The 72,089-nt window shown below is 36.2% G+C and overlaps 5 protein-coding genes across 5 annotated transcripts; 2 read left to right on the top strand and 3 right to left on the bottom strand.

Annotated features, from left to right (window-relative positions):
• The first annotated feature begins 2,099 nt into the window (after window positions 1-2,099).
• On the top strand, window positions 2,100-6,468 carry LOC107777764 (phosphoglycerate mutase-like protein AT74H). The gene is made up of 2 exons (XM_016597893.2): window positions 2,100-2,691; window positions 5,965-6,468. The coding sequence occupies exons 1-2, from the start codon at window positions 2,202-2,204 to the stop codon at window positions 6,354-6,356; spliced, it is 882 nt and encodes a 293-aa protein (XP_016453379.1). The 5' UTR covers window positions 2,100-2,201; the 3' UTR covers window positions 6,357-6,468.
• A 27,181-nt stretch (window positions 6,469-33,649) lies between these two features.
• LOC107763996 (phosphoglycerate mutase-like protein AT74H) lies at window positions 33,650-35,715 on the top strand. The gene is made up of 2 exons (XM_016582519.2): window positions 33,650-34,242; window positions 35,227-35,715. Exons 1-2 carry the CDS (start codon window positions 33,753-33,755, stop codon window positions 35,619-35,621), a joined length of 885 nt encoding a protein of 294 aa, XP_016438005.1. The 5' UTR covers window positions 33,650-33,752; the 3' UTR covers window positions 35,622-35,715.
• A 6,816-nt stretch (window positions 35,716-42,531) lies between these two features.
• On the bottom strand, window positions 42,532-47,163 carry LOC142161855 (acetylajmalan esterase 2-like). Its single transcript, XM_075217681.1, has 2 exons — window positions 44,547-47,163; window positions 42,532-44,453 (listed from the first exon to the last, which is right to left on the bottom strand). The coding sequence occupies exon 1, from the start codon at window positions 46,963-46,965 to the stop codon at window positions 45,817-45,819; it is 1,149 nt and encodes a 382-aa protein (XP_075073782.1). The 5' UTR covers window positions 46,966-47,163; the 3' UTR covers window positions 42,532-44,453; window positions 44,547-45,816.
• A 5,367-nt stretch (window positions 47,164-52,530) lies between these two features.
• On the bottom strand, window positions 52,531-59,298 carry LOC142162309 (uncharacterized). The gene is made up of 12 exons (XM_075218647.1): window positions 58,916-59,298; window positions 57,960-58,173; window positions 57,031-57,525; window positions 56,734-56,871; window positions 54,968-55,258; window positions 54,695-54,806; window positions 54,544-54,612; window positions 54,334-54,390; window positions 54,161-54,223; window positions 53,649-54,069; window positions 52,830-53,243; window positions 52,531-52,741 (listed from the first exon to the last, which is right to left on the bottom strand). Exons 1-12 carry the CDS (start codon window positions 59,296-59,298, stop codon window positions 52,531-52,533), a joined length of 2,868 nt encoding a protein of 955 aa, XP_075074748.1.
• A 1,025-nt stretch (window positions 59,299-60,323) lies between these two features.
• On the bottom strand, window positions 60,324-63,077 carry LOC107777760 (receptor-like protein 54). Its single transcript, XM_016597889.2, has one exon. The coding sequence runs from the start codon at window positions 63,075-63,077 to the stop codon at window positions 60,324-60,326; it is 2,754 nt and encodes a 917-aa protein (XP_016453375.2).
• Window positions 63,078-72,089: the final 9,012 nt, after the last annotated feature.

Below are 72,089 nucleotides of genomic sequence, written 5' to 3'. Positions count from 1 at the left end.
ATGTAGTGTGAATTTGCCTATCAAATCAATTTGTAAACTAGTTTTCTTTCTTAACAATAAATTGCCTATTTTAGTTTAGGAGTGCAATCAGCCCATTTCTTATAACAAAGTGATGTCAACATTATTACAAGGTATAGATTTGGTAGTTGTAAATAGTTTTCACAAGTTTGGACAATAATTGGCTTGATTTTGTTCGTCTAAAACCCAATCGTCATAAGCGAATTAACAGAATAGTTAGGACTTGGACTAGAAATGAATGTGTAGAAGTTATGTGGAAGACAGTTTTGGTTCATGTGATGAGCTTGTCTGGATTGAAGTGATGATTGCTTAATTGTGTAAAAAAAAAATCGGTGCATTGTATATGATTAAAATTGTGATGTTGATAAATAGGCAAATGTCAGATGTGTACATAGTACGAACAGATTTTATGAGTACTGATTTCGGCATTTTAAAAGAGGATATACAAAGTTGAGTTTGCTCTGGGTGGAGTGATGGTTATTTCATAAAACAAATGGTATGCATATTAGCTAAAGTTTCTCCCAACTTTACACGTAAACCATTTTGCAAGTTTTAAACACATACAATCGGTCTCAAGCATAGGAAGAGAACAAACAACTTATGAATATGGTGATTAAGCTTTAGGCACATAATTAAATCAGGGGTACTGTTTTCGTAGTGTGGTTGTGATATTTAATTTCAAATTAGTTTTAATTACGCATTTCCTTAATTCTTTTAGTTGAATAGTTTTGAGGCGTGTCATTCACACATTTGAATCATATAACCTATGGCCATCACTTGATGAATCTTAATTCTTTGGAAATCGAGGTGCGCCATTTAGCGAATTCTCATGGCCCTCACAAAGTTAAAAACACGTAGTTGCTTTAGGCGCGTTATTTCAATAATCTACCTTCCTAAACTCGGGTGCGCATTTATGTGACCTAAATCCAAATCTCAACGTCGGATAAAATGTGTTGCGGATCACGGGTGCATTTATGTGACGTGGTTCAAGACATATTTTAAATGACGTTGCAATTTCCCAAAAAAAAAATGAAGCGGTTAAAAGTTTAAAAATGCCCATAGTCGTGAAAGTGTTTTAAATCAGATAAATAGGCCAATAATAATAGTTGAGCGACCGTGCTAGAACCACGGAACTCGGGAATGCCTAACACCTTCTCCCAGGTTAACAGAATTCCTTACTCGGATTTCTGGTTCGCGGATTGTAATACAGAGTCAACCTTTTCCTCGATTCGGGATTTGAACCGATGACTTGAGACACCATAAATCTCCCAAGTGGCGACTCTAAATCTTTTAATAATGAATCCCGTTTCGATTGTCCTTTAATTGGAAAAACTCCCTTTTACACCCTTCCGGGGGTGTAGGTGAAAAAGGAGGTGTGACAGGAACTCTTTGGATCGAGGCTGGAACGGGGTACTCACCATCGGGCCCGACAAGATAACATTCCCCAAAACTAGAACGAGCTCTGAAACCTCGGAAAGCGCTACAAACAGTTGCACACACTAACAGAGGGTTGTGATATCCACACCCAACCGGGTATCACGTCGCAGATCTCAACTAATATTGGTAGTGTATCAGTAATTGACGAGAAAGGAGGATTTTTATCTTTTTAAGAATTGTACTAGGGATGAAACTCTTCTACTATTTAAATGGGAAGCTTTTTACTCAATAGGGACATTGTAACATGCATATTAAGGTGATATAAACTTAAACTTATTTCTCTGCTTTCTAGCTATTAAAAAGTTCTTATTTTAATTATAGTTCTTCTATACGTTGGACTTCGAATCGAAGGTCCGGTCGAGGGCAAAACTATTGTTCAGCTTATATTCGAGCCCAGACTCAACGTCACAACTCGTTCGGCTATTTATTTATCTTCAGTTCGTTTATCTAACATTCTTGATTACTTGTGTTAAATCAATCCACATATCTTTAAAAACGCGTACAAATTTAGTTGTTATTCTTTTTATAGATAAACAAACTCAACGTATATTACAGGTTTTCCAAGTCTCCGATGCTCAGTCCAAGTTGTAGCTCGCACCATCACTTTCAAACCTATACCAAAAACCAATATATATACAACCTGAACTTGTTGCATGATATTCACCCAAATAGCATAAACAAACAAACAATAGACTTCATTACTAGACTTTCTACTAATTCCCTTCGTATCTATCTGCTCAAATATAATGTCTCTTGGCAAAAAGCTAACCAATGGCACAACTCACACTACCTGCAGCAACCATTTGCCCAAACGCATAATCCTAGTCCGACATGGTGAATGTTTAGCAAATACTGACATTAACGTCTACGGAACAACCCCAAATCACAAAATTGAACTGACCCAAAAAGGGATTGAGCAAGCCAAGCAAACTGGCTCCCTCATCAAGAAACTGATCACTTCTGAAAATGCTGTTGAATCTAACAATTGGAAGGTCTTCTTCTATGTTTCACCTGCAGAGCGCACCAGAAGGACGTTGAGAGAGATCGGCCAGTCGTTCCCGAAAAGGAAAGTGATGGGAGTGAAGGAAGAGTACAGGCTCAGAGAATTGAGTTTTGGTAACTATCATGACCCTGCAAGTATTGCAAAGGTTAAAGAGGAACGAGTGACGTACGGGAGGTTTTATTATAGAGTTACTGGAGGTGAAACTGGGGCTGAAGTTTATGACCGCATATCAAGTAAGTTCTCTTTTAACCAATTTTAGAACAAAATCAGATTACACTAGATATTTTTAGAGTCTTTGGAAAGCCACTGTAATTTGAATTGGTATAATTACATATCCTATTTATCATAGTGTAATTACAATGTAATACCAATATTACTATTTGGTTGCACAAGTATAATTACACAGTTAAATTAAATTTTAAATTAAACAATTATTAAAACTTAAAAGCTAATATAATAATTATATGCCTATAAATTTATATAAGTAAAAATAATATTATATTTGGTATTTATGATGTATATTTTTTCGCGAATATACATTAATTAGTAATTATATATTTATAACTAATATTGTAAAAATAATTTATATATATTTTTTAATTAATAAATTTTGTTTAGATACTTACAAAAATTAAAAATATATGTTTTATAAGAACATCATGGAATCCATGTTTGATAAAATAAATTAATATTTATAAGTACCAACAATCTGTTTATTTGTCATAGTGTAATTACAATGTAATACCAACATTACTGTTTGGTTGCACAAGTGTAATTACACAGTTAGATTAAATTTAAAATTAACAATTATTAATACTTAAAAGCTAATATAATAAATAAATGCCTATAAATTTATATAAGCATAAATGATATTATATTTGGTATTTATGATGTATATTTTTTCGTGAATATACATTAATTAGTAATTATATATTTATAACTAATATTGTAAAAATAATTTATATATATTTTTTAAATTAATAAATTTTTGTTTAGATACTTACAAAAATTAAAAATATACGTTTTGTAAGAACATCATGAAATCCATGTTTGATAAATAAATTAATATTTATAAATGTAATGTCATAACATTATTCAAATGTTTGACAAAACTAATCTATCAATTTTAACTAAAAAATGAACAACATGCAATGTGAGCCAGTACTACTAAAACAAGTAAATTGGAACCATGAATAAACACATTTTCAAAATTCAAAATAAAAATAAAAAATCGTTTAACATATGTCAAATTCCAACATAATAATAGTAAATTTCATTGCAACTTAAAATTAGGAAACATGATAAGTTTATAACCACATTCAACAACGAAATTCCACTTTAATTACATCACTCATTATATGCCAAATTTGTTAATGACTTATTATTTCTAATATTAGGAGGTGTAGTTTCAAAAAATAAAATAATAAAATAAATAAAAAATAAAATATAAGCAATTACATGGAATCACAAGAAGTAAAGATAGAGAAATAAAAGATAAATAATGTACAAAGAAAAATATATTTTAAAATTTCAAAAGAAATTAAAAAGTAAAAATAAAATTTAAAAATTAATAATAATAGAAATAAAAAGTCATAAAGAAAATAAATTAAAATAAAAACAAAAAGGAAAGAAACTAAAAGACAACCTTGTAATTATACAGTGTAATTACCACCAATTCTCACCTCCCCCTTGAGAATTGGAGAGTGTAATTACACCCCTCTAATTACACCCAATTCCATGTTGACCAAGTAATTACTTGGCCAAACAAACATGCCAAACTGTGTAATTACACTCAATTACATCCAAATCTATTTCCAATGTAGCTTTCCAAAGAGGCTCTAATGAAATTTAAATATTCGGTAAGTATTGTAAAAATTGTACGGACGTCCTATTTGGCCACCCCCATTTAATCTGTACTCACTTTTTAAATTTTATTTTAACTTGTACCCAATGTCTAAACAACTTCAGACATTTTTCTCCTCTTTCTTCTTATAACAATAATTTTATATGGTGTTTGTGAGCATATTTTAAGATAGTTTATGATGTTTTACAATGATGAGCTGTTGTGGCGCTTTATTTTTACTATTGCTTAGAATTTCTTCTTTTTCTTAATTGAAAAATGGGTTCGTTAGATTTATTGTTGTTTTGACAAATTGATGATTAGAGTATGTTCTTGATGATATTTGGAGGTTATGTTTCAAATTTGAGCTCATTTGGAGTAGATTTATGTATTAAATCGTATATTGGATTGTGAAGAACAAATTTCTATTTCTGGGCAATTTGCACTTCAGATCTATTTGGCCTTAAGTGCATGAAAACGTTGGTTGCACTTCAGACCTTTTCGTCTTAAGTGCATCTAGAGTGCAATGTTTCACTTCAGACTATTGGCCTTAAGTGTAAGAAAACGTTTGTCGCACTTTAGACCTTTTGCCTTAAGTGAATCTGAAGTGCAATTTTTCACTTCAGACTTATTGACATTAAGTGCATGAAACCATTGGTTGCACTTCAGACCTATTTGGCCTCAAGTGCATCTGAAGTGCAATTTTTCACTTTAGATTTATTGGCCTTAAGTGCATGAAACCATTGGTTGCACTTCAGACCTATTTGGCCTTAAGTGCTTCTGAAGCGCAATTTTTTCACTTCAGACTTATTGGCCTTAAGTGCATGAAACCATTGGTTGCACTTCGGACCTATTTGGCCTTAAGTGCATCTTAAGTGCAATTTTTTTATTTCAGGCTAGTTTTTTTTAACTTCAGACCCGATAAATCTGAAGTTGATCATAAAGTGAGTAGGCTTACACATAAGTTCAATTGTAACTCCAAAACCGCTATAAATGCAAAAGCCCTGTAAGTATTCGACAAACAAGTTGTAGTTTTCCACTTTCCAATAGTAAAATGGCAAAAGAATACATGTCAAAGGATAGTCACCGTATACTTAATTTAAATTGTGAAATAAAAGTACACAGTGAAAATTGTTTGGAACAGGGTGATTGTAATTATTGTTGTTATGCATTTGAAGTGCGATTTTTTAAATTTATTTTGCAGAATATAGATGAGCTTTTCTATTTAATCCTTCTTGATCAGTGAGTATATGTTACCTCGAGCATTTATTTGGAATGGATACTTGAACTTGATTTGACTAGTGAAGAAAATAATCTGTTGACTTTTCAACAGTTACCAAGCTCACAAGGTCTTCCCTCCACTGTCCCCTGCCATATACCTAAGAAAAAGTTACAAAACAAAATATAGAATCCTACTAATCTCATCTGCTAGGAAATGGAATTAGGAGGTGGTATTAATGCAATAAGAAATTAAGTTATATTCACGGGTAGTTTAATGATTTTTCACAGTATCAAATTGTACTTTAACTTAATGCATTGTTTTTATTTTATGAGGTTACCAATTACAATAAATCATAAATATTTACTTGCAATTACCTTATATTATGTAAATACTTTCTAATAAGTGCCAAAGCTTAAAATTTTGAACTCATACAATAATGTGCAGGTTTTGTAGAATGCTTAAGGAGGGACATAGAGATGAAGAAGTTTTGTGACGATCCATCTCGAGAGACCAACATCATCATTGTTACACATGGACTGAGCAGTCGCATTTTCCTAATGAAATGGTTCGAGTGGACTGCTGAGCAGTTTGAGGATCTTAATAGGATGAAAACTTGTGAATTTCAAGTTCTTCAATTAGGGAACGGAGGGGAATACAGCCTAGCATTTCATCACGACGATAAGAAGCTCAAGGAATGGGGATTATCCCGTGACATGATAGAGGATCAGAAACGTAGAGCTTATGGCCCTATTCTTAATTCGCTGGAACTTTGTGATTTACATCCTTACATGGATTGCTTTGCACAAGATTCAGATGAAGAGAATACTATTATGTAATACTCTAGTCCTCTTAATGTGTAAGAAAATTAATTAAGGAAGGTGTTGGATATCTCTATTGATTAGTATATTATACTTCTATAAACATTTTGGGTTGACTTCTTAATCTAAATTCTCTGTGAATTGTGATCTAGTAGTATAAAGGACTTCTTTGGATCATGACTTCACTTAACATGGATCTAACAAGTATGAGTGGAATTTTTTGTCACCTGTGCTCACCAGACGTCTGTCGAAATGCCTGAACGCAGCTTTCTGGTAACGAAAGAATGCCCTTGCCAGCTTAACATAAATGACATGCTTCGTGATAACTATGATGCATTTCAATTAGCGCACTGCACTTTTCTGTGACGCTGCTTTATATGTTTTATATACTATCGTATTTTGATCAAGAGTTTTTCTAGCCAACAACAACAAAAAACAATATAAATAACGGGAAGCAATATTCATTTGCAATTAATCTAATCGGGACTGAAATATTCAGGCATAGCGAACAATGGAAATGTGTCTATTCAACTACATGTAATGAGATATGTTATGATATAAAAAGACCTGAAAGCCTTTAATCATCTGCGTAAACTTGGAACTTGGCTTGCGATATTTCCCTGCTTTCTGCTTCCAATATAGTTCGCTAATGCTACTAATACGTCTTTTCTTTACATCAACCTTGCTAAATACTCGAAAAATTAGTCCATCAACCAGCTTGTTGTAACCTTCTTTCCATCCTTTGGAAACCAAGAGCGGTAGAAATATGATTGCCATACCCACTGCAAAGCCTAATGCAGCGGGTACATAGATGTCGGCCTTACTAAACATTTGCTGTCTTCAGATGCTGGCTGCACAGGTGCTTCTTCTCTGTCCTTATATATTGCAAGCTTTGTTCATTGGGAAGCCGCCCAGTCCCTTGTTTCCCATGAATGATATATCATCAAAGGTTTGAATTTGGTTGCCTCGAGGTATCATTCACTGCTAGAAATCCAGTAATTAGCGACCCAAAAAAACGACCAACGTTGGTCAAGTTAGGCAAATTACTGATCAAAACTCGTCCAAACACGCTTGGTCGCTATTTTGGTGGTCGTTTTAGTATACTGACCAAGGTTGGTCGCTAATTACCGACCAACGTTGGTCGCAAAGGTAAAAAGACCAACTGTGCAATTTAAAGCACATACCGACCAACTTTGGTCGGTAACAATATTTTAATAATTTAATTTTACCGACCAAAGTTGGTCGGTATATTTAAATTACGTCATGTTATTAATTATTAAAATTTAAAAATTAGTGACCAAAGTTGGTCGGTACAGTAAAATATATATTTTTAAAAAAAATTAAAATTTAACCATTCCTACCAAAGTTGCTCGGTAAAGTTGAAATCTGGGTAATCCTTGTTCAATAACCGACCAACTTTGGTCGGTAATTTTTAATTTTTTTTTTAAAATTAAGCTACCAAGGTTGGTCGCTAATCAGCAAAAAAAATAAGTAGGAACCGACCAACTTTGGTTGGTTTTCTGGCTTTTAATTTTGGCAGAAAATGCATGTTTTGGCAGCTACACCACCTGCCAGCATACCAAAATCCCTAAACAACAACAACACAACAACACAACAACAACAACAACAACAACAACAACAACAATAACACAATTCAATAAATACATTAAAACTAACAAATTAAAGTTCAATAGAACAAAAATATCCAAAACCAAGTTCAAACTTATTACAACTAGTTCAAAACCGGTTCTATTTGTCTAGTTCAAAGTAAATAAAATTCAAAGAGTGTTTTGTACAACATCATCATCACCGTCTGATGAACTTTCATCTAAAAGACAGTGTAGAGAAGGGTCTTGTGGAGGACGGGAAGAACGACCACGAGGAGGACGGGAAGAACGACCACGAGGAGGACGGGAGGAACGATCACGGGGAGGACGGAAGGAACTTTCATCTAAACGACTGGGGCAACGGAAAAGCTCCAGTAGACAGGAGAGTTCTGATCTGAGCTTGCATGCCAAGGAACTGAGCATCTCTAACCCTTTCTCTTTCCTTGGCCGCTTCTAGCTCGGATGTGAGCTTTGTCACAATCTCCCCCATAGCAGAGAGGCTCTTCCTGTCAAGTTGTTCGCCTTGCGAGGAAGTCCCTATTCATTGCATTCCACACTTATAGCGATAGAATTTCTTAGTAGGAAGCCCGTATACCTTCCCCCATTTTGGACCGCCAGCAGACTTCATCCATATTCTTTCAGCATCCTCGTCTGAAGGTTGGGTTGGCTCACCCGATTCACTAGCTGGCTGAGTGCGGATGAATTCCTCCATGTTAGTTTGGTAGCGAACCTATACGAAAATTTAAATTGAATTAATATTTCAAAATTTATATAAAAGTAAATTAAAATACTTAAAGAAAAGTGAAAGTTTACATATACAGTCGAGGCTCGGTCCTTGACCCACCTTTCTTGATCCGTCTCTTTCTTCTTCTTTACAATATGCGTCTCCTTGAGTAGCTCATCATGGTTCATTGGACGCCCCAACTTCTTTTCCTGAAAAAAAAATTAATTTAGTTAATAAACAGAATAGATATAGTTTGAAAATTAAAATAATTTAAGCAATTGCATACCAATCTTCTTTTTATTGTCCCTAGGCTGATCGCACCTCCAATGTGCAAGGAGCCTTCCTTCTCAGATGCGCGAGCTTTCTTTCCTTTTTCGCTCTTCTCTAAGAACTTCACGATAAGTCATTGCCTTTGCAAATCATCTCATAAATTTTGAAGTAACCAGTCAGGCTTCTTGTTCTTTTTTCTAGCTTCGGAGAAAGTATGCGACAATCGCTTGCGAGCTTGGTGATGGAAATTTGCTGCCACTTTCGTGCTATAGCGGTGTTCCTATACACACTTGTTCTGTATTTCAAAAGTTAAATATTATATGAAAATATCATAAATATAAATTATTAAACTGCTTAAAAGAACATTTATACCTTAAATTGATTGAAAATTTTGCCCCTACAGCGAGAATGGGAAATCAGTCCAAGTCGCATAAGGGCCATCATAAAGCTTTCTGATAGCTTTGGTGATTATCCTCTTAGTCTTATTACTCGGGATGAACGTGCAATTTAACAATAAAAACACATTAATATTTTAGTAAAAATTTTACAAAACAATAAACGCAAAAATAACAAATAACTCTTACCCATCAACCTCAGGGACTATGATGATCCCGCCATATCAATCATAATGCACCTCCTCGTCATCATCAGCATCATCGTTCGAAGCATGTATATCAGAGGCATATGTGGACGGTGTAGGGGGTTAGAGCTACTACCTCGCAGGCGAAGGCCTAAAATAGATAGAGTCGATGATGAAGATGGTTGCGATCCCTGTGACTACGACATAGCTGGATGGACTCCAAGTGGCTGTGATACTGATGGTTGTAACACGAGTGGCTGTGATCCATGTGGTTGTGACATGGATGGATGTGATCCATGCAATGTAGATGGATGTGATCCACGTGGTTGTGAGGCAGCTGGACTGTATGTCAGGCGTATAGTCCTATGGCCCCTTGATGAAAGACCTGGTGTTTGCACGAAGATATAGGGCTCATGATGTTGTGGCAGCTCAGTATAGCCATCGGGTGGAGGATAAGACATAGGCATAGGCATAGGCATCTCTGAAGAGGGTGGAGCATATGGAGTATTATTTCCTACCCTCCTCTTTCCCTTCCTAGCCTTTTCTCGACCCCGAGAACCAGTAGGGTCATTGTTACCTTGACCCTAGCCTGTCATCTGCATAATATAATACATATTTAGATTGAAATATATAAGAAACTATCTATAAAACGAGATTTTTTTAAAAACCCAACTTTTTAAAGCTCATCGACGTATTGTTCCTCGTCCGAGAATTCTTCGTCCTCACTTGTTTGAGCTTCATCAGTTGATTCTTCGTGCTCATTTTCTATAGTTATTACTTCATTTATATAAATTTCTTCCAATATATGTTTAGGATGTTCCAAATTATTTTCTAGCTGATCGTCCACTATTTGGTGAACACTGGTTTTGCTATGCAACATCTAATACATGCTCGACTTCCACCCTACCTACATGCTTAGTTTTTATTACAACCCATAAATTGGACTTATTTCGCCGCAATTGATAAGGAGCATAATACACTTGCCTAACATTATGTGCAATTATGTGTGATGACCCAAAAAGTCATCACTTGTGTTGCAATGAAATTCTACGTACTAAGGCCTTAAAAACCTCCCTTAGCACCACCTCGATTTGCGTGCATAGTCCGGGCGCGTAGCCGGAAAGCTTAAATATGAAAATCTGTGAAAAATGATAAGTTTTGATTATAAAATGAATAAATTTGACTCTAGTCAACGTTTTGGACAAACGGACTCGGACCCGTGATTTGACGGTCTCGGAAGGTCCGTAGGAAAATATGGGACTTGGGTGTATGCTCGGTATCGGATTCTGAGGTCCCCAAGCCCGAGAAATGAATTTGTTAAAGAAAATTATTTTCTGAAATTGTTTAAAGAAATTTGAAATAAAATTTGCTTAGAACATGATGGTATCGGTCTCGTATTTTAGTTCCGGCGCCCGGTACAAGTCTTATATATGATTTAAGATATTTCTGTGGAATTTGGTGAAAAACGGATGTCATTTGACGTGATTCGGACTTAAATTGCAAAATTGATGTTTAAAGAAGTTTTAAGAAATTTCATTGATCTCGAGGTTTAATTTGATGTTCATGATGTTATTTTGGTGATTTGATTACACGAATAAGTCCGCTTGATGTTTTTGAGGTTTTGTGTGCACTTGGTTTGGAGTTCTGAGGGCTCGCGTGAGTTTAGGGTAGGTTTCGGGATGTTTTAGACTTAAAACCAGATGTTACAGGTCTCTGAACCGCCAGTGCAGTCCGCACAAAAATGTATGCGACCGCGGAAGGGGGCCAGTGTGGTCCGCGGTCGGTTTTGTGCAGTGCGCAGTGGAGGCCTGTGCAGCCACATTCCATTTCATGCGGTCCGCACAGGGCACTGGACTGCAGTACCCTCAGAAAGGCATGTGCGGCCGCCGTCCATTTTGTGCAGTCCGCACAGAGGGTCTGAGAGGGGTATAAATAGACGGGATTTTCAGTCATTTTTCATTTTTCAAAATCCCAAAAACATAAGAGGCGATTTTTCAAAACAGCCCTTCTTCTCCAAAACGTTGGTAAGTGATTTCTAACTCATTTTCTTCACTCCTTAACATCTTTTATCATGATTTCAACTCAAAATCAATGATTTTCATGGGGGAAATTGGGTGTTTTGGGTAGAACCTTGGTTTTTCAAAAATTGAGGATTTAGACCTTGATTTGAGGTCCGATTTCAAAACAAATTACATATTTGAGCTCGTGAGGGAATGGGTAATCGGGCTTTGGTTCGAACCTCAAGTTTTGACCACGTGGGCCCGGGGGCGATTTTGACTTTTTGGGTAAAATTTTGGAAAACTCATTTTCATGCATTCAAATTGATACATTTAGCGTTTATTGATGTAATTAAGTAACTTGTTGCTAGATACAAGCGAATTGGTGGAGGAATCAAGGGGTAAAGCTATAATTGAAACTTGAGTTGTGTTCGAGGCATCAAGGTAAGTGTTTGGTCTAACCTTAGCTTGAGGGATTAGGAGTTGTGTCTTATTTGCTACATGTTAATTGTGGAGTACAACGTATAGGCATGGTGACGAGTATCTATATGTTGGTGTCAAGCATGCCCGTGAGTCTTGTATTATAGTTGTTATGACTCCGTTGTGATATATTGCGCTTCATGTGTTATTATCACCATTGTCCCCTTGCTGGGATGTTTGTTTGACATTAATGATCCATTGCCAGGATGTTTGTTTTGATAGTATTGTTCCCTTGCGGGGATGTTGATGAAATATCATTGTTATCTTGCCGGGAAGTTGTTATATTGTTTTTGTTCCCTTGCCGGGATTCCTTGTGATTATTATTGACTTGTAATTGGGAGCGGGCGGTACGCCTACCACAAGATATGATGAAATGGGAGGGGGTGGTACGCCTACCACAAGATATGATGAAATGGGAGCGGGTGGTACGCCTACCACAAGATATGATGAAATGGGAGCGGGTGGTTCGCCTACCACAAGATATAATGAAATGGGAGCGGGTGGTACGCCTACCATGAGATACAATGAAATGGGAGCGGGTGGCACGCCTGCCATGAGATACAGGAATCGGGATCGGGTTGCACGCCTGCAAAAAGTTGTGAAAATAAAGTGAAATCTGTCTTTGTTTTTTCTCATTCTTGTTAGTGGTTGATTTTGATTCCTATATAATTCTTTTGATATTCTGTTTTACCTATTATTCCCCGAAGCATGTTTCCCCCTCCTATCTTTATTTGTTTATTTCTATATTTCTTTTCCGCTATATATATATATATATATAAAATTGCACAGATTTATCTGGAGTCTGGTTCTAGCCTCATCACTACCTCACCGGGGTTAGGCCAGGAACTTACCAGCACATGGGGTCGGTTGTGCTGGTGCTACACTCTACACTTATGTGCAGATACCGGAGCATCACTGGGTCAGTAGCAATAGCTTGGGAGCCAGCCTTCAGTCCACCGAGATTCCGAGGTATTCTTGCAGGCGTTCGCACGCTCAGCATCTCTTCTATCAGTTATTTTGTTCTGTTATCATTGTATCCGAGACAGACAGTGTTCCTTTTTTCAAACGTTTGTATGTAGTAATCATAGATAGTCCGTGAATGTTGTGATACCAGTTTCTGGGTAGAGGCATATGTTGATTTCCGAATTATTTTGGTTTATTTTGTTTAAGTCTTCCGCTTAATCTCATATTCCGTTATTATTTAAATGTTTATCACCTGTTAAAGCAGGTTGTTAAAAGGATTCAAACAAAGAAGTAAAGAATTTTCTAAATTTCGTGGCTTGCCTAGCTTCTACGAGTAGGCGTCATCACAACTCCCGAGGGTGGAAAATCCGGGTCGTGACAAGTTGGTATCAGAGCTCTAGGTTACATAGGTCTCACAATTCACAGACAAGCTTAGTAAAGTCTGAGGGATCGGTACGGAGATGTTTGTATTTATCCCCCAGAGGGTACAGGGTTAGGAAAAACTTCACATTCGTTCTTTCTTGTCGTGCGGTTTATTTTTCAATGCTAATTGAATTCCTAGTCTGTTCTTTCGCAGATGGCAAGAACACGCGCTTCCTCATCCACCGTTCAGCAGCCGATCCCCCAGCATCAGCTTCCATGAGGGGCGGAGGGCGAGGCCGAGGCCGTTCTATATGCCGAGGTAAGGGCAGAGCTCAGCCCCGAGCAACAGCACCAGTGACGGAGCCTCAGGTTGATTTTGATGAGGAGGTTCCGGCCCCAGCAGTTCCGGTAGGCCTAGCTTAGGTCCTAAAGGGGTTTATTGCTACCCCAGTTTTTCAGGATACTCTGGTCCAATTAGTGGGACTCATGGAGAGTGTCACCCGAGCAGGCTTGCTTCCTGTAGCACCAGCCGTTTCTCAGGCTGGAGGAGGAGCCCAGACTCTTGCTACTCGCACTCCGGAGCAGGTATCTCCCCAGATTCAGAATCCAGCGGTTCAGCCAGTTAGAGTAGTTTAGCCGAGTGTGGTAGCTTAGACCGGCGATGGAGCAGTTATGTTTGCCAATGCTTTGTGGAGGCTGGATAGGTTCACCAAGCTCTTCACTGCTACTTTCAGTGGTGCTTCTTCTGAGGATCCCCAGGATTATCTATACAGTTGCCACGAGGTTCTCAGGAACATGGGGGTTATCTATACAATGGAGGGATTTCTGTTTGGCCAGACCAGCCGGATCTCCAGCCTTGACTTGGGAGCAGTTTACACATCTATTTCTGGAGAAGTTTATCCCAATTACTTAGAGAGAGGCCTATAGGAGGCAGTTTGAGCACCTCCAGCAGGGTTCCATGACTGCTACACAATATGAGACCAGGTTCATCGACTTAGCTCGCCATGCTCTTGTCATACTTCCTACCAAGAAAGAGAGGGTGAGTAGGTTTATTGATGGCCTTATTCAGCTGATTCGTCTTCAGATGGATAGGGAGACTGGGAGTGAGATATCTTTCCAGGAGGCGGCTAATGTGGCTAGAAGAGTGGAGATAGTTCTGTCACAGGGAGGTGGTCATGGGTCGGATAAGAGGCCCCGTCATTCAGGCAGATTTAGTGGTACCTCGTCTGGAGGTAGAGATTCATATGGTAGAGGCCATCCCCCTAGGCCTTTCCAGTCAGCACTTCAGGTTTCTCACAGTGCTTTAGGTAGCCGTGGTCCTCAGATAAAGTATTCTGATCAACAGTCCTATGGTGCACCACCGCTTCAGAGTTTCTAGGGTTGTACGCCCCAGAAGTCGAGGGCTTGTTTTACTTGTGGTGACACGAGGCACATTTCTAGGTATTGCCCTCGAACTTCGAGCAGTTCTCCGCATCAGGGTTCCCGTGTTATGGTTCAGGCACCAGGTGTCCCACAGGACCCCCAGCCAGCTAGAGGTGGGGGTAGAGGTGCTAGAGGTGGAGGTAGAGATGCTAGAGGTGGAGCTCAGGCCACTCGAGATGGAGGCCAGCCAGCTACAGGCCATCCCAGAGATGTAGTTTAGGATGGTGGAGCCTAGCCCCGATGTTATGCTCTCCTAGCCAGGCCCAAGGCTGAGGCTTCAGATACAGTTATTACAGGTACGGTTCTAGTTTGTGATAGAGATGATGCAGTGTTGTTTGATTCAGGGTCTACATACTCGTATGTGTTACCTTATTTTGCACCGTATCTGATCATGACTAGTGATTCATTGAATGTTCCTATTTATATGTCTACACCGATGGGTGATTCTATTGTAGTTGATCGAGTCCATCATTCTTATATTGTGGTGATTGGAGGTCTTGAGACTCATGTAGATTTGTTGTTTTTAGACATGGTCGATTTCGATGTTATATTGGGGATGGACTGGTTATCACCTTACCACGCTATCTTGGACTATCATGCCAAGACTGTGACCTTAGCTTTATCGGGTATGCCTCGTTTAGAGTGGAGAGGGACTCCTAATCATTCTACCCGCAGTATTATCTCGTATGTGAAGGCTCGGCGTATGGTCGAGAAGGGGTGTTTGGCCTATTTGGCATATGTTCGCGATTCCAGTGCTGAGGTTTCATCTATTGATTCTGTGTCCGTCGTTCGTGAGTTCCTTGAGGTATTCCCTTCAGACCTGCCGGGTATGCCACCCGAAAGGGATATTGATTTCTGCATTGATTTGGCTTCGGGCACTCAGCCCATTCCTATCCCGCCGTATCATATGGCCCCGCTTGAGTTGAAAGAGTTGAAGGAACAGTTGCAAGACTTGCTTGAGAAGGGTTTCATTAGACCCAGTGTTTCGCCTTGGGGTGCGCCGATGTTGTTTGTTAGAAGAAGGATGGGTCGATGAGAATGTGTATTGATTACCGGTAGTTGAACAAGGTTATGATCAAGAATAAGTATCCATTGCCGAGGATTGATGATTTGTTTGATCAGCTTCAGGGTGCCAAGGTATTTTCAAAGATTGACTTGAGATCTGGCTACTATCAGTTGAGAATTAGGGCATCCGATGTCCCTAAGATAGCTTTCTGCACTCGGTATGGGCATTATGAGTTCTTGGTTATGTAATTCAGGTTGACAAATGCCCCAGCAGATTTTATGGATCTGATGAACCGAGTGTTCAAGCCTTATTTGGATTCGTTCGTGATAGTCTTCATTGATGATATTTTTATATATTCCCGCAGCCGGGAGGAGCACGAGCAGCATCTCAGAATGGTTCTTCAAACTCTGAGGGATAGTCAGCTATATGCTAAGTTCTTGAAGTGTGAATTCTGGCTGAGTTCAGTTGCATTCCTGGGTCATGTTGTGTCAGCAGAGTGTATTCAGGTTGATCCGAAGAAGATTGAGGCAGTCAAGAACAGGCCAAGACCAATATCAGCTACAGTTATTCGAAGTTTCTTGGGATTGGCAGGCTACTATCATCGGTTCGTGGAGGGGTTCTCATCTATCGCAGCCCCGATGACCAGGTTGACCCAGACGGTGCCCAGTTCAGATGGTCGGACGAGTGTGAGGTGAGCTTTCAGAAGCTCAAGACAACTCTGACTACGGCACCGTTGTTGGTTTTTCCCATAGGTTCAGGGCCTTATGCAGTCTATTATGATGCATCTCATATTGGACTCAGTGTAGTATTGATGCAGGATGGCAAGGTCATTGCCTAAGCTTCGCGGCAGTTGAAAATTCATGAGAAGAACTATCCGGTTCATGATTTGGAGTTGGCAGCCATTGTTCATGCATTGAAAATTTGGAGGCATTATCTATATGGCGTGGCATGTGAGGTGTTCACGGATCACAAGAGTCTTCAGTATTTGTTCAAGCAAAAGGAGTTGAATGTGAGGTAGAGGAGGTGGTTGGAGTTGTTGAAAGATTATGATATCACTATTTTATATCATCCGGGAAAGGCCAATGTGGTGGCCAATGCTTTGAGTAGAAAGTCATCCAGTATGGGCAGTCTTGCTTATATTCCGGTCGGTGAGAGACCGCTCGCATTGGATGTTCAGGTTTTGGCCAATCAGTTCGTAAGGTTGGATGTTTCTGAGCCTAGTCGGGTGTTAGCTTGCACGGTTGCTCGTTCTTCTTTATTGGAGCGTATACGTGATCGGCAGTATGATGATCCCCATTTGTGTGTCCTTAGAGACACAGTGCAGCGCGGAGGTGCCAAGCAGGTTACCTCAGATGATAATGGAGTTTTGAGATTGCATGGTCGAGTTTGTATGCCTAATGTGGACGGGCTTTGGGAGTTGATTTTAGAGAAGGCTCACAACTCTCGGTACTCTATTCATCCGGGTGCCGCGAAGAAGTATCAGGATTTGCGACAACATTATTGGTGGCGTAGAATGAAGAAGGATATTGTTGCATATGTGGCTGAGTGTTTAAATCGCTAGCAGGTTAATTATGAGCATCAGAGGCCTGGTGGTTTATTTCAGAGGATTGAGCTTCCCGAGTGGAACTGGGAGCAGATCACTATAGACTTTGTTGTTGGACTCCGGCAGACTCAGAGGAAGTTTGACGCAGTATGGGTCATTATTGATAGGCTAACCAAGTCAGCGCATTTCATTCCTGTGGCAATCTCCTATTCATCCGAGAGGTTAGCTGTGATCTATATCCGGGAGATTATTCGTCTTCATGGTATGCCTGTGTCTATCATCTTGGACTGAGGTACGCAGTTTACCTAGCGTTTCTGGAGAGCAGTTCAGCGAGAGTTAGGCACTCAGGTTGAGTTGAGTACAACATTTCATCCTCAAACGGACGAGTAGTCCGAGCGGACTATTCAGATTTTGGAGGATATGCTCCGAGCTTGTGTCATTGACTTTGGGGGTTCGTGAGATCAGTTCTTGCCTTTAGTAGAGTTTTCCTACAACAACAGCTACCAGTCGAGTATCTAGATGGCTCCTTATGAGACTTTATATAGTAGGCGGTGTCGATCTCCAGTTGGATGGTTTGAGCTGGGAGAGGCTCGGTTGTTGGGTACGGATCTGGTTCAGGAGGCCTTGGACAAGGTCAGGATTATTCAGGATAGTCTTCGTACAGCTCAGTCTAGGCAAAAGAGTTATACAAACCACAAGGTTCGAGATGTGGCTTTTATGGTCGGTGAGCGGGTATTGCTTCGAGTGTCGCTTATGAAGGGCGTGATGAGATTTGGGAAGAAGGGCAAGCTTAGCCATAGGTTCATTGGCCCGTTTGAGATTCTTGATCGAGTGGGAGAGGTGGCATATAGACTTGCTTTTCTGCCGAGCTTATCAGTCGTGTATCCAGTGTTTCATGTGTCCATGCTTCGGAAGTATTACTGCAATCCATCCCACGTGTTAGATTTCAGCACCGTCCAGTTGGACAAGGACTTATCTTATGAGGAGGAGCCGGTGGCTATTCTAGACCGGCAGGTTCGTCAGCTGAGAATGAAGAGTTTTCCTTCTGTTCGTGTTTAGTGGAGAGTTCAGCCTCCTGAAGCATCGACCTGGGAGTCCGAGTCGGATATGCGGAGTCGTTATCCCCATCTTTTCGCTGACTCAGGTGCTTCCTTTTTCTGTCCGTTCGAGGATAAAGGGTTGTTTTAGAGGTGGAGAATGTGATGACCTTTGGGGTCATCACTTGTGTTGCAATTAAATTCTACATTCCAAGTCTTTAAAAAGCTCCTTTAGCACCACCTCGATTTGCGTGTGCAGTCCGGGCGCGTAGCCGGAAAGCTTAAATGTGAAAATCTGTGAAAAATGATAAGTTTTGACTATAAAATGAATAAATTTGACTTCGGTCAATGTTTTGAGTAAACGGACCCAGACCCGTAATTTGACGGTCCCGAAAGGTCCGTAGGAAAATATGGGACTTGGGCGTATGCCCGGAATCGGATTCCGAGGTCCCAAGCCCGAGAAATGAATTTTTTAAAGAAAATTATTTTCTGAAATTGTTTAAAGAAATTTGAAATGAAATTTGCTTAGAACATGATGGTATCGGGCCCGTATTTTGGTTTTGGCGCCCGGTACAGGTCTTACATATGATTTAAGACATTTCTAAAGAATTTGGTGAAAACGGATGTCATTTGACGTGATTCAGACTTAAATTGCAAAATTGATGTTTAAAGAAGTTTTGAGAAATTTCATTGATCTTGAGGTTTAATTTAATGTTCATGATGTTATTTTGGTGATTTGATTACACGAATAAGCCCATAGGATGTTTTTGAGATTTTGTGTGCACTTGGTTTGGAGTTCCGAGGGCTCGGGTGAGTTTTGGGTAGGTTTCGGGATGTTTTAGACTTAAAACCAGAAATTGCAGGTCTCTGAACCCGCCAGTGCGGTCCGCACAAAAATGTGTGCGACCACGGAAGGGGGCCAGTGCGGTCCGTGGTCGGTTTCGTGCGGTGCGCGATGGAGTCCTGTGCGGCCGCAATCCATTTTGTGTGGTCCGCACAGGGCACTGGACCGCAGTACCCTCAGGAAGGCCTGTGCGGCCGCAGTCCATTTTGTGCGGTCCACACAGGGGTTTGAGAGGGGTATAAATAGACGAGATTTTCAGTCATTTTTCATTTTTCAAAACCCCAAAAACATAAGAGGTAATTTTTCAACCAACCCTTCTTCTCCAAAACGTTAGTAAGTGATTTCTAACTCATTTTCTTCACTCATTAACATCTTTTAACATGATTTCAACTCAAAATCAATGATTTTCATGGGGGAAATTGGGTGTTTTGGGTAGAACCTAGGGTTTTCAAAAATTGGGGATTTGGACCTTGATTTGAGGTCTGATTTCAAAACAAATTACATATTTGAGCTCGTGGGGGAATGGGTAATCGGTTTTTGGTTCGAACTTCGAGTTTTGACCACGTGGGCCCGGGGCGATTTTGACTTTTTGGGTAAAACTTTGGAAAACTCATTTTCATGCATTTAAATTGATTCATTTAGCGTTTATTGATGTAATTAAGTAACTTGTGGCTAGATACGAGCGAATTGGTGGAGTAATCACGGGGTAAATTTATAATTGAAACTTGAGTTGTGTTTGAGGCATCAAGGTAAGTGTTTGGTCAAACCTTAGCTTGAGGGATTAGGAGTTGTGTCTTATTTGCTACATGTTAATTGTGGAGTACGACGTATAGGCATGGTGACGAGTATCTATACATTGGTGTCAAGCATGCTCGTGAGTCTTGTATTATAGTTGTTATGACTTCGTTGTGATTTATTGCGCTTTATGTGTTATTATCACCATTGTCCCCTTGTTGGGTTGTTTGTTTGATATTAATGATCCCTTGTTGGGATGTTTGTTTTGATAGTATTGTTCCCTTGTCGGGATGTTGATGAAATATCATTGTTCCCTTGCCGGGAAGTTGTTATATTGCTTTTGTTCCCTTGCCGGGATTCCTTGTGATTATTATTGACTTGTAATTGGGAGCGGGTGGTACGCCTACCACAAGATATGATAAAATGGGAGCGGGTGGTACGCCTACCACAAGATATGATGAAATGGGAGCGGGTGGTACGCCTACCACAAAATATGATGAAATGGGAGCGGGTGGTATGCCTACCACAAGATATAATGAAATGGGAGCGGGTGGCACGCCTACCATAAGATATAATAAAATGGGAACGGGTGGTACGCCTACCACGAGATACAATGAAATGGGAGCGGGTAGCATGCCTGCCACAAGATACAGGAATCGGGATCGGGTTGCACGCCTGCAACAAGATGTGAAAAGAAAGTGAAATCTATCTTTGTTTTTCCTCATTCTTATTAGTGGTTGATTTTGATTCCTTTATAATTCTCTTGGTATTCTGTTTTACCTGTTATTCCCCGAAGCATGTTTCCCCCTTCTATCTTTATTTGTTTATTTCTGTATTTCTTTTCCGTTGTATATATATATATATATATATAATTGCACAGGTTTATCTGAAGTCTGGTCCTAGCCTCGTCACTACCTCGCCGGGGTTTGGCCAGACACTTACCAGCACATGGGGTCGGTTGTGCTGATGCTACACTCTGCACTTATGTGTAGATACCGGAGCAGCACTGGGTCAGCAGCAGTAGCTTGGGAGCTAGCCTTCAATCCCCCAAGATTCCGAGGTAGTCCTGTAGGCGTTCGCATGCCCGGCGTCTCTTCTATCAGTTATTTTGTTCTGTTATCATTGTATCCAAGACAGACAGTGTTCCTTCTTTCAAATGTTTATATGTAGTAATCATAGATAGTCCGTGAATATTGTGACACCAGTTTCTGGGTAGAGGCATATGTTGATTTCCGAATTATTTTGGTTTATTTTGTTTAAGTCTTTCGCTTAATCTCATATTCCGCTATTATTTAAATGTTTATCACCTGTTAAAGCAGGTTGTTAAAAGGATTAAAATAAAAAAGTAAAGAATTTTCTAAATTTCGTGGCTTGCCTAGCTTCTATGAGTAGGCGCCATCATGACTCCCGAAGGTGGAAAATCCGGGTCGTGACATTATGAAAGGATCATAGTGATCATACTCTCTCGTATGATTAACCTCAATTATGTTGTATTGGTTGTGTACTCTTGTGCCTCTTGTTGAATTTGGGTCAAACCACTTGCATCTAAAAAGTATCAATTTCTTATATGACCAACCTGTATATTCTAGTTCTATTATTTCTTTGAGCAAACCATAATAATCAATATCTCCAACTTGGTTGCCATCACCACCTTGAACCCATACCCTGCTGTTGTTGCTATTTTTATTTTTAGAGCAATTCTCTGTATGGAACTTATAACCATTCACTACGTACTTAGATATTGCTGTGACCTTAAGCCCAGGTCCCCAAGATATATCTATCAAAAATTGATTTACACTATTATTTGGATCATTTACCTACATAGTGTTAAAAAAATTCATAAGTTAGCATAACTTACAAACATTATTTACCTATATAGTGTTAGAACATTATCAGGATAAACTTACAAATTGTTTGAACCACATATCAAATCTCGTATATACAGTATCATGGCCAAATTGACCCACGAAGTGACTGTGACACATCAAATATTTTTAGTAGTTGCATCGAGATGTAATCACAGTAAATTTTATATTTTTATAACTAATAAATCAATACTTACTTGAAAATGGTACAACTACAATTTAGCAACACATGAAATGTAGCTGACTTGTACTCCATATCACTCAAACTTCTCTTACTAACATCCTTAGAACATCGGCCTGGTTGATTGAATATGGACATTGGCAGATATAATGGATCATTCACACATTTGACCGTGTGCCTATTGGGCCTATCCTAGAACATGGCACGTTACTCTCAAAATAAGAAGAACAAAAATATGTAGTTTCCTTTGCAAGATAAGATTCGCATGTAGATCTTTCAATCATATTCCTCTGCTTAACAAATTGTTTACATTTGCCAATTTTCCTACACAATGTCATGTTAGCCAAGAACATTCAAATAAAACAGAAAATTACATCAAACGTATAATATTACCTCTCAAAGGGATACATCCATCTGCATTGAACAGGCCCTCCAAGTCGTGCCTTGTGTACAAGGTGGATTGGAAGGTATTCCATCACATTAAAAAAACCACATGGAAATATCTTTTCCATCTTACTAGAAGTTACACGAATGTTCTTATCCATCCGGAGTAGGTCTTCTTCCCTTAATGTGGTAGAACACAAGTCTTTGAAAAACAAACTAATCTCTATGATGGGTTTCCAAATTCTTTCAGGCAAACCACAAAATGCAATAGGCACTAAGGTCTCCATGAAAACATGGCAGTCATGACTTTTCAAAAGCCTCAACTTCCCTACCTCCATATTTACTTTTTTTCAAGATTCAATGCAGAACCCTCAAGCATCTTCAATTTCGTAAGCCAATCACAAATTTGCCATCTTTCCTCCAAAGTGAATGTGTAACTTGCTTTGGGCTTGAGCACCTTACCATTGTTTGTTGTCTGCAAGTATAATTTAGGCCGCTTATAATATTCTTGTAAGTCCATTCTAGCCTTCGGGTTATCCTTTGTCTTACCTTTAACATCTATCATTGTGTTGAACAAATTGTCAAAATAATTCTTCTCAATATGCATGACATCAAGGTTGTAACTGAGAAGATTATCGTTCCAATAAGGAAACTCCCTCTGTTTCGTCCAATTATGAGTAACACCGTATCCGGGGAATCTATAAGGTGGAGCTTCAGTAACTTTACTGAAGTTCTGGACCCTCTCCCAAATTTTCTCACCTGAAAGTATCAGAGGTGGAGAATCATATTCCATTTTATTCTTTTTGAATGCATTTTTGATCCTTCTAAACTCATGATCATGAGGCAAGAATTGACGATGACATCAAACCATGATTGCTTTCAGCCATGTTTCAAAGTGAACACTTTACTATTTTCCATGCAGTAAGGACAACTAGCTTCCCAGCAGTCATCCACCCAGACAATATTACATACGCAGGAAAATCGTTAATAGTCCATATTAAATTAGCACGCAAATTGAAATTCTGCTTGGTTGATATGTCATATGTTTCAACACCGTCACACCACAATTGTTTTAGCTCATCAATCAAAGGTTGCAAATATACATCAATCAAACTTTTCGGATTACATAGACTGGGAATAATACAATTTAAGAATATATACGGACTAGTCATGTACAACTCGGGTGGTAGATTATAAGGTGTAATAAAGACAGGCCAACATGAATATGGTGTCACAGATACAGAAAAAGGAATGAAGTCATCCGCACATAGACCTAACCGAATGTTCCTTGGTTCACTAGCAAAATCTGGATATGTCCTATCAAAGTGCTTCCAAGATTCTCCATCTAAAGGATGACACATAACACCAGGTGGTCTTCTATTTTCAAAGTGCCATCTCATGTGAGGAGCAGAACTCATCGACGCATATAACCTCTTTAACCTAGGTATAAGAGGTAAATAATGCATCGCCTTGATAGCGATTATATTCCCTCTAGAAAGCCTCTTGAAACGAGGCTTTTCGCAAAATTTACAACTATTTAAAGTTGCATCATCTTTATAATACAACATGCAACCATCTTCACAACAATCAATTCTTATTGACGAAAGTCCTAACTTAGAAACCAATCTCTTTGCCTTATAGAAATCACCAGGTAACTTGATATTAGGGTCAACTAGTTCACTCATAAGGTCAATAAAAGAGTTCATGGCTGCTTGAGAAATATTCCAATCAGATTTTATACTTAGTAATCTAACTGCAACAGGCAGCTCGAAGTGCGGACTTCCTTTACGTAGTGGACGACTAGCTTCCTCTAACTGTTCATAAAAACGTTTTGCGTCATAATTAGGAGTTTGTACAACATTTTCATTGGGTTCACCCCCAAAGTGCATCCTAAAAGCATCCGTAACCATATCATGAATTCTAGAATCACGATTTATATTCTCCACCGACCTAATACTTTCACAAACAACCATGTTATGAAATATCTCGCAGCTACTATCGATCTCTCCATGATTAGTGCACACAAAGTAATTCTTTATAAACCCCTTCCTATAAAGATGAAGCTTAACTACCTCCGGTTTTTCAAATTTCATACAGTCACACCTGACCCAAGGGTACTTAATTACTCCTTCACTTTGGTATGGTGTAAGTGACATTGCATGTCTAATAAAGTCATCAACCCCTTCTACAAAATCCTCCCGCAATCCACGCCGAATAGGATAATTCCTATTGTACATCCAAGTATGATGTTCCATCTATACAAATAAAACAAGAACTAATTAATTTAGTTAATTCGTATCATAATCTTTTTTTAGTTAAGTCATATCCTAAAAGTTCCAATTCATATCCTAAAAGGTCCATAAACTAAAAATTCAATTCATAAACTAAAAGTTCAACTACAAATCCTAAAAGTTCCCTTCATATCCTAAAATTTCAATTTATAAACTAAAAGTTCAATTCATATCTAAAAACTTCAATTCATAAACTAAAAATTCAATTCATATCCAAAAGGTTCAATTCATAAACTAAAAATTCAACTACAAATCCTAAAAGTTCACTTCATATCCTAAAATTTCAATTTATAAACTAAAAGTTCAATTCATAAACTAAAAGTTCAATTCATAAACTAAAAGTTCAACAACAAATCCTAAAAGTTCACTTCATATCCTAAAATTCCAATTTATAAACTAAAAGTTCAATTCATAAACTAAAAGTTCAATTCATATCCAAAAATTCAATTCATAAACTAAAAATACAATTTATATCCAAAAGGTCAAATTCATAAACTAAAAATTCAACTACAAATCCTAAAAGTCCAGTTCATATCCTAAAATTTCAATTTATAAACTAATAGTTCAGTTCATAAACTAAAAGTTCAACTACAAATCCTAAAGTTCACTTCTTATCCTAAAAGTTCGATTCACAAGAACAAATCCTAAACCCTAGACTCTAACTAAACTATTCAAGGCAATACAAAGTTAATAATTCAATTCTAACTAAACTATTTAAGACAATACAAACTCAAACATTCAATTTATACGATATATAATCAATTCAATTAAAACAAGACCTAAATACTAGATTTCTATAAAATACAATGTTAAATAATCAATTGAAACTAATTCATAGCTAATAAACAAAACATTAGATTTATACACAAAAGATATAAATTGTAATTCAAACCTAGAATTTTTAGGAGGCGGAGAAGGAGAGATGCAGCAGTGGCAGCGGCGACGGCGCGGCGGCAGCTGGGCAGTGGCGACGCGGGGTGGGGAATGGGATTTGTGTGAGGGAAATAGAGAGGGAGAGGGTAAGGTATTGAGTGGGAGTTTAAGGAATTTTGAGAAGAGAGATATGAAAAAATGGGGGGAATCCCGTATATTTCAGGTCATTTTTCAGACTTACCGACCAACGTTGGTCGGTATTTTGGTCAGTACATTAAGTGTTGACCGTTTGACCAAATACCGACCAACTTTGGTCAATTTTTTAAAAAAAAAACTAAATTCTTTTTTTTCGTTTTTATTTTTTAACATATTATGAACTATAAAAAATTATTACAAACTATAAAAATGTCATATGTACTATAAAGATTTATTTTGTTTAACTACAATTATTTTAAATAATTATAAACTATAAGCACAATCTTTACAAAAAAATTATATTAACTAGGTAATTACTTTTAATAGATTACAATAGCATCTATGTAAGTAAATTTTTAAGTTATATTTAAGTATATGAGTAATTTCACACATACAAATAAACTATATTGTAATTGATGATCAATCTTATACATTACTACGTACGTACGAATAATTAATCAATTGATAAACCAATATAATATTATTCCATTTTAGATCGAGACGTTTTATTTTTTATATTAATCGATATAGGTCAAAACGTTTTTTTTTTAATATTCATCGATGCATCTAAATAGATGTAAGTCGATGAATCAATTTACAAGTCTATCAATCCCTAAAAGAACCCGACTCTATGTTCCTAGCGCTTCATTTCTTATATACACACACACACACACACAACCACTTCATTGTAATACTTTAACTACATATATATATAGCATGTTATAGTATAAGTTATTGTATTCATTATTTGTATTATAACAGAGTTAATGGATTACATTCATTCATCACTAATAATGCATGACATAGATTAATCGATATAGGCCAAGACGTTTTGTTTTTACCATTAATAGATATAAGTCAGACATTTTGGTTTTAATATTCAACGATGCATCTGAGTAAGTTATAAGTCGATGAATCAATTTTCAAACAGATATATTTGATGATAAATCTATATATTTGTATAATACATGGGCTTAAGGCAGGTGACATGGCACTCTATATGATTAGGAAAACCATTTATCTTTTATCACATTTTTTTGCTATTTACTCTAATTTTCAAGTTTAACTAATTCCAGAAAATAAAAAAGTAACTGCTCATTGTCTATAACGTGTTTATCCACCGTTTCATTTTCTCTACTAATGAAGAAAACTGACTGTTCATTTTTTAATCTTCTTTTGACAAAATGAACGAAGATGTATGTTCATTGGCTATAAAGTCTTCTAGCCACCTTCTCATTTATGTCTGGAAGATTAATTAAAATCGAAGACTCACTACATACCGTGGCATAGCTAAGTACGTTCTCTTTCTCATGGCACTCACGCTTCATCCCTCTTTCTGCATTTTACTTTTTTTTCTCTTTTTATCAATATAAATTGTAGAGGGTTTGGTGCGAGCAAAATGTGTTTTTCATTGGAAATATTCACTGTAAAGTCTGTAATATAAAATTTTCATTCTCCAAATATGCTAAAGCTTCCACTGTGTACATAAGGGGAATTCAATAGATACCAGAACAATGACATAAAATGTAGGCATAAAATGTTTTGTGACTATAACTAGGGGTACGATGTACATGGACCGGGTTAGTTCGATTTTTATCAAAACCAAACTAAACCAATTATATCGATTTGGATTGGTTCGGTTTTGTCGGATTTTTTTCTTACATGGATATTATTTCACTCTTACTTTGTTATATTTTTTATAAGTAAATATATAGTTAGTAAAAATTAAAAACAATTGACAAACATATCATCTATTAACATATTTTTACGGGAGAATTTTCTTAATAATATATGATAGTTATTTTTTTAGTCGTCTGGCAATAATTTTTCGTTATGTACAACGTTTTAATAAAACATAGTATTATATTGCGTTTTACATTAAAAAAAATAAATTATTAATTAAAATGCGATATTATACTATGTTTTCCTTTAACGGCTAACTTTTCGATAAACTAAAATGCAGTATAATACTGCATACTGCATTTTAGTTAGAAATGTAATTTTTTTTAACTGTATAAAGGAATTTTGAGTCCAAAATACCATTATTTAGGTTTCGGACTCAATGTGATGCTTTTTCTCTTACCCGGCACAACATATGATATGTTAATTATGCACTTCAATTGTTGAGCATTCAGGAAGAGGTCAACTTAAACGAATGTTAGATGTGCTTCTCAAAGACCAATTCTCATACTTTATTATAAAAAAATCTTTGTAGAACTTATCATTCTGGTAGTAATGCCAATAACATTAGTTCATGTCACAATTTTTATTGAAATATATTATTTTTGTATTTGTTTGGTATCTCGGGTCTATTATACAGGGTGACGGGGAGATTGACGAAGATATCACATATCACATCGGAGTGGAATGGTTGAAGTGGTGGCTCGCTTCTGGTGTCCTATGTGATAGGACTGTGCCGTTAAGACTTAAGGGTAAGTTTTATCGAGTGGTGGTTCGACCTGTTATGCTGTATGGGGCTGAGTGTTGGCCAGTCAAGAACTCCCACGTGCAGAAGATGAGAGTAGCATAGATGAGGATGTTGAGATGGATGTGTGGGTGTACCAGGCGAGATAGGATTAAGAATGAAGCTATCCGGGACAGAGTGGGAGTAGCCTCCATGGAGGACAAGATGCGGGAGTTGCGACTGAGATGGTTCGGACATGTTAGGAGAAGAAGCATTGATTCCCCTGTCTGGAGGTGTGAGAGGTTGTCCATGGAGAGTTTGAGAAGGGGTCGAGGTAGGCCTAAGAAGTACTGGGGAGAAGTGATTAGGCAGGACATGGCGCTGCTTCAGCTCACTGAGGACATGACCCTTGATAGGAGGGTGTGGAGGTCGAGGATTAAGGTAGAAGGTTAGTAGGTAGTTTATAGTGTTTACCGATAGGCTTAGTAGCGTGCATGTCCCTTCATATTCTTAGATTTTTGTTACGATATGTGATTTTGTTCGCCTCAGGTATTGTATTCCCTTGCTATTATTTGATACTACTTATCCTTTATCTCCCCTTTTTCTCTTCCATCTTTTTCCTTACTTGCTTCCCTCTTCCTCTTCTTGCCCTTCTTGCCTAAAGTCTATTGGAAACATCCTCTCTACCTGCATTAGGTAGGGGTAAGGTCTGCGTACAGATTACCCTCCCCAGACCCCACATGTTGGGATCAAACTGGGTTTGTTGTTATTGTTATTGTTTGTTTGGTATGCTTCATGTCTACTCATCTGTATGAATATGAGAGCATTGATCCAAGATTTAAAGAAAATCTCGATTACATTTCCTAACTTATCGTAAAATTTGACGACTAAAGTGATTGAACTAGAAGTATTTTATTAATTTATGTCAGTCCTCTAATTATGGTATTCATTATAAGCAATTCTCCGGTGATTTTCTGATTTAAATACTTATAATATCATAGTTATAAGTGTTGTTTTTCTTTTTTATTGTTATTATTGTTGTTGTTTCACTTGATTTAAATAAAATGATTTCCTTTTCTCTTTTGATAATAGGATTAAAATAACCTTAGTAACCTTTGAAGCGAGATATTTAAGATTATACCATATATCATAGTGCATCAAGAAGGCCATAGTTCATCTTACCTAAAACCTTGGCTAAATAATAGTAAATATATAACATGGCCCAGTGAAAGCAAATAATATCAAAATAGGATCTGACATATATTCCTTGATAGGAGCAGCATTCAATCCAAAAGAAAAATAATTTTCTTTTCCTTTTGATCGATTTCTATGGATAGTTCGTTTTTTTTTCTTTCTTTATACTTTCTGTTAGTAGAGGAAAAAAGTTTTGTCTCCAAGCAAATAAATATTTTATCTCTTCTATCTAAATTTGTGTTATTAAAATTTTCTTTTCTAAATTCACTAACTTACCGCGCGAAGCGCGGATAATTGTACTAGTTATATATACTAATTAGGATCCTTACAAGTCTATCAATCCCTAAAAAAAACCCCGACCCTTATCTATATATATATATATATAGATATAGGCCAGACGTTTTGTTTTTAATATTCAACGATGCATCTGAGTAAGTTATAAGTCGATGAATCAATTTCCAAACAGATATATTTGATGATAAATTATATATACTAATTAGGATCTTCACAAGTCTATCAATCCCTAAAAGAACTATAATAAATTTAAGAAAGAAAGATGTGGGATGCCTGAGAGCTTCTCTGGGACATGCCCATATAACTTATTGAATGAGAGGTCTAGCGATCCCAATTGGTTCAAATTTCCAATTGCAAGTGGAATTTGGCCAGTGAGAGCATTGTGCGATACGTTTAGAAGGTAAAGAGATTTAAGTTCTCTAACTGTCTCAGGGATTCTTCCTGGCACGGACATTTCTTGTCCCTTAAGAGTAAGAGTGACTGTATCCTGAGAAACAAATTTGTGAATGCAGTATTTCTCCAGTAAGATCGGATAATTTCTTCGTGATATTCATGTAATTTCACAAACTTAGAACCTGACTCTACTCATACGCTAAACGAAGACCGTGTGGTACACGGGTCGTCGATCCGTACAACATAGCTGGACATCAATCTTGACTCCACTCGACTTGACTTAACTTTCTAGTTAAGTCTAGTCTTTCGTTATTCCAACAAAAAGGACATATATAAGGAGAACAAACAAAGTTAATTAGTTGACTTAATTAGGGTAAGTCTTTTGATTATGACAAGTTTGAAATTGTCCTTTGTTTGACCAAAAGATATCAAAACCTTTTTTATTAAAATAATTTATGATAATAATGAGGTAAATCTTAGTCAAGTACAATAAACTCCAGATTTGAAGATGAATTGAAAAATAATAAGTAAAAAAATAAGAGTGATTAATCTTTATTGATGTTTGCACTATTTCGCGAGGTAGAGAGGTTGATCCATTATTCTTCCTTTTTGGAAAGAATTTGATGGAGAAGAATAAAGAGAGATAATCTCTATCTATCTATCTATCTATCTATCTATATATATATATATATATATATATATATATATATATATATATATATATATATATATATATATATATATATATATATATATTTTGGGATCGGGTCGTATTCTCTGGTTGATGTATCTTCACGCGGCCACCTTTTTGTTGTCACTTGAGTGTTACTTTCAACTTAACGTACACCATAGGTGCTTAGACTGAAGTTGGTCGTGATGTTTCTCGCTATCCGTCGCTTGGGCGGAGTTCCAGCAGAATCAACTACCGTGGTCAAATTTTGACCCATACATCCTATAATTTCATGTCGAACTGTAAACATATGTATAACCTACATATTTACTTACCCAAGTTTACATAAGAATATAATTTAACAGAAGGAAGGACAAGTAGATATTCTCTTACCGCTCAATTAAGAATTTTTAAGGATGAGATTCCTAGTTATCTCCCATGGGTGGTCTTGGCTGATTGATGGAAGAGAAATTGCCTTCAGTTTTCTCAAATAATCTATATCTATTTATATTATTATAAAAGTGGCTTTAACATAAAAGTTGAATTACCAAAATATCCTTCTTAAATCTATCTATTTATATCTATATCTATATTATTATAAAAGTGGGAACCCTTTGACATAAAAGTTGAATTGCCAAAATGCCCTTCTTAAAAACCTAACTAATCTAAATATAATATTCTAAAAAACAACCAAGCCAACGTTTCATGTTCTTTGTTAAAAGTCACAACCATTCCTTTTTGTATTCCATTCACAAAATGGAGGTGAAAAGCTACAATACCCTATACAAATGAGATCCATAGTGAAAAAAACGACAAGCTCATAGCCATACATTAGTTCGTAAGAGTTCTTTAGTTTTGCGCCCGAAAATAGAAATTAACAATGATCTTCACACACTATCCTCGACAAACAACGTCGTGAGACATTTTACGATAGAGTTTCAACGTGTTTAGGTAAAGAAGATTTCATCAATTTTCAAGGAAAAAATTTATATGTGTCAGTATCATTAGAAGTTTCGACATGTTCCATTATTTACAATGGTAGTTTGATTTTCTCATTCACATAATGTCCTTGTAGTTTTAATTAACTTTCTCTAATGGAAAAGGACCTTTCCTATATTTTTATTTTTTTTACTTATAAAGTATTTATTGGTGAACTTTATGTCTTTCTCTATACATACTACCTTGTTGAGATTCTTTTTAGATTGACTCTTCCAATTTCCAGTTTAATTGATAAACATAGAATAAAAACTTTTAATATATTTCTTGTTTGATATATGGTTTAGAGTGATTCGTCTTAAAATTTGTGGAAACTCGTGAATTATTTAATATTCTACCATTACAATAATAAAAATATTATGAATGATAGTATTGATATGTATTAAGCACTAAGTTGTTAAATTAAAAAAGTAAGTATGTGTACCTTGTCATGCTACTACCTTAAAAAAACAATAGTGCATAAGTTTGAGATACATGAATATAGTTTGTTATAAATGCATAATTTTTTAAAAGACGAATTATTTCGAAAATGGTTTGGTAATCTTCATATTTGTATTGCCGACAAACTACAGTTGCAAGAATTCTATTGACCAAAACTTGCAATCATTGAGCTTAATTAATTTTGAATTTTGAGATTTGAAATTTATTCAACCATAGATTTAGTTAAAATATCAAATCAATTTAGTTTCTCCGGCAGCCAATTAGTGATATGGTTTGTACAACATAATATGTAAATAAGTAAAAAAAAAATTTACATGTATCTAATTAAACTTTGATTGTTTATGTCCGTAGATTTAGACGATATTCAATTATTTTGATTTCGACAAATAAGTTAGTATTCGATGTTTCATATTGATTAATACTCATAGAAAATTATATTTTATTCTTTTCCTGCCTAATTATTAACTTGTATTTTAATAATTTTTTCATTTATAATTATCTATTTAAATCTTTGTATTGTGTACTGCATGAATTTGGTCATCACTTGTGTTGCAAGTGAATTCAGCGTTCCGAGACCTAAAAACCTCCTTTTTGCCCCACCTTGATTTACGTGCGTGGTCCGGATCTATATCCGGAAAGCCTTCTAGGTGAAAATATGAGAAATAGAAATTTTAGAGTTAAAAATTTCATTATGGTTGACTTTGGTCAATATTTTTAGCAAACGGACCCGGACCCGGATCCGTGTTCCGACGATCCCGGGAGGTCCGTAGTAAAATATGGGACTTGGGCGTATGCCCGGAAATGAATTCTGAGGTCCCAAGCCTTAAAATTCAATTTTTGAAAGAAATTATTTACTGAATTATCTAAGAAATAAAGAAAAGAATTAATGTTTGAGACCATTGTTATTGGACCGTATTTTGATTCCGGAGTCCGGTACAAATTTGTAACTTTAAAGATGTAACTTGAATGTTTAAGTGAAAGTAACTTTATTACTACAAATTTTGCCGTTTGTTTAGGGCCAGGATGATTCTGCAGGACACGTTAAATCAACATATATTGTCTAGTCCCTTTTGACAGGTTCTTACGTTGTCTTCCACTAAAGAAAGAGGAAGTTTAACACAGAATTAAAGAGGAAAAGGACATAAGATGCCAACATGTGGAAAGTTCTTGGAACGTTACGTACGTAGTTCAGACTTCAGAGAATATTTAGGCAGGGTATTCATTAAGAGAATGTTAATTTTAGTTCTTCTTCGCAAGGTTTTGTTCGATAATAACTTTGTTTTATTGGACGTAAAGTATATCTAAGAGTAATTAGTTATCTTTTATAGGAACTATTTACGAGTAAAACACATATCTTCAACTGTTTGATAATAGTAGAAATTTACATACTATTCTCTTATAAGTAACTCGTTCAAATAATTTTTACAGCGTCGAGCAATATTGAACTTAAACTCCAGCTTATATTATACGTTTTCTAAGTCTCCGATGCTCAGTCCAAGTTGAAGCTTGGGCCATCACTTTCAAACCTATACCAAAAACCAATATATATATACAACCTGAACTTGTTGCATGATATTCACCCAAATAGCATAAACAAACAAACAATAGACTTCATTACTAGACTTTCTACTAATTCCCTTCGTATCTATCTGCTCAAATATAATGTCTCTTGGCAAAAAGCTAACCAATGGCACAACTCACACTACCTGCAGCAACCATTTGCCCAAACGCATAATCCTAGTCCGACATGGTGAATGTTTAGCAAATACTGACATTAACGTCTACGGAACAACCCCAAATCACAAAATTGAACTGACCCAAAAAGGGATTGAGCAAGCCAAGCAAACTGGCTCCCTCATCAAGAAACTGATCACTTCTGAAAATGCTGTTGAATCTAACAATTGGAAGGTCTTCTTCTATGTTTCACCTGCAGAGCGCACCAGAAGGACGTTGAGAGAGATCGGCCAGTCGTTCCCGAAAAGGAAAGTGATGGGAGTGAAGGAAGAGTACAGGCTCAGAGAATTGAGTTTTGGTAACTATCATGACCCTGCAAGTATTGCAAAGGTTAAAGAGGAACGAGTGACGTACGGGAGGTTTTATTATAGAGTTACTGGAGGTGAAACTGGGGCTGAAGTTTATGACCGCATATCAAGTAAGTTCTCTTTTAACCAATTTTAGAACAAAATCGGACTATATTAGATCTTTTTTAATTAAAGTTTAAGTATTCTAAAAGTAAGTTGTAATTTTCCACTTTCCTAGTTATTCCCTCCATTCACTTTTTGTTTGTCACATTTCACTTTTCTAGACTCAATTTGACTAATATTTAAAATTAAATTGAATTAGATTTTTTTAATATCTTAAAAACAAAATTCAAATATTTGAAAACTAGACGAAAAGTATGATTCATCTCATATCAATATGGTGAAAAAATATATGTTAAAACCTAGTCCAAATAAGTTATTATTCCCTCCGTTTCAGTTTATATGAACCTATTTTGTTTTTGGTCCGTTCAAAAAATAATGACTCATTTCTAAATTTGAAAATAATTTAGATTAAACTTACAATTATAACCTTAATGGGAAGTTTTTCTAACCACACAAATACTCTTCTCCCTTTTTAACTTGTCTAGAACTACAAATAAGTCTTTATTTTTCTTAAACTCTGTGTACAATCAAACAGATTTACATAAATTGGAATAGAGGAAAGGGAGTATATGTTACCTTGAGCATTCATTTGGAGTGGATATTAAGTAAACTCGAATTTGATTTGACTAGTGAAGAAAATAATCTGTTTGACTTTTCTTCATTTCTAAGCTCAGAAGGTCTTCCTCCAGTGTCTCTAGCCACCTACGTAAGAAAAAGTTACAAAAAAAAAAAAAACAAGAGGAATCACACTCCTCTCTTCTGCTAGTAATTAAAATTAGGAGGTGGTAAAATACCTTTTAAGTTATATATACAGATAATTTTGTAGTATTTTAGTCTGTTTAGCTGGTATTATCTTTTATTAGGTTATGAATTATATAAATACTTTTTAACAGTACTCATCAGAGGCGGATCTAGGATTTAAGTGTTATACCTTGCATCCGCCTCTGGTACTCATGCTTAAGATTTAAACTCATACAATTAATAAAGTGCAGGTTTTGTTGAATGCTTAAGGAGGGACATAGAGATGAAGAAGTTTTGTGAGGATCCATCTCAAGAGACCAACATCATAATTGTTACACATGGACTGAGCAGTCGCATCTTTCTAATGAAATGGTTCGAGTGGACTATTGAGCAGTTTGAGGATCTTAACAGGATGAGAACTTGTGAATTTCAAGTGCTGCAATTAGGGCAGGGAGGGGAATACAGCCTAGCATTTCATCACGACGATAAGAAGCTCAAGGAATGGGGATTATCCCTTGACATGATAGAGGATCAGAAACGTAGAGCTTATGGCCCTATTCTTAATTCTCTGGAACTTTGTGATTTAGTATATCCTTACATGGATTGCTTTGCACAAGATTCAGATGAAGAGAATACTATTATCTAGTCCTTTTAAGGATATCTCTACTGATGGAGTAGCTCTATATTATACTTATGTAAACAATAAGATTTTTAACAACTAAAAGTCTCTCTCTTTTTTGTCTTTTTCTTTTTTCCATTTGCTATGTCTCTCTCTCTCTCGCTGGCATCAGGTATGGTACTAAATTTTGTTTCAAGATCCTAATTCAATCTGATACTCTAGTGACACCAAATAGTAACCTGGAATCATGCATTTATTACGTTTAAGGCGTGTATTAATTCTCCAAACCATTCAAAAATATAAGTTTATCACAAAGTAAAAAAATAAAGTCGGTATATTTTGCAAGTAAATATTTTATTTTTTTTCCCTAAGTTTATGTTTCAGACTAGTGAATTTATTCGCGGTTCGCGCGATAATAAGATACAATCATAAATTGAAATGATCTTTTCTGAAAATGCAATTGGGATAGAAGAGATAAATAATTTCTTACAATATACATATATAGATAAATTTATTCCAGAGTTGGTTAAATCATCAATAAATATTTTCAGTGATATCTATACTTCAAGCAGCATACATATTGTTGCAGTTGGTTATGAGGGCATTCCTCAAACAATATATGTAAAGCTTATATGTATTTATAAATTAAATTAGCTCTTTTGTTTCTAAAAAGTGAAAAGGAAGTTTCAATAAAAAATTGTAATATTATTTTCAGAAATAATAATACATTCCCGTAATTTATGTTTTATGCATATTTAAGTTTAATTATTTAAAATATTTTTGAAAGTTTCCGCTATTGAAAAAAGAAGTAAAAATAACACGGGCTAGATAGTTTTCAGACTGGTCATTCAAAACTAACCAGTGTTTGCAAAGTCATATAGTCACTGTTTTGCTGCAACACGGAAAGCTCCAGCATTATATACTGGAGATCGGTACATCTGTGTATGAACTTCCAGCATATTATGCTGGAACTCCAATACAAGGAGAGTTTCGGTATAATATGCTCCAATCTCCAGTATATTATGCTAAACTGGTATATTATACTGGAGTATTTTTCGGATTTTGAACAGTATTTTTTTCAGATTTATCTTTACATGAAAAGTGGCTAAATTTCGGTTACTTTTGAAACTGTAGCTATTTTTGAATGACCACTTGTAAATCAAACTATTTTTGAATTTCTCCCGAAAAAGATGGAAGAGGATATGTGAAATAAAAAAGAGAAAGAAATATAACAAAATAAATCTGCACTCATCATAGGCAAGTACAATTACTTGTTTGTTCTTTTCTTTTTTTTGTACCCTTTTTTATATTTTTTTCTTGTTCTTCAACTGTTCCCTGGTTAATACTCCCTCCGTTCCAATTTATATGAACATGTTTGACTTGGCACGAAATTTAAGAAAAAATGAAGATTTTTGAAATTTGTAGTCCTAAACAAGTCAAAAAGGAGCTCAGAGTATTTATATGGTTATAAAAGCTTTTCATTAAGGGTAGAATGGTAAGTTTAAGCTTTAAAAATATCCAATTCATATTGAACATCACTATATCAAGAACCGATACATACATAGAAGTATTAGTAACACTGATTTAGTTTAATTTACTGAGAATACTTAAAGTTGTAGTTTCACATTCTTATTGTGGAAATGACCCTCTTCATGTAATATAGGTATGAGCAAACGTAAAAACTTGGTGAGCATGGATTTTCATAGTAGCAAGCTACTCTTTTGAAATCATTTATTTATAAAAATTACCAAGTTCCTCATGAAGTAACATACCTTTAAAAAGAAAAGCACTATCAGCTCCTAGTCTTTTACTCCTTTTCTTTTTTTCTAATTAATTTTTACAATTTCAACACCACATCCATTTAAATAGAGTTCCATGTAAAAAATGGGGAGGAGAGTCTTTTAGAAGGAGACAAGGTTATCCAAACAACGTAACTCCCATTTCATCCAATTTTTTGCAAAATTCTTAATATTTTGTTTCTTACTCTACTATCTTAACACTGTAGAACTATTTGTATAAAATTGATCTGTAGGGGGAGCATAATCCAAACAATAAAAATATATAATACAAGTAAATATAATATGACAGATAGAAAATAATATGAAACAACCATATGTAGGATTTTGCAATAAAGGGAATACTGGTACATACGCTTCACTCAAAGCAAATGTCTTATCCGACGCAAGAAAAAGAAGAAAAAATAATAGGAAAAAAAAAGAGAGAATAAAAACTAAGTAGAGCCATCTCATCTCTCAAACAATAATTATCATGGAAAATACTCATTTTTCTAAATAAAAGGACATGAATAATAATAGTAACGAAATAGTTCAACAAAAAGTGAAGCATACAATGAAAGTGTGTAACATAGAAATCATTCAACTAAAGTTGAAGCATAAAATGAAAGCGTGTAATATACTCTATTTGAAATTATTTGCTTTGAGATCAGTTGCATCAGCGAAATACTTGCTTATGAAGGTTATACACTACAAAAGAACAGGCCATTAGCATGGAAAATTAGCGTGGGACTTCCCTAGCTAATATAAGCATTTAGCTAGGGATGTACCTAGAAAAGTCCTATTTTCATGCGAACGTTTTCGATTAAAAATATAGTCACAAAATAGCTAAGAATCAACTAGGGACTATTCCTTACTAAATGATAGCTACAGATTTTTCCTAGCCAAATTTATAGCTAATATTTAGCGAAAATTCTAACTTGGCGCTAAATTTATTTTTCCAAAAGAGCGTAGTTTAGCTAGGGACACAGTTCGTAGCGCATCCCTAGCAATGCGCTAGCTAGGAAAGTCTCCTTAGCTAATCTATAGCCAAATATTAGCGGGAATCCTATTTTGACGCTAAAATTTTTGCGGAAGATTTGTCTTTTAGCTAGGATTACATTCTGTGGCTAATCCCTAGCTAAAAGGTACTACAAATGTTTCCTTTTAGCGGGAAGTTAAATATGGCGCTAATCTTTTTTGTCAATTTTGGTTGTTTAGCTAGCAATGAATCCAAGCTAGTCTCTATCAAATTATTATTATAATTTTTATTAATTATTATTATTATTATTAATTACGGTCTTTGGACTTTTGGTTGAAATCCCTAAACTAAAGGCAGCCGTTTCCTTAAATTTGTAAAGATAGGCTTAATAATTAAAATCTTTAGTAATCTTATTTTAGTTGGACTTTTGGTTGAAATCTCTATACTAAAGGCAGCTGTTTCCTTAAATTTGTAAAGATAGGTTTAAAAGTTATAATCCTTAGTAATCTTATTTTAGTAGAATTACAGTATCTCAATTCCTTTAAATCCGCTAAACACCCACGCACTCTTCCACGTCTCTTCATCTTTATAAATCCTCAACTATCATCTTCCAATTCAGTGGAGAAAGAACTCATATTATCGTTGCCGCTTGTAAGCTTCCGTGAAGGTAAGAATTTCTCTTATACCTAAAGCATTTGTGCAAAGAGGTTTGTTGTGAGATACAGAGGTTGTTTGCGGTAGACCCTCGGCTTAGGATAAAAGAATATTGCAACTGCTTATATAAACTATTGCAACTGCTTATATAAACTATCAGAACTAAGCTTACAATGCAAAACAGCGAGACAGCGGATCTTGAGTGATATATGGTATTGACTGCAATAGTGTCAACTTAATGGATCTTGAGTGAGGTATGGTACTAACTACATAATAGTGTTAGCTTGGTCCATTAAGGTTCATTATTTGGCTTCCCAGCAAGTACTACAGTGTAGAATGGATAATATCTGGACATCACCAATAACAACCCCTAGAAACCAGGAAATCAGGTGCGATATCCAAGAGGATTACGTGAACTTCAGGTTTTTATTTGTTTTGATTATGTGATCAAGACAAAGATCTTCAACAGAGATGTACATGAAATTACATATCTTTACGGAAAACTTATTGTCACATGCATGTTTTCCTTACGATGAGTGGATGAATGTCTTTGAACTAGTCGGAAGTAAAAGATCAGTGATCATTTGGATAACTAAAAGTGAGTTAGATTCAATAGACTACTATGGAAGTTCTCTTATTAGTGACTAATATATTAGTATATCACACCATTTTTTTAATGTGATCTGACTAGATGTGTAACTTAAGACATTAGTATGACCATTTTTTAGTCATAAACATGGTAATTAATTTTCTTTTGAGTATGTTAACTGAACACACACACGAAGATGCACACTTGTATAAGTTATGTGCATGTTAAATGTATAAACTAAAGCTGCAGGAGAGCTATCAATTATGTGCTAGATATGCCTATAGGGGTCCTTTTCTTCTGTCCCAAGAATGTTCTTTCATTACAAAACAATCTTGACTGCTTCACACCAATCTATTCTATGTAACTTTTCTATTCTATGTAATAACTAATTACTATAATTCTTTTCAGAATACATTTACAGATATTATTAAGGAGAAGATAGGTGAGACTTCAACTTCAAGGGATGAAGAAGGTTTTGAAGTAGGTGATGAAGAGATGGAAAGAAACATGGCAACAAATGGAGATGGGGAAGGAGAAAAACTAGCGAAGAAACTATTGTGGATTTGTTGAAAACTATACCATATGAGCAACTATTGAAAACATGGATTGAAATAGTTGGAGGCGCAAAAAAAAAGAAGAATATATGGTCTTGGTCCCAAAAATTGTCTTCTGGCAGATTCACTGGACACTAATTGTGCATCCTCTAGTGCTTTTAATCCTCCAAATGTTCCTACTCAACAAGTTTTTGAAACACCCGAATTTCAACAACTTCTTGATCGTACAATGGAGCAACGGATGGAGAACATGTTGGCACGAGTGCAAGCAGATATTCGGGAGGATATGCAAGAAGAAGTAAAAGTTGCGGCTCGTGCTGTCGTGCGTGAGATGCTTGGTTTACCTTCTCAACCACCACCAAGCGGCTCTGGTTGTCCCCCATCTTAGAATAGTAGACTTTATGTTATTAATTATTTAAGTTAAGACATGTTTTATTTACCAATAGACATATATATACTTCGTTGTTCTAGGATTAATAGTACTATGATTATGCTTACGTTCAAATTAATGAATTTAATTGCTTATTTCGTCTCATGTCGAATTATATAGAAAATTACATTCGTATTTCATCATTAATAATATAGGAATTATTCCTAGGATATTTATCAAATTAGCTACCAAATTAGCTATAGACAAAAATCCTACTAGTAATCTAGCTAGAACGTTTGTAAGTTTAGCCAGGGTTATTCCTAGCTATGTTGTAATGAAATCAACGATCACCAGGAAAAATTTGCTTGGAATTTAGCTAGCCTAGTCGTAGCAAATATTAGCATGGAATAAGTCCCTAGCTAATAGCCTAGCTACGCTTCAACAAAGTCAACATTGACCAAACAAAGTTTGCATGGAATTTAGCTACCACATGTCCTAGCTAATGATTGCGAGGGATTAGTGCCAAGCAAATATCCATAGCTATATTAGCAACGGATAACATAATTTTCTAGCAAAAATTTAACTAAGAGCATATTAGCTACGGAATTTAGCTAAGGTCAATTTCCTAGCTAAAGCGAAGTTAGCTAGGATCTTGGTAAGTTAGCTAGGATTTTGATTCCTAGCTAATGTCATGTTCTCTTGTAGTGTTAAACTAAAAAGTAAAAGCCTGAGATCCTTAGGATATATATATATATATATATATATATATATATATATATATATATATATATATATATATATATATATATATCAAGGAGATACTTGCCCCTGTTTCTCAAACCTAACAAGAGTAATATCCATGACTGCTTGTAAAATTTATGGTTCTTGATCAATCTGAAAACCTTTAATCCAATGTTCATATCATTTTTGTTCTTCAACCACCAATGCACAAAGATAACAATACCGGGGACATATATATGGTCCCCGAAAAGCACTTTCTTCTCTGTTTTTTTGCTTTTGGACAGTAACAGTCGATTTCAATTTGTAACAGAAAAACCTCATTATGGAATCATTATGATGAATTAGGTGCTTTTTAAATATAAAGAAATTGAAATGGTTATCAATAAATGTCGAAACCGTTGCTTTGTCAGTCTCCTTCTTAGTAAGAGTTGTAATTGAGCTTGATTTTGTTAAGATTTAATACTATTTGTGTAGTTATGGAATTTCAATTAAAACCTTAAATTATTCAATTTATAACTCATTAAACAATTGGGGGTTATGGAGTTAGAAAAGTCACAACCCTCAATGAAGAGGTGTGAGTTATGGATGTAAATTTTAAAATAAGATAAATGATTAAAATGAACGGAAAAGGTCAAAAAATTAAGGAAAAAGATAAATAGGATTCCTGTACTATGTGAGGTGTCACCTCATCTTGTCAAGTCCGTCCTTTGTATATAGAGAGAGATAGATGAGTATGCAAAATGTTAGATGTCTTAAATTCACTGAGTCTCATTAATAGAATGCTTTACTAGGTACTTTTTTCACTTATTGAACCGCAGCTCAACTCCTTATTCCAATAAAGAAAATGGAGTACTCCCTCCGATCCAAAATAAGTGATTTTTTAGTTTTTTTTTTGTGGTCCAAAATAAGTGATTTTTCCAGATTTCAAGAATGAATTAATTATTTTCTTCCTACATTGTCCTTGGAGTAAATAGTGTTGAAATATGTATTAGGAGTATTTATGTGAGATAGTAAAGGTTAATATGGTCAATTCCATTGCTAATTAATGCTAAAAGGTGGATTTCTTAATCTGTGTGAAAACATCCAAAAAAATCACTTATTTTGGACCGGAGGGAGTAACATTTTGGGTTGGATTTTAATCCCACAATCTAAATTCTCTGTGAATTGTGATCTATTAGTGTAAGGACTTCTTTGGATCATGACTTCACTTAACATGGACCTGACAATCTATGAATGGAAATTCTGTCACCTATGCTCACCGGACGTCTGTCGAAATGCCTGAACAGCTTTCTGGTCACGAAATACGGTACTTGCCGGCTTAATATAATGACATGCTTCGCGATAACTATGATGCATTTCAATTAGCACATTGCACTTTTCTGAAAAGCTGCTTTATAGGTTTTTATCAAGAATTTATTGATCTAGCCAGCAACAAACAAAAAACACTACTATAAATAACGGGGAAGCAATGTTCATTTGCAATTAATCTAATTGGGAATGAAATAGTCATGAGGCATCCCATGGTCGCCGTAGCTGCCAATGGAAATGCGTCCATTCAGCTACACGTAATGAGATGTGTTATGATATAAAAAGAACTGAAAGCCTTTAATCATCTGCGTGAACTTGGAACTTGGCTGTGAGATTTCCCTGCTTTCTTCTTCCAATATAGTTTGCTAATGCTACTAGTACGTCCTTTCTTTTTATCAACCATGCTAAACAACCAAAAAGTTAGTCCATCAACCAGCTTGTTGTAACATTCTCTCCGTCCTTTGGAAACCAAGAGCGGTAGAAATATGATTGTCATACCCACTGCAAAGCCTAATCCAGCGGCTACATAGCTGTCAGCCCTGCTAATCATTTGCTCGTCTTCAGATGCTGGCTGCACAGGTGCTTCTACTCTGTCCTTATTGCAAGCTCTGTTCATTGGGAAGCCGCACAATCCCTTGTTTCCCATGAATGATTTATCATCAAATGTTTGAATTTGGTTGCCTCGAGGTATCTTCCACAAGTTCATTGTATGATAAATTTAAGAACGAAAGTTGTGGGATGCCTGAGAGCTTCTCCGGGACATGCCCATTTAACTTATTGAATGAGAGGTCTAGTGATCCCAGTTGTTTCAAATTTCCAGTTGCAGGGGAGATTTGTCCACTGAGAACATTGTGCGACAAGTTTAGAAGATAAAGAGATTTGAGTTCTCCGACTATCTCAGGGATTCCTCCAACGAAACTGTTGTTCAAAAAGTCAATTGAGTTGAAGGTAAACCAAATCTTTGGCGCGGACATTTCTTGTCCCATAAGAGTAAGAGTGACAGTATCCTGATAGTAAATCTCTACTTGTGCGCTTGAATCATCTCCAAAGAAAATTCTATTGGCAGCATATAGGTGATCAACACGTGATATCGCGGAGTCCACCTTCATAGATTCCAGATCCAAGAATAAGTTTCTTGGAAGAATGCCGCTAAAATTATTGGAAGCTAGGTCAATGATTTGGAGAGCAGGCCAGGTGTAATTGACCCCAGAGCAATCAATGTTGCCATTGAAATTATTGAAGTGTAACACAAGTACATGGAGATAGGACAACCTTCTCAACCAACAGGAAAAGGTATCACTTATCTTGTTGCTCCCCACGTTTAACACCTTTAGATTGCTGCAATTGGATAAAGACCGAGAAATCTTCCCTTCCAAGTGATTATGGCTTAGATATATTGTCTCCTAGCGACACTCCTCTGAAAAGTTGCCAGACATATTACCTCTGATATTGTTTCCTCCAAGGTTCAGTACTGTCAGGCTTTGTTTAGCTAAGCATGATGGTATACTTCCATTCAAACTATTGCTGGACAAGTCAAGTACTTCAAGATTGGTCGCACTGCATATTGAAGAAGGGATAGCACCACTGAGTTTGTTATTTGCAATGAGAAGAACAGGCATTTGAGAGGTGATTGCTGAATAAAACCATCAAATTTATTGCTAGACAAGTCCACATATAGTGCTGTAGGTGGTGGTAATGGAACTTCACCGGTAAGCAGGTTTGCATGAATATCAAAGCAATTTAGAAAGCCAACTCTAAAGGGTGCTTGTAAATGTGTGAATTGATTTAAATGGCTCTCTCTGTGAAAAGTTCCCCATATCCAGCTTGGTGTTTCACCTCTGATTTGGTTGTTCGATAGATCCAGCAATTCCAACCCAGTTTGACTTGACCTGGATATTAAGTAGAGAGAAAAATAGTACTAATAAAGAGACCACATTCTAAAAGCTCAATTCTAACTCTTGTAGCATGAATACAACTCTCACCTGCCTAGTGCCGAGCAGGTTCTTGTTGAAATGCTTCTTCGAAGTTGAACTGAGGTAATACTATTTTCCTTTTTGGCTTCTGACAATGCTATGCTTTGGTTTACTTTTTAAGAGCGTTACATGAATATCCATTAGGACATTCTTTCTCTACTTGCTGCAATAAAAGTTTTAAGCTGCTTCTTTAGATTGATTTTTCTACAAATCATTCACTTTCAGGGGAAAAACGTGCTGGTGCCGGTTTTACTTTGACTAAGTCAGTATAGTAGTTATCAGGTTCGTTATGACTATTGCCGCCCAACCTTTCATCACCCCTGTTGAATTTTCATGTTCGAAATCTTTAATCAGTTACCACCACATATTGGCCCACAATTTTTTTCGCATGGTCCAAGTCTATAGGTCTTAACCCTGCTATGCTGTTTTTACTTTTTAGAGTTGGCATAGACAAATCAAGAATATATGCAATGAGCACACTTGCATCTACTATATCAATCTAGGACTATAAATATGAATAGAGAAAAAATTATTTTCTAGACTTTGAAGACAAGTACATGAAAAACATCACTTTCTCTGCAAATAACTAAATACATCAGTTAAGCTTTGTTCTTCATGTGCATTTTACGAAAACACTAATATTTCCATGTGCATTTGTTATACAAAAACAGCCTACTTTAAGGCCACAACATCCACATATATGTTCATTTGTGGATATTCTACGAGGTAACAAAAAATACAACATCCAGACTTTACAAAGTAGCTACGCAAAAACCACCAAAAGCTTTAAAGCTTATCATTGATAATCATTCACACCATAGTCTACGAAAGAATTTCATTCTCTTTACATCGTGAGTAATTCCCATCGCAGCCTTGACTCGCTGATCCGAGTTGTATAATCTAAAAGCTGGGGATCCAAGGATAGAAAAGATCTTACCATGAATATCAAATACGTCATGCTCCCCTAACTTGTCAATTAAAATACCCATTCCCCTTAATTTATGTCTTCAATTTCAAAATTTCAGTGTTAGAAGTTAAAAAAAGAAAAACAGAAAAAAAGAGGCACTACATCATTCAAGACAAATCAAAGAATTTCTTATTGATTGGTAAAAAAGAAAGGCATACAGTAAGAAGAGGGTATTAACCACTGTACATACAATACGATATTTGAGGGCCTACCCAATAGATCAAAGTACAATACTCATTGCTTGTTCGAATCTCATCAGCAAAGATAAAGTGTCTCAGATTGGACAGAGCAAAACAAATACTACTTGGTATTTTAGTAGTCCACTATGTTATTAGCATGCAACTCCAATAAATGCCTTAGACCATCTCTAAACCGTCCATAAACCTTGGAACGGTGCCTTTCTGCTGCAGCTGTATGATGATTTGTGGCGAACTTGAACTCTGGAAATACAAAACCCTTTTTGCTGAAGAAAGTATCAATCATATTCTTCGACGCCTCAGGTGTCAATCGAAATCCATCCCAATGTATATGCGAAGCCCTATCTGAACATGCTACAGCTCCTTTCTCTCCACACTGCCTCAGAGGATCAAAGTTAAACGGACCGCTTCCAGTACTACCGCAACAAACCTTCATCAACGTCTCTGTCTTGAATCCCAAGAATGCATGATTGCGTAGAACCGCCATAAACGCCTTGTAATAATCTGCATATATGATCTCAACTTCGGGGTACTTCAATCGCAGCTCCTCCAACGCTTGCCATAGATGATCATTGTGCAATGTTGCGAACAAATTTAGTCCTTTGTGACATTTAATTTTCCTGCTATTGTCGTCTTCGGGAAACATTGTTCGAAAACCTGGAAGGCAACCCATGGGAATAATTCCAGAAACCACAAAGTGTTTGGCCTCTGCATCTTTGATCAGTTGTTCGATAGAACTCTTGATTGTATCCACAACATCAGGGACAAGCTTGGACACTTCGGAAATAGATTTTGTATGCAAAAGAGAGTGCTTATAATCATTAAAACCAGGCTGATCCATATAGATGATAGCTTTTTGAAGAACCTTGTTTCTGCCGCAGTCATGAAAAGAGAAGCAATCCTTATAGAAGAGTTTCATAAAGGCGGAAATCTGCGAGTGATGAGACTGCTGAGGCGCCGGGATGCCATTCTTGATGAAGGAAAAGGGACTCATAACTGTTGCTCCAGGCGTCATGAAACTAATACCGGACTCGAACTCAACGCCTTCGTTGGTGTAATGTTGTAGAGAAGGCAGACCAAGTACAGCAGCTAAATGATCAGAAGTAGAAGCAGAGTTGCTGTCTCCAAAGCTGTAAATGGAATAAAAAGGGGAAGATTGTTCCTGCGCCTTAGCGGAAGAAGCAGCAAAAATGATTAACAGCAAGATGAGGAAGAAACAGTGGTTGGTAAGGGAAGCCATTGAAGGAGAAGAAACAACGATCATAAGCAGAAGGCACGGGAAAACTTAGTTTAGGTTACTGGTAGTATTTATAGAGGTAAGCTCATCCGTGGAGTTTAAGCAATGTTACAGAAACCTAGTAGTAATAGGAAAAATTCTGACTGCGGCAAATTTCCATATATGCTTTATTTTCTTACTTTTGCTTCAAGTTTCTATTAGAGAAACGCTTAAATTTGCTTGATTAAAAGGCCTACGGTTTAAGCTATGTTACAGTCTTACAGAAACCTAGTATATTTTTCGCTTGATGTTTCCATATTCAGTTTTGAAGCAGAATTTAAAACTATGAGGTAACTTTATTAAAGGGGAAAAGACCGGAGTACCGATAAAAGTGAAACTATTTACCCTGTCCTACCCATTAAAGAATTTTACCCACTAAATAATTACAATCTCCTACCCATTTAATAAATAAACAGGAATATCAAAATAACTACCCCACGCTTAATGCCCTGCCTATAAAAACGCAAAAGCTGCTCAAAATTTTAGAAAATCAGCGCACAAAATTGAGATTTCCATTGATATTCCCTAATTTGAAGATCACTAAGTGTGAAAAAATAGATCGAAGATGTTGATTCACATCTTCTTTTCGGATTTTGATTTCGCTGTTGTTTTCAGATTTTGATTTCGCTGTTGTTTTGATTTTGATTTCGGAGCTAAACTTCTGAATTTTAGCTGAAAATTCTAATCTAGGTTTGGAGATCTGGAGATCTAGAGGTTTGATTTCGAAAAATCTGTTGCAGCTATATACTGTTGAAATTTCGAACACTTTTGATTTCGAACATTGTTGATTTCGAACACTGTTGAAATTTGCATTGTTGAGATTCAAGACATAAAAGTGATTATAACTTCAGAATCATGGAAAATATTCCAATTCTGCTGCACCATAGTGGAGAATGGGATGATAACAATAATTTCATAAATTTTCATGTTGATGCAATTCTAATAAAGACCTCTTGGAAATTTGAACAACTTCTCAGAAAAATTGCAAAGCAACTGCAAAAGGACAGTAAAACAATAGTTATTCAGTATGCTATTGCTCAAGGATATCCACCAATTACAAGTTGCAGCGATATGAGTGTTAGTGTTTACATGGAATTGAAAAAATCAAGTGCAGGGATGACAACACTTCCCCTGTGTGTGTCGTTTGCTAAAAACATTATAGCTGCAAGCACCTCCAGTTTCGATGTTGCTCAAATTTCATCAGAAATTGCACAATTTGAAAGCACTGATATGATTACTACGTTTGATGTGCAAGAAGGAGATGACGCCATTTTAGAACTTGATGATGCAAACATCATAACTGATCAATTTCATCAAAATGTTGAAAAGGGACAAATTTATGAAGACAAGAACCTGTTGGCTCTCGTTATGAAACAGTATGCTGTTAGAGAAAAATGTCAATATCGGGTTCATAAATCATGCCCAAGAAGGTCCGTCTGCATGTTTTCAAGTAAAAAACTATGTGATACCTATATAGTATATAAGTATGCTAAATCAGTATACTATGCGAGTATGGAATTGTATTGGTTTGTCTGTGTTTTTAATCAGTGATACCGGTATAGTATATAAGTATGTTATATCAGTATACTATGCGAGTATATAACTGTATTAGTTTGTCTTTGTTATTATCAGTAAAACATAATACCAATATAGTATATATGTATGCTAAATCAGTATACTATGTGAGTATAGAATTATGCTGCTTTGTCTATATTTTTTATCAGCAAAATATGATACTGATACAGTATATAAGTATACCAACAGAGTATACCATGTGAGTATATAATTGTACGGATTTTTGTGTGTGTTTTTTATCAATAAAACATTATACATAACTGTATTTGTATTATAAACAGGTATATCCTTGAATGCGTGGATGAAAGATGCACTTGGAGACTTAAAGCATCAAGCCTGCGAGCATCAAATCTTTTCAAAGTGACGGATTTCAATTCTGTCCACAGTTGTTTAACTGATAAGAGATTTTGTTCACAAAAGCAAGTTGTCTCAGCTTTTGTTGCAGCTGTGGTACAAGATAAACTTGTTGACCCGAAAACCATATATACACCAACAGATATCCAGAGAGACATCCAAAAAGCATATGGTATGGACTTAAGCTACATGCAAGCATGGAGATCAAAAGAAAAAGCAATGCAATTATTGAGACGATCACCAAGTGAATCATACAAGAAAATGCCAACATATCTTTATATGTTAGAGTACACTAACCCAGGATCAGTGACACGACTACACACTGAAGGAGATAGGAGCTTCTTGTATGCATTCATAGCTATATATGCATCGATTAGAAGATGGGTCTATTGTAGGCCAACAGTTGTAGTTGATGGAAGTTTTTTAAAGTCAACATATAGAGGGACCATATTCACGGCTTCCACGCAAGACGCAGAGGGTAAGAATACAATCCAATTACGTTCAGTTAAAGAAACAAAAAACATTTTCAAATATTATATGATACCAGTATGGTATACAAGTATACCAACAGAGTATATAGTTGTTTTGCTACACACTTGCACGTACCTATAACTATACTACTATATGAAATTCTAAATTAATATTTTGTGTACAATCCAATTACATTCAGTTAAAGAAACAAAAAACATTTTCAAATATTATATGATACCAGTATGGTATACAAGTATACCAACAGAGTATATAGTTGTTTTGCTACACACCTGCACCTACTTATGACTATACTACTATATGAAATGCTAAATTAATATTTTGTGTACAATACAATTACATTCAGTTAAAGAAACAAAAAATATTTTCAAATATTATATGATACAGTATGGTATACAAGTATACCAACAGAGTATATAGTTGTTTTGCTACACACCTGCACGTACCTATGACTATACTACTATATGAAATACTAAATTAATATTTTGTGTACAATCCAATTATATTCAGTTAAAGAAACAAAAAATATTTGCAAATATTATATGATACCAGTATGGTATACAAGTATACCAACAGAGTATATAGTTGTTTTGTTACACACCTGCACCTACCTATGACTATACTACTATATGAAATGCTAAATTAATATAGTGTGTTGTAATTGATATTTTGTTCTTTGGGTTTACAAGACAAATTCTACCCCTTGCATATGCAATTGTTGATTCGAAAAATGATGCATCGTGGGAATGATTCTTCGTGCAGTTCAGAGAAACCTATGGACAAAGAGAGGGAATGTGCATTGTATCATACAGGCATGATGCTATATGGAAAGCAACTTCAATTGTCTATTCAGAAGTCCCTCAGTGTGCATGTATGTTCCATTTGTGGAACAACATAAAGACAAACTTCAGGAAAAGCCAAAAACAAATCAAAGAAGTATATTTTGCGTTAGTAAGAGCATACACTGTTGAAGAATTCAACAGGCATATGGCAGAGTTAAAAGCTATTGATAGTAGAGTGAAAACATACCTGATGAATATTGGATATGAAAAATGGTCCCGGACGCATTCCAAGGCAAATAGAACCATGACCATGACATCAAATATTGCGGAATCAGTAAATGCAGCAAACAAGCACGCAAGAGACCTCCCAGTTGTGAATTTTCTTGACTTTATGACAACATTGATTCAAAAATAGAATTACACCAATCAGAAGGATGCAGTGGAATCATTTATGAAGATTGGTGCAAAGTATTAAAAAAAATTGGCAGATAATACTATCTTATCACAAATGATGATAGTATGCATTTTCAAAATCATAAAAACACTGCATGTACTGTATTTTTACCTTTTTACCTTAGTGATTTCACTAAACAACTGAATATTGTTATTTAAGAAATACTATTACTTCATATAGCTAATGACTTTTCTTAATTAAAATTATACTAGGTGTTGCCATCAACTGAATTCTTACATTTAGTAATTGATGGCCAAACAAGAAATGTGGTGCGCCTACATGAAAGAAACTACACTTGTGGGAGGTTTCAGCTAGACGATATTCCATGTCCACATGCAATGGCAGTTATACAAAAATTCCATATGGATTCATACAAGTATTGCTCAGATTACTACAGCATAGACTACTTGCTAAAAATAAATGAGATACCAGTAAATCCATTGCCTGATGAAACAATGTGGCAAATTCCAGAAGATGTCTCTTCGCAAGTGGTACTTCCACCAAAAGAAAAAATCAAACCAGGAAGACCTAAAAAGAAGAGAGGCATAGGAGGCTGGGAAGGAAATACAGTTACATGTGCACTATGCGGGAGAAAAGGACACAACCGGAGAACATGCCGAAATATTCCAAAGAGAGATTGATATAATGCTTCAATGTTTTTATAGAACTCATATATCGTAGAATCATAGCATTTGAATTGCAAAAAAATAAAATGCATTTTTTGCACTAGACATATATTTGGTATGATGATTCTTTGAGAAATTACTTTTTGGCAACAAATTTATATGGCTACTTGTATTTTCAATAAGAATCTATTTATTTTCTATTTTAGTATATAAAAGTGGGATGCATTTACATCTAGTTGCTGCAGGAAAAAAGATGCTAAAATATATATGTGATACCCAAGTGGTATATTTGTATACCTTATTGGTATATCTGTATATCTTATTAGTATCAAAATATGTGTAGAAATAGAAGTGGTGCTGCAAATACAACATTTGTACATACTTTGTTAACAAAATGGGCACGCTTTGCAGCTCATGTCTGTATTGAAGTATAAGAAATTGGAAGCCATTTACATGCAGTTATTGTACATCATCAGGTACATTAATACAAGGTGATACCCAAATGTTATATTTGTATACCTCGCTGGTATATAGTGGTATTGCACTAATATAGCTAAAACAAAATATGCGCAGAAATACAAATAGTGCACCAGATACAACGTGATACCCAAAATGCGCACGCTTTGGAACTCATGTCAGTACTTACATCTAGTTGCTGAAGGAAGAAAGGTGAGTCAAATACAACATGATACCCAAATGGTATATCAGTATACCTGATTGGTAGATAGTTCTACTACACTAATACACCATCTATGCTAAAACTACAGATGAACATTAAAGCTTGGACCATCATCACATTCGAAAGCAGATCATTTAACTTCTGTCACAACTACTTTGTATGTTGTTGGAAGTGTTCGCTTCATCTGCCCCTAATTTTCACTTGCAGAATCCATTAAACCTTACCCTCTGGCAAAGGAATGGACCTCGACATCCTAATAAACCAACAACTTTATGGAAGAAGCCTAAGAAAAGCCTAATAAAACAAGCTGAAATCAGAAACAAAATCAGCAAATTTTCAGCATCAAGAGACATAACTAAACTCATAACCCCCATGTACTTGAAGAAATCTATACCACATATTCTGAACCAGAATAATTAAATATGACAAAAGAAACATTAGCAGCTGGAAATATTTTATAAAGGCACAAGTTTCCTACAGTCTTGAATCAGCAGAAGGTCATTTACTACTAATAATACCATACTTCATCAAAAACTATTAAAATCCTGCAAAGTTTTCATTATACGATTAACTAAAACCAGAAAGAGATCTATACTACTTCTTGCGTTTCTTTCCACGAGTCTTTTTAGGTGTTACTGGAGCCTCGGATTCACTTGATTCACCATGCAACTGCTTGTTCCTCCCATAGTGCCACAACAGTATACCAAACCTAGCTCGAAGACCATCCACATCAAAATTAGCAACAGGGATTGGAAGATCTTCAATAATATACTCAGCAAAGCAAGCAACATATACTCCACAATATCTGGAATAAAACAAATGAATAGACTATAAAAATCAATTAGAAGTAAAAATGTTAATATGAATGAGGAAAACAAAGTAACTATTCTTACGAATTTTGTTGTGTTGACAGATTTGTAATCAGTTCAATCTCAAAAGGATCAGTGAACTTATTTCCCATGTGCAGACCATTTTCTACTACAATATCACTTCTTTGGTTATAAAATTCAATACTAACTAGAAATAGGGGGATCAACACAGCATAAGCCTCTGCCACTTTTTGAATAGCTTTTTTGTGCTTTCGACTACGTAGCGAGTCATATACGTAAAAACATCTCTTGTGGAATGAAACACACCCCAATATCCAATGCCAAATTTCTGCCAAATTAATTGGAAAAATGATATGATCAACCTGGTACCATGAAGTGTTGCAATGCATCCTAAATCCTTTCATGTACTCCATGATATCGTCTGATCTATCAATCAAATGATCTTGTTTCCCACCTTTTACAAATTCTGTGAAAACCCTTTGAATGATATTATAAAAAAGAGTATCTGTAGTTGTGACTTTGATTGGCATATTAATTCCATATTTCGCCTTCTTCCAAAAATAGTAGAATATAATATTCAAGTGCTGCAAAAAAAGAGGAAGAAAACATGACTACCACTAACAATATGAATGAACTACTACAACAACAAAAATAAAAAGAAGTACACATACCGAACTAGAGAGCGGCCTGCCAGAATAGTTTAAGGTATGGAAAAACTTTTTATCATCAATCTGTTCAACTTCAAAGTCAAAATAAGGCTCTAGCTTTTGATCACCAGATAAATACACTTCTTATTTCGTATAAAAGAAGATATGGATAAGAAATATAACAACAAACATTAAGAAAAAATGAAAATAAAAGTACATGGAAACGAATACGCACTTTCCCAATTGCATGTTTGCTTCAACAAAGTTTGAGAATGCAGTCGTAAGCTTAAAATCAACAGTCTCTGAAATGTCATTTACAAATGGAAATCTTCCTTTGATAACCTTCGAGGATCCCCCAACTGCACTAATACCAGATTGCCAGTCATTCCTATACGGCGACTGTTTTACAGCTGCGGGGCGTCTTCTCCGTGCGAAAACTGCATGAGTAGTTTCAACGTCTGTTTGTATCTGGACAATACTTCTTGATACCGACTGATCAGGTTTAGACTTATTTACAACACGAGTTGTTAGTTCATTTCCAGATTGATTTACATTACGTCTCCCTCCTTGTGTAATGGCATCAATTAGATCAAGTTGAGAATCAGTATATTCAAAATCAGAATCCAAGTGAAGATCGCCCCCGTGTCGACATGGAGCTTAAATTAGAAAATGCTAGTGAATAAATAAATATACAAAGTTAATAAATTTAGAAAAAAAGAATGAAAAGTTATATATAGAAAACATTACCAGAAGGCAAATTCACATTACTGCCACCAACATCCACTTGACCAACATCATCAACCCTACATGCTGAACACATAAAAGCATTATCAGCATCACTACTTAAATAAAAATTTAAAAACTATGAAGAACCTATCATTTACATACTAACTACAGAATTAGTAACATCAACATCGTACCCTGTGGAGCAGTATTAGACTCAATAACAACATCTGCTCGTGTCTGTACAGGGATTCCTGATAGCAGTGGAGCAGGACCCAACTTTTTAACATCATGAGATGACTGCTTATATGTTGCTTGTTGTGTAATGGCGGTGATTTAATCAATTGCAGATGCAGACAGTTTAAAGTTAGAATCTAAGCCAAAATCATCATTAACTACACCATCACTTGTTGTGACGTTCTTCACATTGACACCAGTGGCACCTCCATCTTGACCAATCCCACCAAAATCAGATACTAAACATATAAAAGTATAAGCAAGAGTACTATTTTCAAAAAACAACAGTAAAAAAATCAATCAAATCTGTGATTTACATACTAGAAGGCGCTTTGGGCGTGCTATCTCCAAGAACTACAGGATCATTCCCAACGTGGCCACTTTCAAACTGGTCATAATCATTATGCATCTCACGAAAGTCAGGATCATTATCCTATTGCTTATGCTGAAAATGAGAAATTAATAATTTTAGTATTATGTATATTACAAGAATACTATGTGCACTAAAAGTAAAGAATGGAATAGTATCCTATAAGCATATATTGCATCTTTGAACAATATACTATAGCATTATATTATATAAAAGATCAATACCGCTGAATTTCCCTCTGGTTTCATTGACTGCCTACCAATAGCTGCAAGCACCTTCTCAAACTTGGTCTCTACAAAAAGCTTCAAAGCTTGTAACTCCTTCATTACCTCAGCATTGGTAGGTTGGGAATCACCTCCAGTACTTTCATGCATACTTTGTGTCTTTGGTAATTGAGTGCCAAAAACCTGCAAGTTATCGGGCTGACTGTCAGTGCAATCAACTTCAATTTCAAAGTTTAGACCACGCACATCAAATAGTTGCTTCTTATCATCAGTTGGGGTGATGTTCTTTAGCTGCAATTATTAAGCACACTAGTTAGAAATAGAAATGATAATAAAGTATGGAAAGATAAAAGATCCCTATTACCATATGATACCAATATAGTATACATGTATACCAACAGAGTATATCACTGAACTGGGATATAGTATACATGATACCAATATAGTATACATGTATACCAATAGAGTATATCACTGAACTGGGATATTGCTACAACTGTGACTAAACTAGTGTACCAAAACATTATGAGAGGCAATAAAACTATGAGAAAATTACCTGCTCGCATTGCAATCTACACATTTGCAAAGCAACTAAAGGTGTTTAACGGGCCGGGTTGACTCGTAACCGGACCGGCCCAGACCGGTTAAAACCGAAACCGGACCGGCCCGGTACATAGGAGGTCGGGTGGGGCTAGGTAGGAGGGGTAGAGGGGGTTGGTCCGTTTAAATTTTGGTAACGGTTAACCGGACCGGTCAAACCTGGTCCATGTGAACAGTACCATGTACCGATTAAACCGGCCCGGCCCGGCCCGGTACAATCTGTTTTTGTTTTTTTTTTTTAATTTTTTGAATTAAGTGGGGGCCCCTAACCGTTAGCAACGGTAAGACCTGGCACGGATCCGTTGCCCAACGGGTTAATTGCATTAATAGCCTTTTTTTTCTTTAAAATTTAACCTTTTTTCAATTTACAAAATTAACCTTCTCTAAAACTATAAATACACCCCCTCTTCTTCAGTTCTTTACTCAACTCTCATTTCCCAATCTCAATTTCTCTCATTCTCCAATTTTCAAGATTTCAAGTCTCAATCTCAAATTCTCAATTCAATTTAAATCATGCCTCGTACTTCTAGAGTGCGCTCATATGTTTGGCAACACTTTGAGGTGGTAGAAGAAAATGAAGAAGGTCAGAAAGTAAAGTGCAAGAACTGTGGTCAAGTCTTAAATTTTCGTTCAGAGTCTGGCACAGGCAGTTTAAGGAGGCATATCAAGTATTGTCTTGAGCGTCCTCCGGAAATTCGTATTTAAGATTTTAAGACAATTTGTGTTATTTTAAAATTATTAGACGTATTTATTCTTAATGTTTTAGTTTGTTAGATTACTTTGAAGTATTGTTAATTTATTATGCATGAAAATTTAGTTTTACTATTTTTTGTTAATTTATTTTTTAAATGCAAACTTTAATTTTGAATTTTGAAATAAATGTAGTACTTGCAATTTATATTAATACTTTTGTATTAATATAACTTGTAATCTTTAAATTAATACAAAATATTAATATAACTTACAATAGTTATACAAAATACAAAAAAAATAAAAAATACACTAAACCCGGCCCGGCCCAACCCCCTCAACCCGTAACCCGTACGGTTTAATTTTTACCCGGATGAACCCAAACCCGTTAAACCCGTTAAGCCCCAACCCGTAACCGGCCCAGACCGTAACCAGTACGGGTCCAAAAAATAGCAACCCGGCCCGGCCCGGCCCACCTGTTTAACACCCTTAAAAGCAACTCGCTCATTCGGTATTTGACCCATGACTACCCAATTCAAAATTCGTGGAAGTTTGTTTCCAAGATGATCAGCAAAGTGACCATCCAAACTTGGGCAGCATTCATACAACCAAGTCTGTAAAGCCAACGAGAAGCCACCGAGTCTATAAAAAGAAGGCTTATCTTGAAACTTGTTGGAACACGAGTCAATTGTAGCTTTATAAACATCTATACCCTAGGGATAATTATTAAAATCACCGCACTCAATCAAGTCAATGTAAGACCGTGAAATAACCTTTGTTTTGAGTTGAGAAAGTAAGAAGTTGTTCACAAAATAAAGAACTGCTATCTTCAATGCATCATCATCTGTTTCCCATTTCTTCTTCTTAAAACAGTCTGCTAGTTGGGCAAATGTCACGGATGCAGTCCCAAAATATTTTGAAATTAACCTATTCTCTGTTATGCTCTCTATACTTGTATCACCCTTACATTTCAACCCAGTAACAAGTGCAAATTCACCCAAGCCAAAGCGCAACCTAGAATCATTCACTACAAACCGCATCTCATTTTTCACCTCATGATGTACTTCTCTAATAAGCAAATGGTGCATAACCCGAATCTGCACAATAACTTGTGGCAGATCCAAAAAATAGCCAAAGCATGTTTTCTTAAATAGTCGAAGTTGCCTCTTTGATAAATTCGCTTTCAATTGATGAATAACATGGCAGTTGGTATCCCAATCAACCTTTGGTTTATAATCTAAGTCCATATGCACAAGGAAATCCCAACACTGCAAAACATGTTCATATAAAATAATTTCAGAAATAGAATTCACTTAAAATGCAACTAAATCAACTAAAAATATTACAACTACCATACGATCCAACACGACATATAACTATACCAGCAGGGTATACAATTCTACTGACTAATTTCCGGCAACTACAAATTTTACTTATAAGGAAACAAAAGAAAAATAGTATGGGAACAATTTGCAGCAATACTAAGTGACCATCAATGCATAAACTTACTTTAAGTTGTTTCATTTGAAGATGCATATTCAATATTACTAGGGAGGGAAAGCCAAAAGAAACTTAGCGATTAAATCTACATTATCCGGAAACTATTCTATCAAATACATATTTTAGAGGATAGTAGCAAAATACTTTTCATCTTGCATATTCTTGAGATTACTAAGGAAGTAAAAGAATAGCATAAACTCACATCAAATTGCACTACAAGATAGCTAATATTCGACAAGGAACTTATGCTACAGTACCAGCGCTTCTCGTCCATTGATCTCATCCACACAATGCCACCTATAAAGAAAAGTTCATTCTGCACTCCTAACTTACACGGTCTCATTCCTTCCATGCTTCTCTCCACCACTGTCAACTGGCTAAATACTAAATCACGTACAAAACCATCTAATGCAAAGCTGAAAATCAGAAATCACAAAGAGCAGCTCTGGTTTCAATAAATATGGTTGACTACAACAACTACTGAATCAGTGACCCTTTTTAAACCTCAAGCAGAACATTAATTTAATCTGTCTATATTGATTCAAAAACATTGAGAAACTAATAGCAAAGACAAATATGCCATCCAAAATTAACAAGCTCATTATTGGAAATTAACTGGTCTGTACAATATACTAGAAAAGATCACTCAATTCCTTCACGCTCAAACACAATGTATACAAAATGATATCTTTTACTTCTTCTAGCAGAATAATATGCCTAAATTTTGCTAATATCACAGAAACATACACATAGAACAGCTCAAATGAACTTCACCCAAAAACTTAAAATTCGCTGGTACTTGATTTTCTCTTAGTTAATCATCTAGTGATGGATTTTGACAGCTATTAACACTATTACGACGCACTGAACATTGATGAAACGGATAGCTGGAATAAATAGATAAATGAAAATCGTAATAAATTTACAACAGTTCTCTTAAATGTATAGAATGAACTTGAAGAAATAGAATTCACTTAAAATTAACACAACTGACTATAACTATAATATAATACAAAAGCATAACAGGAAATCAAAAAATAACAATGTACTATACATTAAAAATCTCAAAGATCATAATTGTAAGAAAATTACCTTCTTGGGTGCGATACCAATTTTTTTCTTCTTTAACTGAGAGTCATCGCTACAATCAACATCTACTGGTTGAGTCTCTGTTTTAGGCACGGATTCACGTCGGCTTCCCCTAACTCAGAATCCTCAACAACTTTACCTTTTCCCTTATCAGTCACAGGAACACCTCCTATGACTGGTTCAGAATTTGTGTCGGGTAATGACAAGTAGGGAGTTTCATCGACTGACGAAGAATTAATATTGTTGCCTTTTCCACCCTCTAATTCTACATTTTCAATTGTGTTTTCAACATGACTACTGCTAGGGTTACGACTAAATAGAGACTGAGAATCAGAAAATAAGGAAAAACAAGGAACAGACATGGCTGAGGCAACGGATTCAACAGCTACTTGTGTTGAAGAATGATATTGTCCACGGAGCCACCATCTACGCGCGCAATGCTTCCGACCCATAGAGAAAACAACAACCCATAGACATTGATTCACAAAAGTACAAAGGAAAACACAAAAATCCTATGATTTTGAAAACCCACTTTCACTAAAATGTACTTTCAGAAGCAAAATTTCACCCAAAGCAAAAATGTCGCCCAAAAATAGGTACTAGACGAAGAGATAGAACGAAATCGGAAAAAAAATTAAAAACTCGAATGTGGATGAATTTTGCGTTCTCATCGGTTGGCTATGGAGATTTGGAAACTGTACTCTAGGCTACTTGTTAACTGTTAAAGAACGAAGAAAAGCGTGGGAAGCTTGTGCCAGGTGAAATAGGTGGGCTAGATCGAAGATAAGGAAAGATGGGTAGATTGGGCCGCGTGAAATATGGGGACTGGGTAAATAAATTGGGCCGACTGGGTAGGCAGGGTAAATAGTTTGGGCATGGGTATTAAAAGGTAAATAGTTTGGGCTTAATAGGTATAAAGTGAGATTTTCACTTTATTAAATGCCAAGCATTAGGAAAAAAAATTCTGAATGGATTTCATTTAAGGAAACTTTCATAAGTTGATCATTTTTAAATAATAGTATATACAGAATCCTAACATCAAGTATATATCAAATGAGGCAGTGTATTATTTACATTTGTAGATACCTAAAAGAATTTGTCGTCTCTTTAATGTCCGAGAATGTCTGCAATTTCATCCCAAAAAAATCTTCTAAAAATTAGGACTTCTCTTTTATGTCCTTAATTCTTGCCATCATCACTGATGTTCTCTACAATTACAAAGTAGAAAGCAAGATTGCTTCTTTTTAAATTTAAACTTTTATCTTATGGGTTGACAAACTACTTTGCTATCTAATAAGTAGCGATCAAAATGAATGGACCAGCAACTACGAAACACTGATAACTCACAAGTGGAAACAATTATATACTGAAGTATTACAAGATGGAGGAATGTACAAGGCACTGTTTCTTTATTCTGGCAAAAAAGGACTGCAATTGCTTCAAAACATAAACCTTTCTCTACAATCATTTCGTGAACCTAATGACTGCCTGTTGATTTCCCCGTTGCCTTCTTCCAAGATGGTTCGCTAATGCTCTTACTCGATCTCCCATCTTGATCTCGTTGCTCAAATATCCTTAAAATCCATCTGTCAACTAGTTTGTTGTACGACTGGTTCCATCTTTTAGAGAACAAAAGTGGTAGAAAGATGATCCCAATGCCAACAGCAAATCCTAATATAAGGCTTAAATAAATCTCCGTCCTTGAAACTAAATTCTCCTCCTCAAATTCTGGCTCTGAAGGTGCTACTGCTGAAATATTTTTGCAAGTTCTATTCAGCTGAAACCCGCATAGCCCCTTGTTTCCTCTGAAACTTTCCGCAAAGGTATCAAATTGGGTACTTCGTGGTATCATTCCAACCAGTTCATTATATGATAAATTTAAGACGGAAAGAAATGTGAGGCTAGCAAGCTTTTCTGGGATATTTCCATCTAAATTGTTGAATGACAGGTCCAGTGATCCCAATTGCTTCAGATTTCCAAATGCTGGAGTGATTTGACCTGTGAGATTGTTGTGTGAAATATTCAGCAGATAAAGTGATTTGAGATCTCCAACTGTCTCCGGTATGTCCCCCACAAAATTGTTACTTGAAAAATCGATGGAGATGAAGAAGACGGGGATCTTTGCCAATGTAACATTTTGTCCTTTAAGAAAAAGACCGACTGTATCCTGATAGTAAATTGGCCTAACCGATACAGACTCAAAATGCAAGTAATCAAAGTGTGAATGCGCTATAGCTGGATCAACGGTCATTGCATTTAGCTCCAAGAATGAATTTCGGGATAGAATGCCCCCTAAATTATTGGAAGCTAGGTCAATGATTTGAAGAGCTGTCCAGTTGGAACTCAATCCAGAGCAATCAATGTTCCCATGGAAACGATTGAAGCGGAATGCAAGTACGCGCAAATTGGATAAGTTCCTCAACCAGCAGGGGAAGGTATCCCTGATCTTGTTGTTTCCCAGATTCATTAGCTTTAGATTTGTGCAGTTGGACAAAGAACGAGGAAGCTGACCTGATAAGAGATTCTGACTGAGATCAAGGCTTCGTAACTGACAATTATGAGAAATATTTCGAGGTATATTTCCTGCAAGTTTGTTTTTCCCCAGGTTCAACACTTTCAGTGTGCTGCTCAATTCTGCCAAACATGGTGGTATTGTGCCATTCAATCTATTGTTAGACAAATCAAGTACTTCAAGATATCTGTCCTTGCAGATTGAAGAAGGGATATTGCCAATAACTTGGTTGTTTGCAATTGAGAAGAACCAAGCAATTTCAAGATAATTGCCAATGTCAGGTGGCATCAATGTAGCAAAGTTATTGTTGGAGAAGTCCACGTATTTAACTTCTATTGGTGGTAGTGGAATATCTCCAGTGAGCAGATTTGAATGCAGATCAAGGAAATCTAGAATGCCAAATCTATAAGGCTCTTGAAAATGTGTGAAGTGATTGCCAGAAAGATTCAGAAAACGTAGATATCCATCATTGATTTCCCACAACCAATTTGGTATTTCACCACTAAGTTGGCTGCTTGAGAGATCTAGCATCTGCAACCTGGATTGGTTCTTGAGGAAGGAGATACTCTGCAGGTTGCACGACACCAAGAATAGACCACCAAGCTGGGGGAGCAAGGCAAGTTCTGATTCACTTATATTTGTGTCAACTGATAAGCTGTTGTGGGATAGATCAAGGCTTCCAAGGTTATTGAGCTTTGTAAACTTCTTCAAGTGCACAGTTCCATTGAAATTGTTGGATGAAAGTTTAAGAGTTCCGAGCTCGTGTAGCTCAAAGAAGAACTCAGGTATTGGCCCTTCCAATTTGTTGGCACTCAAGTCAAGAGTTGCTAGTGGAGAAGTAACATTTTGTAATTCAGTTATTTGGCCAGAAAATTTGTTGTTGGCCAGATATAAACTCGCAAGTGAGGGTAGGTAAAACAATGACGCTGGAATGAGCCCCGAAAGTGAATTGTTACCCAAGTCAAGATATTTAAGATTCTCATGGCCTTCCCAGTCGGATGATATTTCTGTCAAATTATTTCCAGCAGAGGTTATATAAGTGAGGTTCTTGGACAGTTTAAAAGTTGGGAAAGAACCAGTGAAGCTATTCCAGTTGAAATCCAGATAAGAAAGCTGGGTAAGATTTTCCATAGAAGATGGAATTGGACCTCTAAAATTACATAACCTAAGGTCAACATGCGACAACATGCTAAGGTTCTCAATGGACGTGGGTATACTTCCTGAGAGTCCTGTGTAGCTTAGATCCAGAGTGTGTAGAGATCCATTTGAAGGAAATTGAGGTAAAGAACCTCCAAGCATTTCATTTTGTGCTAAGTTAATAGTGTGCAGAGTTGATACCTGGAATATCTTCTGAGGCACTTCCCCTATCAAGTTGCAGGAATATAGACTCAAGACAGTCAGATTGGAGAAGTCCAAAAAGAACTCTGGAATTGGAGCAGATAAATTGTTCACATCAAGACGGATAACAGAGAGAAACTTAAGATTTGCTAATGGGGTGATACTGCCCGAGAACGATTCATAGCTAAGGTCAAGACCAATAACTTGCCCTGCATCATTGCAGGTGATGCCCTGCCATTGACAGCAGTCAATCCTCTGATCCCACTTAACCAGCTTGGTGGATACTTCAGAATTATAAGTAAGATTATTTCTGAGCTGCAGCAGCAACATCTTCTGATCCTCAAGACATTTGCTGGAATTAGCTGCCATTGCATCATTCATTTTATTGCAGATAGAGAGTAGTAGGATGAAGAAGAACTGGGAAAACATTTGACTTCTCATTTGGACTGTGAGCAGAAAGGGAAAATTGAGGCTGCTAACAGATAAATAATTTTACTATTTTAATTTAAGCAGAACAAGATGATGCATCAGTTGATTCATATTTGAAAAGCCTTGTGAAACCGTGTGGAACTGTTACCCGAAAAGAAAGTTGAAGCTTTTACTAGCAACAACTTGTCTAAGGTGAGTGGAATCATCCCCGTCAAAATAAGCAACTTGATGCTTTTCTTGATATTAGTCCTTCTTTATTATCCTTTTTTTGTTTGGTTTAAAAAGCTAATTTATATTATAATTAAAGTGGTAGTACAGGGAGCGGCTGCTCTTGGGCAGCATTACAAAAGGTGCTAGGAAGAAAAGTAAGTGCACTAATTGCTAATATTATGTAAATGATTTCGTCAAAACTCAAATTAAAGTTGGATTTTATAATTCTCTGCCTTCTCTCTAGGAAGAGAAGGAATAGTATTTTCGTCACCATTTTCCGGCCATAATTCCGGCATCCGGTGGTGGATTGTCGCAAACTTGATGTCAAAAGAAGCATTTTCTCTTTGCGCACAAACCCCAATTGTTTTCATACTCAAATCTGTAACCAATTGGTAAGGATCTTAAATTTCATTTTGCGGTTACTGTAGCAACCAGGCGTTCTTCATTAATTTCTTCTGATTCTTCACGTTAATGGAGTGTTGAAGAGTTTCATGCCTGTTGCGTCCTCTCCCCAGCCTTTGGCTGTGGGAGAGCCATCTATTAAACCAACATATGCTGCTCAGATCCAAACCAAATCACCAACACAAATTGCAACAAAAACAGTGTTGAAATCAATTCAATATGTACATGGCGAACCAACTGTTTGTTTTACCATGGAAGAAAGGCGTGAATTTGCAATGGAGGAAGGGTTATACCAATCTGTTGTTTTTAAACTATCTTCAGGTGCACCAGATCTCAAAGAGCTAAGAAATTTACTGCCCAAACATCTAGGAACAAAAGGTCGATGCCTCGTAGGTTCACTCGCACCAAGGCAAATTCTGTTAAGGTTCGATCAAAATGAAGATTATGTACAGGCCTTAGCTCGTGCAGTAAATTACCTATCATGGAATGGCAAAGAACACCAGTATAGAGTCTTTCCATGGACAATTGGATTTAATCCAAACGAAGAAACTACAATGGCAGTAGTTTGGATTTCATTGCCGAATCTGTCGCCGGATTATTTGTTATGCGTTCGTTGCTATCAATTGCTTCTGCTGCTGGAAAACCTATAGCCATTGATAAAGCGACACAAATTAAATCCAGACCAAGCACAGCGAGGGTGAAGGTAATTTTGGACCTGATGAACAAGCATCCCAAGCGAGTGAGAATCCAAAGTTTGGATAAAAATTCTGGAAAAATTGTTGAAGTTTTTCAGGAAATTGTGTATGATAATCTACCTTTATATTGTAATTGCTGTAAACATCAGGGCCACGATGAGAAAACATGTCGATATATATCGAAAATGGCACACCAAAATGATGAGATTGAAGATGTAGAAGTTTTTCAAGAACCAATTGATCAAGGTCCTGTAGAACAATATCAAGGGGATTTAAGGCAATTGTTGAATGCAAGAAAGATGCAACAGGTTTTAGAAGGCAAAAATGTGGATTCAGATAACAATTTTGAAAATAATTCCATTGTTTATCATCAAGGAACTGATGTAAATAAGTAGAATATTGCAGCAACTCAGTCTGCATTGACTGATGGTCCACGACCAGCTGTTGTTAAGGGCCAACTACAGAATCATCGAGATACTACAGCTGCGCGTGAAATAATTGGAAAACCACCATTTGTTCAATCTACTGATGTTGCATTGAAAAATGTTGTTCATTGAATACAAAGTTGAGTGATATCTCTGCTTCCACAGTATTTTCAAGGATGTATGAAGCTACTGTTGTTTCTTTAAAGGCAGTTACTAATCGAACTGATAATTCAAACAACCTTGATATGTTTAAACATGTCCCTGGGCTATCTAGGATTCAAAGTGAAGTTGTGGTTTCAGAGTGTGCAGCTACAGGTTCCCAAATGTCAGCTGGAGCAGAACAAGATGCTTGTGGGAGTTTGAAAAATGTTGTGCAAGAAAATATGGAGACCAAAACTACTGGGAAAGCAAATGGTAGTGCAGAACCTAAGGATATATTTGTTGAATTAATTGATAAAGCAACAAATGTTGATGCTACCAATGAGGAACATCGTGTAGATGTTATGGAATTGGAGTTTGCAGCATCTGATACAAAGGGTAACAAGAGTAACAACTGGACAGTAGCTATTGAAGCAGCTGCTGCAGCTACTATTGTTTCGAAGCTGGATTGTACTGTTGCTTTGCAATCTCCTGTTGATCGAGCTGTATCTACGAGTGATAAACATGATGTTGTGATTGATCTTCTTGAAAGAACAGCAAATCCTATGGATACTAATGTTGCATTGAAGGCAGTCCGAGCAGATACCTCTAACCAGCCTGATATGGTTCAACAACAAGGTGGTGTGACTGTTTCTATAGGTACAGCTGCTGTAGATGTCTCTAATGCTGCCTTAGTTCAAGCTGAGTTTGCTTTAGAAGGGGCTGAATCTGAGCGATCAAAACCTACTGATGCTAGACAACATACAAGGGAAGCTGGACAACATATTACTAACGATAACTGGACATCGGTTTCCAGCAAAAAAAGGACTCCAAGCAGCAAAAAACTAATGCAGATCGCAAAAAAGAGTCCATGTGTACCAAAAAATTCAAACTCATTTTCTGCTCTTGGTAATGTGAATGATAATGATGGGAAGTTGACTGGAGAGAATTTACAGCTGGTTGAGAGTTATAAGGACCAGAAATTGGATCAAAATAGCTTATCGACTCCAGCGGCATTGAATAAAGCTCTTGTTACTATGAATCAGAATGAAGGCAAGACTACTGATCCAAATATGCAACTGCTAGCCCGTGATCAAAATGAAGGGAAGGTAACTCCTACGATACATTTCTCCAGTCCACATGTGGAGAAAATTATCAAAGATTCACATATTAAAATAATGTTGGATGCCAACCCTATGTTCAAGCAACCGTTGGTCACCTTGAACACATCGATGTATGATATTCCCTCTCAATCTTGTAAGTCAATTGGTGAGCATGGGGGTGAATCTGGGCAACCATCAATCTCCACTAGTAATAACAAAGGAATAATTCAAGCAAAGGTGAGGGAGATGGTTATTAACTCGAAACAGTGGAACGACCTACGAGAGTATGATAATGAGGAGGGCTGGGGTGACGGAATTGCTGGTTTTTCATCTGAAGAAGATGACCAAGAGGGTGATCAGGATAATGCAGGAGAGGAAATTGATGCTCCAGTCAAGCCAATGTTTCAGGGGATATCGGCAGCACCCAAGAACAATTTGAATTGTCATGCACTTGCGGCACCTGCAGCAAGTCCCAACAGCAAGTTGAACCATAATGCTCTAGCTTTTGTTCCAAGAATTTCTGCAAATGCAGAAGCAGCAAACTTGGGTCAAAAGGCAACAGGAGATAATGTGCAACAACAACAATGCTCAGGCGAAAATTCTGCTGGTGATCGAAAAGCAACAGTAGTGCCAAAATCTGGGCAGAATCAAATTGTAACAACTGAGCCACTCATTTCATTGGAGGAGAGGAAACTTTTGGATGCAATGGTAAGCTCTACTCCTCTAAAATCCTTAAATCCTGCTACGCTTAGCACTGGTCCTGTAAGTAAGAGCAAGAAAAAAATGCAAAACATAGGACAACAACAAAGTAAGACAATCGTGACAACGACACAAGGAGGAGATGCCTTAGTGACACTCGATATCGTTCAAAGTTCTCCACAACCTGTTAATTTGGGGAGTGAATTTTTTGAACAAGGAGAAGAAGAAGCAATGTTACAAGAATGTCGTGCACATGCATCAAGAAAAGAGGATCTATCACCAAGGCATAGCGACAAAGGTAAAAAGACTCATATAAGGAAAAATAGTTGGGACGACAAGGTTAGTGATTTTTTAAATGTTAGGCGACCTCCAATGAGAAATGCCAAACAAAAGCAGGTCGCCCCAACTACATCAACAAGGTCCAATCGTTCTAAAAAGAAATCATGAATTTTGAATACTTCTTAAAGAATTGGGAGTGTGATGAAAAAGAATTACAAATTGAAGAAATTACAAGTTTGGACAAGAAGGGACAACATTTTAATTCCTTCATCATTTTATTCTACCATTATGTTAGTATTCTGATTTGTAATATCATCACATAATATGTTATAAACTCTGTGGTGATCACTGAATATTTGATTGTAGCTAGTTCTTTCTTTTTACATGCTTGCTAATGAGGCTATTTTATACCTCAATAGGATTAGTAAGGTAAGGTTTAGCCCGATTTGTGTTATATGGGTAACAATACCAGTGCTATTGTCCCCCCTTATTTCTACTTTTCCTAATTGTTGTATTTTTCTTTTTTGTTATTAATAAAAAAACTAGCCCTAGGCACTTGCCTAGCGGATTACCAAAAAAAAGTGCACTAATTGCTACACTATGTCTAGTAGTACTACTATTACTATGGAGTGAGTGATGATAGAAACCTCTATTGGAGACATTGCTTCTTTATTATCCTTTTGCTAGCAGTACTATGATTAATCATTTATATATTTTCTATAGGGTGGAGGAAACAGACATAAGTAAGGTTGTCCAACGGGACAGGCCCATGATAAACGGTACACGGGATGGGACGAGATGCCCATTCCGTCCCATTTATCCCGTTCAGTCCCGTCCCGCTCCACCTATCCCGTCTGTGCCGCATGTTTTTTTAAATTTTTTTTTATGATGAACTTAATTCTTATATTAATCAAGGATTGAAAAGTATTAAAGACGAAGAAGGAAACAAACAACTTTTGGCATGGTGGAGGGATCGTGGTAAGGTTTTTCCAACACTTTCAATAATGGCCCAAGATATCTTGGCTATTCATGCATCATCAGTATCGGAGAGTGCTTTTAGCGCGCAAGATTTCAAATCAAAAATCATAGACATTCATTAGTGGAGGGCAACCTAGAGATTGCAGTATTATTCAGAGATTGGATTAATTCAGAAAGAAGAAATCTTGGTTTTGAAAGGTTAACCACTAGGGAAGAAGAAGAATACAATGAGATACTTAGCAGTGGGAGCGATGACGGCATGGAACTATGGGACATCAATCAACATTGCCAATTCCAGAACAATGTCCTAGAGAAATTATAGATAAGTTACAACGAAGCTATATAGAAGCTTACAAATATTAATATGATAATTTGTAATTGGCTACTAAGAGGCGTAGTTCAAACAAAACCCTTCCTAAAGGTGGATGCTTAGATTAGATGTTGCTCAAAAGAATTATATTTGTATGTGAAATTTGAAAATTCTATTAATAAAATAAAAGGCTCTAAGCCTTGAATTTTTTTATGAATTGTCTTACACTCTTACTTAGTTACTTAATGGCTTGAAATTATATTAAATAAATTACAGCTCTATCATAATTACTAAAATATTTCATTACAAGTCTTTTATTTTAATTTTTTATAATTCTTTACTTAGCTTCCTAATTTCCTTATACTTTATTAAATTTTAAGTTTATTAAATAAGTCAAAAAATTAGCCGTTGAAAACTTTAAAAACTTAGTCATTGTCAAAAAATTAGCCGTTGCAAACTTAATGCATAAATAATTAAATTTTTCTTTTAAAAAAACGGTCCACTTAAGGCCTCCCGCCCCATTCCATTTGTTAGCGGGATGGGATGGGCCTACCATTTCATCCCGTTTAGACCCATCCTGCCATTGTCCCGACTAAATATCGTCCCGTCCCGTTGGACAGCATTAGACATAAGTAGAGAAGATGATGCATGACACCTTAATTTATGTTTTAAACAGGGAGAATACATAAGAATCCCTTCAGCTATGAGCTTTTTTTCAAAGAGACACTTTAAGTCTGCAAGGGTCGTAATACCTCCTTTAACAAGTTATAAGTGGTGTTAATACCATCCCGAGAGACCAAAACCAGATAAAGCAAAGGCAGTGCAACTTACGCGCTACTCTTTTATTTTTACACGTTAATTTTTTATTTATTTTTTCTGTTTCTATTTTCGTTTTAGATTTTTGTTTTCTTCTTCAAGGTGGGTTACAATTTCTGTCCTGTGAACGACGGGACCCTACTGCTCCACTCCTTTTCATCACCAAAGTATTCACAAAAATGCACCACCACCAAAATGGTTTCAATAATGGTGGTAGAAAATTTCATTTTGGGGTCTTCTACCGCGCAAGATTGTTGTGATTTTTTACCCTCCCCAAGATCTTTTATATATTAGCGTAAAATATTTAATTTAGGCAGAATACAGATATTTTAAGTAATTTTGACTCTTTTACTCTATTTTATTGCAAGAAAACAAAATCATAAAAATAGGTTCATTTATGTTTTGTAGTCATTTTTAATTAAAAAAAAAAGAAATCTTAAAAATATATACAACAATAGTATCGTATTTTTATTTTAATATGATATTTTGAAAATACCAAAAATAGATTTGTTTAATGGTTAGTTTTATTGTAATAATTATTTAAATAGTAGGAATAATTAATAAATGGGCGCGTATTTTTAATCTCATTCGCGGCAAAAGAATAAAGCTTGGGCTCAAGCAACCTATCTTTGGGCCTAATTTTGGACCTAGCCCACAATTGCCAAGCCCATAATTCCTAGGCCCATACCCCTTAACCTAAAACCCTACCACTAACCTAGACCTATATATATTAAACAAAGCCTAAAACTAAAGGGGGGATCAGCACAAATAGAGAGGGAGGAGAACGACAAAAAGAAACAGCAAAAGCTGCGCATAAAGGAAAAAGAAAGCTAAGAAAAGCTGCGCGCAGAACGACCCACCCCTCGAATCGTATCCTTCACATCCCCCCACCCAAACGACCATTGAACTTCAGCCCTCACCTTAACCAACACCTTCCTCAACAAAAAATCAAAAAAAAGAGTATCGAAGAACCCCTATCGAATCCTAAGCAGCGACACCCACGAGCAGCTACTGCTGTTGTTGCATGTTGTCGCAGTTCCGGCGAGCTAGAGGCCTGGACGTAATTCCGTTTCCGGTCAGAGGTCCGTCGAGGTCCGGTGCGTCGAGGTTCGTCCATGGTTCGTCACGTTTTTGAGCTCAGCGCTACCTCGCCATTAATATTCTAATTCACTTTTGAGGTTTGGTTCCTCAATTTCTCGTACTCTGTTGTGCTTAATAATGTACCTCCGTCAACTTTGTCATTCTCTGTTGCATGAAATGTTTGGATTTATTTGTTTGAATTAGCCTCAGTATGAATATGCAATTGCAGGGCCGTTTTCTCCCTGATGCAATCTTTAGATCTTAAGTGTTGAATATTTCGCGTATCTGTCTAAGGAAATGTTATTTTTAAATATATATGATTTGGTTTTGTCTCTCTTGGGTGTTAGTTGAAAAAAAAAATGCAAAGATAATTAGTAGTAATATGTTCGAAAAATATAGTTTGTTGATAGTATAAGATATGGGTTTGATGTGTTGAAATTATGTCGTAACAGAGGAACTAGAGCTTGTTTTAAAGGCAGAGGTCTTGGCATAAGGAAGTTTCAATTGACATTCTTTTGGTTTGCCCAAATAGTGGAGTTGTAAATACGCAGTCCATACATAGCGTACATCTTAATACACTAGATATATGCATGAGTGTGGAGCATTGAGAATACTTTCATTTTGACAAGAATGAAAAAAGTTAAAGCTGTCATTTTGTCATTGGTGAAAATACCATGTTGGAGTTAAAGGAAATCAACTGTCCTGTTAGGTTCGCAAGTTTCCTTCATAATAGATACTTTTGTACGCTGGCTTAGTGCCCATTTTCGTTTGCATTGAACCTTGTGGCTTTCAAGCGCTTAACCAAGTTTGACAGTAATATCTTTTGCAGTGCAGAGTATCGACCTTTTCGTTTATTTCATCTTATGTTGCTTATTTGTATCGCTTATAATACATAGTTATATCCCATTCTCTGTAAATGCCTATGGCATCAGGCGGAGAAGTAACAAGTTGAATTGTCATATGACTGAGCTCCCAAATGAAACGAAGTTGTACATAAGTATGAAACAAGTTTTATTTACTTTAGTTAATTTTATGTCCATTTGCTTAATTGCATAGCTACGGGTACGGTTCCCGTGACGTAGTTGTGATGCTTGAATTTTAAAACTCGGGTGTGCATTTATGTGACCCGAATCCAAACTTCGACGAAGTCGAAATGTGTTGACAACCGCGGGTGCATTGATTGCGACGTGGTTCGAAATGCGTTTTCACGACATCGTAATTCTTATAAAATAAATAATGATAGAAAAGAGGTTCACAAATCGAGACGAGCATCACCGAACAAAAATAAATAAATGTGGGGCCCTCAATAAATGATTATTAAAATGATTAGAATTTGGGAGTGCCATTTAGCGAACTTCACGGCCTTCCCCAAAATAATATTATGTCAGAATCTTTAGGCGCGGTTTTAATTAAATTACCTTCTTAAACTCGGGTGCTCATTGATGCGACCCAAATCCAAATCTCGACGAAGTCGAAATGTGTTGACAATCACGGGTGCATTGATTGCGACGTGGCCCGAGACACGTTTTCACAACGTTGCAATTCTTATTAAAAATAATAATAATAATAATAATAAAAGCGGCTTAAAATTAAAAGGCACATAAGCTATAACGTGTATTAAAATCAGATAAAATCAAATACAACAGTTAAGCGACCGTGCTAGAACCACGGAGCTCAGGAATGCCTAACACCTTCTCCCGGGTTAACAGAATTCCTTACCCGGATTTCTGGTTCGCGGACTGTTAATAGAGTCATAAATTTTCTTGGTTCGGGATTCAACCAGTGACTTGGGACACCATTAATCTCCCAAGTAGCGACTCTGAATAATT

The sequence above is a fragment of the Nicotiana tabacum genome, chromosome 7, assembly GCF_000715075.1.
Source record: "Nicotiana tabacum cultivar K326 chromosome 7, ASM71507v2, whole genome shotgun sequence".
Lineage (NCBI taxonomy): Eukaryota > Viridiplantae > Streptophyta > Magnoliopsida > Solanales > Solanaceae > Nicotiana > Nicotiana tabacum.
The sequence above is the reverse complement of the archived record's forward strand: the minus strand, read 5'-3'. Positions and strand labels throughout refer to the sequence as shown.

What these genes read in the sequence shown, in the direction of transcription:
- LOC107777764 (XM_016597893.2), top strand. Translation starts at nt 2,202, where the DNA reads ATGTCTCTTGGCAAAAAGCTAACCAATGGCACAACTCACACTACCTGC. An exon ending in AGTTTATGACCGCATATCAA is followed by an intron (nt 2,692 to 5,964) that starts GTAAGTTCTCTT and finishes AATAATGTGCAG; the next exon opens with GTTTTGTAGAATGCTTAAGG.
- LOC107763996 (XM_016582519.2), top strand. Translation starts at nt 33,753, where the DNA reads ATGTCTCTTGGCAAAAAGCTAACCAATGGCACAACTCACACTACCTGC. An exon ending in AGTTTATGACCGCATATCAA is followed by an intron (nt 34,243 to 35,226) that starts GTAAGTTCTCTT and finishes AATAAAGTGCAG; the next exon opens with GTTTTGTTGAATGCTTAAGG.
- LOC142161855 (XM_075217681.1), bottom strand. Translation starts at nt 46,965, where the DNA reads ATGATCGTTGTTTCTTCTCCTTCAATGGCTTCCCTTACCAACCACTGT.
- LOC142162309 (XM_075218647.1), bottom strand. Translation starts at nt 59,298, where the DNA reads ATGGGTCGGAAGCATTGCGCGCGTAGATGGTGGCTCCGTGGACAATAT. An exon ending in CTTTTAAGGGTGTTAAACAG is followed by an intron (nt 55,259 to 56,733) that starts GTGGGCCGGGCC and finishes TAATAATTGCAG; the next exon opens with CTAAAGAACATCACCCCAAC. An exon ending in GTCTAATACTGCTCCACAGG is followed by an intron (nt 54,224 to 54,333) that starts GTACGATGTTGA and finishes TTATGTGTTCAG; the next exon opens with CATGTAGGGTTGATGATGTT.
- LOC107777760 (XM_016597889.2), bottom strand. Translation starts at nt 63,077, where the DNA reads ATGAATGATGCAATGGCAGCTAATTCCAGCAAATGTCTTGAGGATCAG.